General features: G+C 40.4%; 1 protein-coding gene across 2 annotated transcripts; it reads right to left on the reverse strand.

Annotated features, from left to right (window-relative positions):
• Positions 1 to 8,331: 8,331 nt before the first annotated feature.
• YWHAZ (tyrosine 3-monooxygenase/tryptophan 5-monooxygenase activation protein zeta) lies at positions 8,332 to 38,489 on the reverse strand. Of its 2 annotated transcripts, none has more exons than XM_037048292.1 (6): positions 38,250 to 38,489; positions 35,149 to 35,453; positions 15,575 to 15,698; positions 13,325 to 13,488; positions 13,151 to 13,246; positions 8,332 to 10,397 (listed from the first exon to the last, which is right to left on the reverse strand). In XM_037048292.1, exons 2-6 carry the CDS (start codon positions 35,440 to 35,442, stop codon positions 10,338 to 10,340), a joined length of 738 nt encoding a protein of 245 aa, XP_036904187.1. In that variant the 5' UTR covers positions 35,443 to 35,453; positions 38,250 to 38,489; the 3' UTR covers positions 8,332 to 10,337. The 2 variants fall into 2 exon arrangements, with proteins under 2 accessions (XP_036904187.1, XP_036904188.1); XM_037048293.1 differs by lacking the exon at positions 38,250 to 38,489 and adding an exon at positions 37,788 to 37,965.
• Positions 38,490 to 72,089: the final 33,600 nt, after the last annotated feature.

Below are 72,089 nucleotides of genomic sequence, written 5' to 3' on the forward strand. Positions count from 1 at the left end.
GGAACTCAAGCTCGGGAAATGAGTTATGTAGCCCAGGAGCATCGAACTGAACGGAACATCGCACTGGCGGGAGACACTAGAGAAGCCACAGCAGCTTCCGGTCCCTTCTGCCCCTTCCTCTGCCCCCACTCCCCTCCCCGCCCTCCTCACTGCTGTCTCTCTCATCTGATTCCCGGTATGTATGTCTTTCTTTCCCGCCATAGATCGCCTTCTTCCGCTTGCTCATCAGTTTGTGAAAGACCTCAAAATGCTGTCATGGACCCCAGGCCTAGAATCCACATGGACTTCTAGTAGCATTTTTGTTTTGCATCGTTTTTCTTTGTTTTATCACTACCTGGCCACAATTTATAGAATTAGTTCAAATGCTAGAAAGAAACAGCCATCTGATTGGCCCAGCTCAGTTCTGCAGTCCAGGTCCCCCAAGCTGTCTGGGGTTCAGGTGACCCTCTCTGGTCCAATCAGCAGAGTGATAGAATATTTAGAGCTCCTTCTTCCAGGCACTGTGGGCCAGGCAAGTTACAGGGGAGTGGTTGGTTGGTTGGTTTTTATCATTTATTTATTTATTTATTTAATTTACTGGTTTTTAATCTGTTGGTGAAGAAAGAGGAAGAGCAGTGGAAAGGGATCAGGGCCTGCCTGGCAAGAGAGTAACCTGGAAATGTAAAAGTTCATGGGGCGATGGAGGCACCTTGAGAGGCCGGGTAAAGCCTGCCTCCTCCAGAGGTACTACTTATTTTAGTAACAATATTTAACTGCTATGACACGGACACCAGTCAATCAGAACAGGCAAAAGGTGTCAACAGCTGGAGTGGCAGAAATGCCTGGGTGTCAGGCCTGCCTTTATTATAAAAGCTCCTTGTGTGCATGTGCGCATTTTTACTGAAGGGTGTGACCCTTGCTTAACAGCCTTCTGTGACGTCACTTCATCCTTCTCCAAATGAACCAAGACTGGTGGGAAGTGTAGGCTCCATCGGGGTTGGCCAGGGTTGGGTTTCATCTCCCCTTCTGGTGGCTGCTTGGGGAGGGGACTTGATCTGCCTGGTGTTTAGAGGCTGCTCTTCCCTTTCCCAGCCTTTCTGCGAATAAGGAGGAGGTGGCAGAGTGTTTGAGCCCCTCTGAAGGATGAGTCTGCAGATGAGTAAGCACTAGAAATGTGGGAAGTTTCTGAAAAGTGTTTCTCAGATGGTGATACTTTAGCCTGGCTGGGGCGAGTCACTGTGTGTACAGACGAGTCACCAGAGTGACTCTCTCATTGGGCGGAGCTGGCCTGACTGCAGTCGCGGGAAGGTGGGTGGGAGGGAGGAACTGATACTGAGCATGTCCTATGTGCCAGGCAGAGTGCTGCTGTCATGGACACCATCTTACTCAATCATCCCAAACTCCTTGTGAGTGTTTGGTCCTGATGCTCTGGCCGCATGGCCCACATTCAAATCCACCGGTGCATTTTCCATTCCAAACATCCCCAGAGCCCAGCTATTTTATATGAAACTCCAGGTACTGTCAGAAAAACAAAACAAAATCATCCAGCCATTAAAAATAAGGCAAGTAAGGTGGACAGAATATTCTTTCAATATCATAGCATGTGAAAGGCCACCCGAGAATTGTCTAGAATTGTGCTGCCCAATACAGTAGCCACTAAACACGAGTGGCTACTGAGCTTGCGAAATATGGCCAGTCTGAGTTGAAATGTGTTGTTAGTGGATGGTCTACACTGGGTTTCAAGGACTAATATGGCAACAAGGTAACAGAGCTTATAATTTTCAGGTTGATTACATGTTGAAATAATATTTTGGATATATTAAGGTAAATAAAACATACTATTAAAATGTATCTTTTCTTTAATGTGGCTCCTCAAGAATTTTAAATTACATATGCAGTTTGTACTATATTTCTATTAGACAGCCCTGATCCAGTGAAATGTACTTGAGTATGTCTCGCTGTTTCTTATTAAAAGTCCCAGACTAGTGAAGCTTCTTGTTAATTTGTAAATTTTTGTCCAGTAGGGGTGCAAATAATATCTATTGAGTTCAACAAATAACCTTTAAGATTTACAGCCTGTTGGATTTAACTGGTTTTATATCTAACCCAGTAAATTTTATTCTAATATTTTGTTGTTAAATTATCTTGGCTTCTAACATGTTGTTTATACTGGTCATAACATTGTACTGGTTCCCTCCTTAATTAATGAGTTTTTAAAAAACCCTTAACACATGTTTGTTTTATATTTGTCTGAGAGTTGTGGCTTTACCAGCACTAACAGAAATAAAATGGAAGCCACGTGTATAATTTTAAATTTTCTAGTAGTCACATTAAAAAAAATAAAATTAACTTAAAAAATATTTTTTAGCCCTGGCTGGTGTAGCTCAGTGGATTGAGCATGGGCTGCAAACCAAAGGGTTGCTGGTTCGATTCCCAGTCAGGGCACATGCCTGGGTTGCGGGCCAGGTCCCCAGTAGGGGGCACGTGAGAGGAAACCACACATTGATATTTCTCTTCCCCTCTCTCCTTCTCTTCTCTTTTCTCTAAAAATACAATTTAAAACATTCTTTTAAAAATGTTTTTTAGCTCTATATGCCCCCAATATTATTTCTACACGAAATCAAGATTAAAGCAGTATCAATGAGATATTTTACATTTTTTTTTCACGTGAAGCCTTGGAAATCTAGCACATCTCAGTGTGGACCAACCACATTTCAAGTTCTTGCCACATGTGGCGAGTCAGTCCTAGACTGGATGGTGCAGGCTGGACTCCATCTTTGCCAGCAGAACAATATGGCCAACACATAAAGGCAGCTCCGCTCGTCTAGGATTCCTGTGTGAGCTGGAACGCAGCTGTCTCCACAGACAATCGCAGGTCTGGGGCGGGGGTCGGGGGATGGGGGGGGGGTGTACCGGAAAGTGTATTTCATGCTCAGGAAATCCTTGTCTCACCTTTGGACACTTCCCTCCTCTCCACTCACCAGCTACATCACCTTAAGCAAAGCAACTCCATTCTTGGGTTCTCAATTTCTTCATTTGCAAAACAAAGGGGTTGACCATGAACATCCCTGAGGTTCTTTCTGTCTTTGATGTGCCATCACTCTCTGAACTACTCCTTGAGCAGCATCAGGCACTTCTGAAGATTCGTCCTGTTCTCTCCATCTGTACAGTAAGTGTTGTTGAACACGGAGCTGCCCACCCAACCAAGAAGTGACTGCTCCCCTTCGATGGAGGGCAGATAAGAGTTAAGACAGAGATGCTTTGAGGTCAGTTGTCTTCCTCTTTGGCTTAAAACTGTATGTGGAGTTGGGGAAGGGAACTTTTGCTTCATGGAGTCCTATAGTTTAATTTTAAGCAATAAAAGATAAAGGAATTCATTCTCTTTTGAGGGTCCCTAAAAGATTGTGAAGAAAATTAGAAGCCAGAGTATGACAGAAGAGAAACTACACATTGCTCACTTAAGGAGCTGTAACTAAGTCTTGGTTTCTGCAGTTGAAAGTCACTGGAGCCTTAGATTAAGAAAAAGGATTAGGGTGTGGATATTCCTCTTAAATCAATGAGAAGAAACCAACCTGGATATACCCTTTCCCAGCCCCAAAATGCGTATGACCTTGAAGACCCAACAACTAAATAACCAGAGACACCTGACTTGCTGGTGCCCAAAACCAGGACTTGTGGGTCAATTGCTGTAAGAGGAGGGACCATCTTAGGATGGAACTTCCTGTAAATTAATGTGCAGCCTCTGAAGACAGACACACACAGGTCCCTGGAGACCCAGGCAGAGGCCAAATGAGCACCTGGAAGAAATATTACATGTAAAGGCTTAGGACCACCTCCTCTGGGCTCCTGTTCATCTTACTATATCGTTTAATAATAGTTCTGCTTGAATACTGATCAGAATATGAGGTGTTGTGCCTTTTATTTAAGCTTCTCCACTGATCTGGCCCAGAGCAGCTGCTCCCTAGATGCTGAATGAATGAATCAACCAATGGATGGATGGATGAATGAATGACTCGTACGTAATGGGTAAATTGAACTAGGCACTTTCTTCAGCCCTGAGCCTGGACAGCTCAATGAATTAGCAGTGGATGAGAATCAGCCCCTGCTCCAGTGCTTACGCCTGGCAGGTGACAGTCCTTTCTCCTGATATTTCCTCAGAGCAGAGTGGCCAGGCACTTGTGAAGCAGGGATCCCTCTCCTCCTGGTCAGTCACCCTTACTGGAACCTTCTGCCATGAAGAGGGCTGGGAGAGCAGCAGGGGCTGAGGTCTTGTCGCACTGGAACTCTTCCATTCAGACCAGTTCGATTTGTCCCATCATGCCACACCCTTGTGGCTGAAAGACCAGGGCAGTAGAGAACCACCAGTGGCATAATTCATGAGGTCCTAGGAAGGATACAAAACATCTCTCCGGCTGCTGCCTGAAATCCCCACCAAGTGGGGAGCATTAATAATTCCTGTGTCTTGAGAGCAGTCTAATTTTAGTTCTGATGTGGGCAGACCTTGTTTTATTGTGTCTCAGATTTTTTAACAAATTGAAGGCAAGGCCCTCTCCCAGCAAAACGATTGACTCACCTTGTTACAATACTTACTTGATTGTGATGGTCTGGAACCAAACCCTTGATCTTTGAGGTCTGCCTATACGTATGAGTATAAGAGGGAGAACAGGCATCCCTGGCCTTGGTGTGTTCACGGAAGCAGCTCATGCCTCAAGGCCCTGTATGATAGAACTGCCTGAAATGCTCTGCTCCCTCCCTCCCTTCCCTCCCTGGAGCTTAGGACTTTTGTCACTTGTGTTGGAACAATCTACCCGTCTTCTGGGTCTGTTCCCAGTCCTCCCCATGCCCATCATGTACAAATCTTGGGTTTCTCCAGACTTGCCTTCCAAGTTCCCACCCCTGACCCTCTCTCTGTTCAAGTCCTTCCTGTCATCTGGCCTGCTTGCCCCTTAGGGTCCAGCTCCGGTTGGCCAGTCTGGCTGTCAAATTTGGGCACACCAGTTATTATCTTGCCTAGTTTCTTCAATGTCAACAAAATGGGAGACCAACACCAGTGCCATTAGCCTCACTGAGTGGTTGTGCTAAGTTCCTGGCTTAAAACTTCAAAGTGCTACACAAATATTAGGATTTTTGTACTACTGCTCTCAAAGGACCAGCAAACACAGGCACCTACAGTAAAGTTGGTTTTTTAAACTGTCACCAAGACGCTTTAGAAAGTATTTGATCCATGGGGTTGCTAGCTAATTGTCTAAGTGTGGCTAGAGGGTGTGTGCTCAGTGTGAGAAGAAATTGTCTTCTGTATTTATCTCATTGTGTTTTTACCATGAAAATCCACTATTAGTCATTTGAGACTTGACTGGCTAAATCCCCAATGACCTTTCTTTCTTCAGGCTGAGTCTTTGAAATGAGACACAGGATTCTGAAGTGCTAGAATGATGACATAACGACTTTCCTCTTTGAAGACTGAGGTCTGATCTTCCCAATGAATCATGGCAAATGCTCGATACCACATTTTTCCAAAACTTGTTTACCCACTTCTACTTCTAATTTATAAACTTAGGCTGAAATTCAAAAAGATCTGCCTCCAACTTCTATCCCTCAACCACCTAAATTCTTCCAAGAGGCAACCATGTTTTTTGTATATTCTTTCAGAGATAATTGGCATACCAACAATTTTATTGGATTCTTTTACTTCACATTCTGTAGGTTTTTTATTACAGAGCTTTCTCTTTTTATGGCTTAGTGTTCAATGTAACGATGGAGCTGCAGGGGCTTCCCAGGCATGTGCTATTTAGCAAGGCTACACCGAATACTTGCGAGTATAATGCAGGATGCCTGCTAAAAGCCGGACTCTGGGTCACAGGGACACATACATTTGAAACCAAAGGTACTGTCCAGCTATCCTGCAAGGTAATGATTCCTCACCAGTAGTGTCCAAAGCTGCTTTCTCATCAGCACGGCGTTTTAAACCTTTTGATCGTCGCCAACTTCTACTTCTGGATCTGTGCTTTCGCCTTGACTGTCTGACTCATTTCCCATCTTGAATGTTTTAGCTTTCCAGCTAGTCTAAAACCAGATGGCAGTCTTCTGACATCTAATATAAACTTCAGGAAAAGCAAAAAGAAATCCGTCCTATACATTATAATTTTATCCAAATGGCCATTATACCTTAGCTTAGGGTATGATTTCTTGTTTAACCTAATAGTTGGCCTTTTTTCAAGTTCTGAAGCATATGGGGATTGATAGTCGTATATAATGGAGACTTCAAAGGACCCAGGTTAGTGCAAGCAGATTTGGATGTACACACACCCTTTTAAGGTCAGTTTTTCAGGTTTTTAAAGCAGATCTATGGTGATGGATTCTTGAACACCATTTTGTCATTCAAGAGTACACCACCCTCCTTAGAGGCCTGTTGTGAAGTATACACCTAGGTCTGTATACACCCACCTAGACCCACAAGCATCTTAATTTTAGGTTACTAGTCTTTTAAAAGGAGAGCTGGAATTAACCAATGCGACTTTGACCACTGTAAGACACACTAAAGATAACAAAATTGCTTATGTAATTTCACTTTTAGAAAAGGATCAAACCTGGCCATTTTATGGGTCCCCAGTCTCATCAACCAACTTAAGTGTAGATTCTTCCATTTCACCACAGTAATTCCCTGTGTGATACGACAGAATGTAACGGAGCCGTGTGAGATCTGACCTTTCCCCAGTACAGGGGTCCACCTCATGGCCCAGGATGCCTGTAAATGCAGCCCAACACAAAATTGTACACTTAAAACACTTAAAATTTCTTTTGTGATTACATGTCGACATGTATTTAATGTGTGGCCTGGAGATGCCAAATGGTGGGTCACCCACAGAAACATGTAAGACTTACTATCTCTGGGCACACAGCACCAGTTAGTCTCCCTAACATACTGCAGGCTCTCACGCAGTGACTCTAGACTCTAGGACACACTTGCATCCAAATAAAGCCCCATGAACCATTTAAATACTGCTGCTGCTGGAAAAACCTCCAAATCCTGGGATCTGCCTTCAGTCTGTGCAAGTCTCTGTCTGTTTTTAAACATCTCGCCACTGGACAGAGTTCCCAATTTATTCAACCAAGATCTCACTCTCAAGTTGAGAGATACCACAAATAATCTAAGATGGTAGGCTCCAACTTGGCCTTGACTAATTTAAAAATATGCTTTGGGCCACGGCAGGACTGACGACTGTTTTGGAGGGAAGACAGGAAGGAAAAAAAAAAGTTGAACCCCTAGAGTTAAACCACTTGACAACTTTTAATCCTCCATTTTAGCATCCCATCCCTGACATTTCCATCATCTTTACAGCACAAAGTAACAGCTATTTAAAAAGCCAAGACCTAGGCTAGGGCTGTGACGAAGCCATACTTTCAGCTGATCACACTGCTGCTCTACTCTCAAAGGACGACTCTAAAGTGCATATACACAGGCATTTCTTAACAATTCCAATACTACACACACACACACATCGTCAAACTCCCCAAACTCCTAAAGCTACAGGTTATTATCGACAAAAACAGACATGAAGCCTGAATTTGGGACAATTAAAGAAATAAATTACAAAAATTTTATTTTTCAAATCCAAAGCAAAAAAAAAAAAAAAAAAAACCCAGGTTGGAATCATCTATTGGGAACTACTACGTAAAAACATATGAACACCTATTATTATGAAGCATTATCACAATTTATTTCAGAATCAAACTAGTTTAGTAGATGACTGACACACATAAAATAGGCGAATGTGACAAGGTTCAGATTTTACTTGTAATTTACTTGAATGAGATCCATCTCCTCAGTCTAGCTNAAGCAAAAAAAAAAAAAATCCCAGGTTGGAATCATCTATTGGGAACTACTACGTAAAAACATATGAACACCTATTATTATGAAGCATTATCACAATTTATTTCAGAATCAAACTAGTTTAGTAGATGACTGACACACATAAAATAGGCGAATGTGACAAGGTTCAGATTTTACTTGTAATTTACTTGAATGAGATCCATCTCCTCAGTCTAGCTTACTTCTCCTAAACTATGGATTATTTCATGTCCTTGGCCTTGGGGGTCAGAAGAAATCAATAAGAAAAAAAAAAACAGCTGTGAGTGAAGATGCATTATGTTGTCGTCCCAAATGCATGAGCTATTTTCTCCTTGAAAAGGAAGCCCCCAAGGCCTCCATTGCACTTTTATTTGAATATAATATTTGAGACAATTGTCCTAAAGGGCTGATATTTCCCAGTTAATCTGAGGTCATAATAAAACAAGCAATAAAATAGTATTTGGGATTTTGGTTTCTTACCCTTATTATCAAGACTCACTGCCTCCCATCATCAATATTTATTGAGCATTTACAGTGTACTAGGCACAATAGAACATACAAGAAAACATTGTTCCTGCTCTTGAGGAGCTTACATTCTAAAAGAAAAAAAAAATACACCTCTTTTAAAATGGTGTTTTTGTTTGGTGTTTTCCAAGGTACTGAAGAAACTGTAGGGTGAGCTTTGGGTATAACTTAGCCCCATTATTTAAAGAGAGGAAGGAGGAGGATTTTAAAGCAGCCAATGACAGACCTTTCAGGATGGTAGAGTTTTATAGGGAGGTAACCCAACCTCATCAACAGAGACCCGCTGCAGTGAACAGGGCGAGGGACACAGTGCGTGGGATGCAAGCAAAGGAAGAAGGGTGTCCTTAGACACTGAGTGGAGCCAGAAAGATCATGCAGCCCTTTCCCCCAAGTACACGGCCACCAAGTAGGGATGACTGCTGACAAAACAACAGGCTAAAAAAAGGTAATCCTGTGCACCCAACAAACAGAAAGGCGGGCTGTAAGAGTTATCAAGAAATTCTTAGAAACAAAAGTGATTTGGAAGCACAAAACTTACAGTTAATGCTATCCAATGTCACGATGGGCCAAGAACATTGTGACTTCCAAAGTTACAAAAAGCCATGTACTAAAATTTTAAATGGAACAAACACATTACCTTTTCCCCTCAATCAACCCCACCTCTTAAAAACAAAACAAAAACCCCCAAACTCTCTTTTCCCTCAGGGGGTTGCGGGGCGGGGGAAGGGAGCTTGGGACATGGTTGGGGACAGTAGTCCTAGCAGTACTTTGTTGTCATGATAAACTTTGTAGTCAAACTTGGTAAAGCCCCACTAGCTGCCAAGAGGGAATAAGGAATTTCCAAAAATGTACAATTTCCTTGAGAGAAGTTTTAGAACCAAAAGACTAATTTACATGAAAAGCTGTAGAGAAGTAGTTGAAAAGTCCATTCATAAAACTTTTATTCCACTTACATGAACTTAATACACGTGTTCTTAACAATTATGCTTAGATTGTTCATGAAAATTTCATAAGACATTAACAAAGCTAGCCATCATCTCAAGTTATTTCCCTGTTAACTATTTTTACAGCACATGCATGTTAGGCAAGTATCAAAAAAACAAAAAAACAACAAAAACAAAACAAAAAAACACCCCCCCAAAAGAAACACCCCCCAAAAACAACAAAACAAAAAACAAAAAACCCTAAAAAAAGTTAAATACATGGGTTTTTGTTTGTTTTACTGCTATGCTTGATATACATACAGTAATGAATACCAAGCAATTAATTTTACTGCATCTTTACTTGTACATTTGTTCTTCGGTTGCCTAAAACATTTAAATACAAATAAAATGAGTGTAGCAAAAATAATGAAAGCAAACAGCAGGTAACTTTACAAATAATGGAATGTGAACCGTTTCTGCCCTTATCCAGAGTAAGCTGGGTCACACTAAAGAACAGTTCTGCAGCTGTAGTTCAAGGCGTGCACGCCGAGATCGAGCACTCCACAGACACGCACATGGCTCACAGGCATTACCTGGGGGGCAGCCATTTCTACCACAGCCCTCTGAGCGCTCCAGAACTTTTAAGTACCCACAACAACTACACCTGTGACTGGAACCAATGATCCCTTTTATTCCCCACCAGGACAAACCAATATGTAGGCAGTTTTCTTTGCTTAGATAACATGGAAGCAATTTTAGCACTGGCTCTTCGTGAAGCCACAATGTACCAAAAGTACTACGCCAAACATTTATAACTTGTATAAAAATTCCACATCCCCATATTGGCCACCTCAAGATGAAAACATAACTCCCTAAATATTAACTGGCTCTACTCCCCTAATATTAAACATAAAAACCACATGGGAAATATAGAAATTCAAATAGAAGTAACATAAACCTGTCATAAATCGTAAACAAAGAACTATTTGTGGGACAGCATGGATGACAAATGGTCTACTGTGTAAATTTGAAAATGAGGCAGACAAAAGTTTGAAGGCCGGTTAATTTTCTCCTCCTTCTCCTGCTTCAGCTTCATCTCCTTGGGTATCCGATGTCCACAACTGGTTAAAAAAGAGGGGAGGGGAGAGAGTGGGAGGAAGAAGAAATAATTTTTCAGCATGTTTCAGTTTGGGGGGGAAAAACCCACCTGAATAATTATGCCAAGGTACCAGAATGCAATCATGGTTTTTGTTAAAAAGGTTTCTTTAAATTTAAAAAAAAAAAAAAAAGGGCAGTACTGAAGATAATTTCAAGATACAAACACCTCAATATAATACGTTTATTTTCTCCCTAATTATTTTCTAAGTATGGTAAACAAAGATGTCATCAAATAACAAAGATAACAAAGTCAAATATGGGAAACTCTTGGTTATTCATAGAAAGTAAAGAGAAAATCGAAGTTATCAGAACAGACCAGAAAAAAAAAAAAAGAACAGACGACCGTCCTGAGAGAGACGGATGTACGAGCGCCATGAAACCAGAATCACCCAACTGGCCTGTGTTCCAGACGCTTTCCCCTGGAGAACAGACTCCCACTCCAAAGCGAGTCCCACATTTTATGAAATTCGAGAACCAGGATGATGAACTAAAATATAAATTTAGCTTTTCTAATATTTCTAGCGTAGAAAAATACATTTTATGAATTTGTCTGATTTAAAATAAATAGTTGAACACAAACCAGTATGGTCAGAACCAAATCTAAGAGGTAAAAACTGAATTGTGTCATAGTGGCAGAATTGTGGATTTGATTAATTTTTTCATTAATGTTACAGATTTTCCTTCAGGTTAAAAAATTATTTAAGCTGCTTCAAATATTAATGTTTTACAAGTCTTGCCATTATATAATTTTAGAGGTAATTATAAAAATTAATTCAAAATGACTTTAAATTTTATATTGCTTATACATTGAAAAACTAAGTGGAAAAAATCTCAATATTCTTCTAGCTCCCAACTCACCCACTGGTTTTATTAATTAACTAAATATATGTCTGACATGGGAAGGAGACTTCTTCTAAGGTCACACAGTTAACTGACATCCGGAAACCTGTGTGCTCCCATTAAAGAGGGAATTTTTGTAAAATAAAATGAAATTTCTTCCAGTATCTCTTTCCAGGTGTAACCTTCAAGGAGATTATTTTTACCTATAAACATGAAAAAATTTGATGCAAGATATTCTTCCTAGAGTTAACGCTGACAATATCTGATTAATCAGATCCCAAGTCAAGCACTAGGGAGTTTGGGAAAAAATTCCTTGACAGATGACAGATCAACCTACGGTGATAAGAGATGATACTGCTGAAGCTCGCAGAAGATACACAGCAAATACAGACAGACTCAGAACCTTAAGTTTTCTTCTCACTCAATTGTTACAAAATGTTCTTTATGCTATACTGATACCCAAAGTCAGCTAGAAGTATACTTCAGATCAGGCCCTCTCAAAGGGTGATGACAATACAACATAGTAACCAGGCCTCACATTCTAACTTTTAGAATGACAATTATCTTACCACTTCAAACAAGGAAAATACAAAAAAACTATTATTAAAATTAGCTAGCAAACTGAAGTGTTTCTTTTTTTGATATAAAAGGGTTCATTCTTTAAGAAACTGCGGTTTATTTTCTTGATTAAAATAGAATCTCACACAAGTTTGTAGGTAGCACCCTAACTGCACTTTCTAAAGTAATTTTAAGTGTTTGGTAATAATAAAGAAGTACACAACACTGCTTAAGAACCCACTGTGGGGAACATGTGACATTAGAACGTATAACTGGTTCAGGAAATTGGCAGTGTTCTAGAATAAAACTGGAAGTGAAATGTATAAAATGATTTACAGTCCCCAAGAGAAAAAGCAAATACAAACCAGTACCCCCACACTATATAATCTCCATTCCTAGCCATTTACACCTGGCACACAGCAGATACTTGATAATTTTTTCACCGAACTTTAAATTTAGTATTTATCTGAAGGAGAAGAATGGGAAAAACCCATTGGACCAAAGAGATCTATCAACAGACTGCAATGTGTAGACTTTATTTGAACATTATTGAGGTATTTGACGTAATTAAGGAACTACTGCAATTCAGTGAGATAATAGCAATGTGGTCCTTTTTTCGTCTGGAGTATACCACAGACAATCACAACCCTTTTTTAAAGAGACTAGGCAAAATAGATTTCTATTTGGATTCTGCAGAGTATCTGAAATTTTGAAGGTGAAGTTATTAACTCCCTACCATAGCTATATAAATATGGAGGTTATTCATAGTCAAGGAAACTAGAACTTCAGTACACTCACTGATGTGAAAAGCCAAACTCTTCTGTGACTCAAATGGAGGGGGGCGCGGGGCGGGGGGGGGGATCACCCAGACTGGAACAGAAAATAAAATGGCCTACATGTTTAAAAGTTGAAAACCATGAATCACAAAATTATTTTTATTTATTATTATTAGCCTTCACCTGAGGACATGTTTATTCATTTTTAGAGAGAGGAAAGGGAAAAAAGAGAAACACCGACTGGCTGCTTCTTGTACTAGCGATGGAATCTGCACTTAGGTACATACCCTTATCGAGAATCAAACCCATACAAAATTATTTTAACAATATATATTTAAGTAATGAAACTGTAAATTTTTAGTCCTTGGTCTAATATTTCAGTTTCTGTATGTCAGGTATTTTTTCCCTGCCAGTCTTAATAGCAGATAGGATCTTGTATTTAAAAAAAATTAAAAACCCCCGACCAATATTCCTCATAGTAATCTATACAATAACACCCCATTCAACCGGATTAACCATTAGTGATGCTGTCATGTACTTACTGTCAAGTTGTCTCTCAGTAATTGCATTATTAGCGTGCTGTCTTTGTATGACTCTTCACTTAATGTATCAAGTTCAGCAATGGCTTCATCAAAAGCCTATGATTGAAAAAAGTACATTTCAGTGCCCAAATAATGAAGATCACTGTATTTCCATATAACAGGTAAAATACATACTGTCTTTGCAAGAGAGCAGGCTTTCTCCGGGGAGTTCAGAATCTCGTAATAGAACACAGAGAAGTTAAGGGCCAGACCCAATCTGATAGGATGTGTTGGCTGCATTTCCTTTTTGCTGATTTCAAAAGCTTCTTGGTATGCTTGTTGTGACTGATCCACAATCCCTGGATAATAAAACACATCAAAATGTACTGATAAACACCTCCATCCCTCAAGCCAAACCTTTAACATCCAATGATATACTACAAAATATTAAGCTTTAGCAAACTTAACTGAATGAAGTTCTTTAATTTAAAAAATAAGCTTCTTTCAGACCACCATACTAACTACTGGTCAATGTCAAGACAAAAATGACTCTATAATTGTTCCCTCTTGGACCCCTTCCCCACATATAAGAGCACAACAAAGCGACATGGGTTACCCAGCCCGGGTAATGTAAAAGGCGTGTGGAGACAAAAAAGAATGGCCCAAATGAAAGAACAGATCAAAGCTCCAGAAAAAATACAACTAAGTAATGAAGAGATAGCAAATGTATCAGATGCACTGGTAAATAGGATGCTCACAGAATTGGTTGAATTTGGTTGCATATTAGATAAAAAAATGAAGGCCACACCGCTAAATGAAATAAAGGAAAATGTACAGGGAACCAATAGTGACAAAAAGGAAACTGGGACTCAAATCAAAGGAGTGGACCACCAGAAGGAAAAAATAAATATTCAACCAGATAAGAATGAAGAAACAAGAATTTTTAAAAAATGAAGAGTGGCTTAGGAACCTGTAGGACATCTTTAAATGTTCCAACATATGAATTATAGGGAGAAAAGGAAGAGCAACAAGTGGAAAAGTTATTCGAACAAATAATAAAGGAGAACTTTCTCATTCTGGCAAAGAAAAATAGACTTCCAGAAGTCCAGGAAGCTCAGAGTCTCAAAGTTGGACCCTTGGTGTTGGACACACCAAGGCACATCATAATTACATCACCCAAGATTAAAATTAAGGAGAGAATCCTAGAAGCAGCAAGAGAAAAGGAGACAGTTACCTACAAAAGATTTCCCATAAGACTGTCAGCTGATTTCTCAAAAGAGACTGTGCAGGCAAGAAGGGGCTGGAAAGAAGTACTCCAAGTCATGAAATGTAAGGATCTACATCCAAGATTCCTCTATCTAGCAAAGCTTACATTTAGAATGGAAGGGCAGATAAAGTGCTTCTCAGATAAGGTCAAGTTAAAGTTCATCATCACCAAGCCCTTATTATATGAAATGTTAAAGGGATTTATCTAAGAAAAAGAAGATAAAAAATATGAACAGTGAAAGGACAGCAAACTCACAATTATTAACAACCACACCTAAAACAAAAACAGAAGCAAACTAAGCAAACTACTAGAACAGGAACAGAAATAGAAATGGAGATGACACAGAGGGTTATAAACACGGGAGTTGGAGGGGGAAAAGGTACAGAGAGTAAGTAGCATAGATGGTAGGTAGAAAATAGAAAAAAGGAGGATAATAATAGTGTAAGAAAGGTAGAAGCCAAAGAACTTGTATGTACAACCCCATGAACTAAAGGGGGGGAGAATGTGGGTGGGAGGAAGTGTGCAGGGCAGAGGGGAGTGAAGGGGGGAAATGGAACTGTAATAACATAATCAATAAAACTTATTTAGAAAAAGATGACTCTATAACCATCTCAGTATTATCTTTTATCGATTTGCACTGCTGTACACAATGCTGTGACTGTTGTTTCTTAAAATTATGATAAAACATTCATATGCACAAAACTGGCTTTTTTGCAAGCATACATTTTAGGATACCAATATTAGGCAGCAAATATATAGCCAAATATATAGCCTCAGAACTTAAAAAAAAAGTGGGGGAAGGGAGAGAAAGTGTATACTGTTTTTCATTTAGTGCTCTGAGCAACTAAAAAGCAACAAAAAGTCCTGCCTGATGTGACTCAGTGGATTGAGTACCTGCCAGTGAACCAAAAAGACGCTCGTTCACTTCCCAGCCAGGGCACATGCCTGGGTCTCGGGCCAGGTCCCCAGTGGGGGGTGTGTAAGAGGCAACCAATTGATGCCTCTTGCACACTGATGTTTCTCTCCCAGTCGTTCTCCATCCTTTCCCCTCTCGAAAAAGATATAAACAATATCTTTTAAAAAAAAGCAACAAAAAACCCTGCATATACTTCAGAAAGAGACCACTTCCATAATGTTATTTATACAAGTTCATCGAACAGGTTAGAAACCCAGCATACCTTTCTTGTCATCCCCAGCAGCAACCTCAGCCAAGTAACGGTAGTAGTCCCCTTTCATTTTCAAATAGAAGACTTTGCTCTCTGCTTGTGAAGCGTTGGGAATCAAGAACTTTTCCAAGAGAGACTGGGGAAGAAAAGAAAGTCATAATAAGAATAAAACACTCACAAAACTAAAAGAACCTGCATTTCTTAAGAGTATAATAGCTAAAGTTATATATTTTTAATATAGTCATCGCCAGTAATACAGCAGTTGAATGCAGCAGACTCATGACTTTGTGGCTTAAAAGCAGAATGCTTTAGACAGCAACACTTAAAATTTGAAGTGTGTTCAGTTTATTACTCATACAGGAACACCTCATAACAGGTAAAGATCTTCAAAGTAAAAGTTTTATTTTTCTTAACTAAACTAAGACAGTAGTAGAATTTTGAAAATTATACTTCTAAAGAGTAAACCTTTAATTCATTAAAGAGATTTTTAGCTAACAAGATACATGTTTATGAATCGCTTCTAACAGATAAAACTTCTAACTGAAAAACAATCTAAACTAATTTTAATCCTAACATGCTAATAAGTATATCCTATAATTGATTTAAAGCAAAAACTGATAATCATATTAGAGTGAGGAGTTAGCAATAAAATAGTGATTCTTTTCTCTTAAAGGGAAAATATAACCCAATTTGTAGAATTAGGAAAATGTTTAAACAAAACAGAAGACTCTCACCACTCATTTCCCCTTACTAAATATGCTTTCAGAATCAAGGTGAAAGTCAATCCTCAACTGGGCTCAGATTCAACAAGTCAATTTTTCAAGGAAAAAAGGTACTGAAAATTCTTGGTCTCCATTCTTCTGGTACTTATCTTAATATGCAATATAATATAAAAATGCTTTTTAAATAACTCTAACTTTGTGTTTGGCCCATTGCTATGTTCCAATGGTGAATGGTGCATGAATAGGCTTTAATCCACCTTCTCCCCCACCTCCTGTGTATGAGGTAAGCAAGCTACAGACACCCAGAGGAAGTGAGTAGCGGCCAAGCCGGCAGTAGGACTAAGCTGTAGTGTATTATAAAAAAGGAAACGAAGGTGACAGAGGTCAACCTGAAATGTCTCCTGTGATTAACCAGTATATAAAACTACTGGTCTGAAACCAGAAGAGCACTTTGACAGGTGCCTTCATATTCAAAGACCTCTCAAGAGTACTTTGACCTCTGAACATGCTCTTTGGGGCATGAACACTTTGAACACTATGGCTGCCCTTTGGGGATCTGCCTTGAACAACAGAAGATAGTTCCATTTAATACAATAATCAGATTTTTTTTCACTTAAACCAGCAGGCCCTTGTAAGGTAACTAACATTATTTACTCAACTGTGGGACATGGTATAGCACAGTGGTTTTGGAATCACTGACTTTAAACTGTGGCAACTCCACACTTTTAAGGGCAAATTCTTTTTTAATTGGCTAAGCTAAAAATTCAACTATAAAGTGTAACAAAAAAACAGTGTAATGTGATTAATTAGAATCCAAAAATAACTTCAAATTAAATAATGGGAGAAGATACAGAAATTCAAAGAAGTCTTCATATACATTTCAACTGTGAACTGATCCCTGGCTCAGTACAAATATTTAAGATCTTAGAATAGTGAAGATATTTTCAAATAAAATAACTAATAATAGCTAAGCCCAGCCACCAAATCCATTCTCTACCTAGGCATTCCTATTCATATTTTACAGCTTCAACATTTTGTACATTCATTTATTCTCCAAATATTAAACACCACTGTGCTAGGCACTGAGAAAATAATGGTGAGCAAGGTAGTTTCTAGTTTGTGGGTAAGTGGTCTCGCAGGGAAGACAACTGAAACTAAGAATAATATTACATAGCCATGTCCTTCACTTTTCAATGACATCAACCCACTTGATATGTGTAAAGATGCAGGCCACCAAACATGCAGGTGGTTAAGGGTGAAATCATTTAAAAGATGCAAAACTTTAAAATGTACAACTGTTGTACCCCTAAAAATGTTGTTTTACACAAAGGTAAACTCACACAGAGAATTTTTAAAACAGCAGTTAAGTAAATCTTCCCCGGAGGTGAACACTAAATTAGCTATTACATCTGACTAGAAGAATAATGGCAACAAAAACAACTTTAAATCTATTAACCTGAACCCACAAGTAATAGGAAGGTTAAGGTAACAATAGTCAGGCTGCACACTGGCCTAATTATGGCCAAAAGAACCAAGTATCAATCATGGCAAATGTTTCTAGTGAAATGCTCACTGCGGTAAATTGACCAGGGATGAGGAGGCTGAGGGGAGGGGATATCACTTTGCAGAGTGAGACTTCCAAATCACTACGCCATACACCAGAAACCAATACAAAATAATACTCAATGTAAACTGTTTTTGGAAAATAATTTTCTTAAAAAAAAACTGAGACAGTAAACTCATCTAATTTACATATTAAATATGTATAGTTCTTTGTATATCAATTATACATCAATTAAACTGTTAAAAAGAAAAGTTGAGAGGGTAAATGGCATACTTCTATCTATCAAATCTTCCAATTACATAAAGCTAAGAACTATTACAGTATGAAAAATAAAAAACAAGAAAGAATGAATTAAAGATTGAAGGGAATAACACGCTGGTTCAGAGGGCTAAGTATGAAAAAAGAACTGTGGCAGGCTGTCTCCAAAGATGGCCTCCACTACTGCCCTTGTCGACCTGTTCATGTACTTGTAATGCCATGCCTCCTCCTGTCAAGAGGTAGAATTTATTTCCTTTCCCCAGAGATGGGGGCTTACTTTGTTAACTTGCTTTGACAAACAGAATATAGTAGAAGTGACTGCAGTTTCAGTTCTGGGCCTAACCCTTAAGAGGACTGGCAACCTCCCCTTTTTGGGAGAGCCAAGACAGCATGCAAGAAGCCAAACTACTGGTACTCTGCTGGAGAGAAAGGTCAAAGTCAGTTCCAATCATGGCAGATGTTATCAAGTAAAGCCACTTGGTTATTCCAGCCCCAGATGAATGCAGAGCAATGAGTGACCTCAACCAATACTATGTGAAGAATGGCCAATAGATTCTAGGCAAGCCCAGAACCACAAGAATAAATCACTGTTTTAGTCACTATGTTTTTATTGGTTTGTAATGCAATAGATAAATCAGAAAAATAATCATAACATTATCCCAATAACAAACATGACATTTTGACACTTTAAGCATTTTAATGGATTATTTAATTTGACCCTTCCATAACTTTACCTATAAGGCAGAAACTACAATTATCTTTCTCATATAAAAGACAATGCACTGTTTAAAACCACAGCTAACTTGTAAAGATACAATCCCAACTAGGCAATCTGACCTGTACTACCATTCTTACATTTTCTCCGAGTCATACGTTTACTAAAAAGGATGCGACCCCAAGATATTAATAAAATTAAGAAGGAAGTTAAAGAAAATGATTCCATTCTAAACTGGGCATAGGAGACCAAATCTACAGCATATCGTTGTTTTTTAAATGTACCAAGACAGGCAAGATAAACAGGATACTTCAAACTGGAGAGTATCCAGGAAAGCAAGCAAGACTGATAAGGAAACTATAAACTGTCACAACAACAGAAAAACTGTATATGAATGACTCCAGAAGACAAGATTAGTTAAGTTCAGCAAGATACAGGCAGATGTCTGCTCTATATGAGAAAACTTGTATAAATGGTCCAAGCTTGGAATAGGCGCCACCCAGGCGAATAGTGAGTTCTACTCTTCTCAAAGAGATTTTAATGAGAAAATGAAAGAAATCACTTGAATATTCTGTAGAGAATATTCATAAATCAGATGGCCTCATTAAACTCTAATAAAAGATATGGAAGATAAAGAGCTCATTGAATTAAGATAATTGTTAACACTAAACAGGTGGTTGAGTATGTTAATTTGTCAAACTGACCAAAGAAAAAATAAAAGTTCAATTCTCTGGATTTGGAAGCCGGAAAAAAAAGAGGCAAATATAGGCAGAATAAGAACAAAGGGAAAAAACAAGAAAACACTACTTATCAGAAAGCAGCAGTGATGAGAAAAAAAAATGGGAGCAAAGAAAATAGGAAATGGAAGAGAGGAAGGACTAATAGCTATTTTCAAGGTGTACAAAAACTTGAGACTACCCCACCAAGCATACAATACAATTTCCTAAATTTCATTCATCTACCTTAGCACAATGAATGCAATGACGACTCTGGGACACTAAAAATCTGAATTTAAAAGGAACACACAAAGAGTTCTGTAAGAAGTGTGGATAAGGCCTGTCACAACTTCAACAAAGGATAGACTGACTTGACTACTGATGTCCCTTCCATTTGTAAGATTATTCATTTAATATTGCACATTAACTTTCTAATCCAAATGTTAATTTACAACAGAAAAGGTTAAGTCAAATAGTATTTATAAACATCTTACACTCATGCATGGAAGAAAGCTCATCACTATGAATCTTGCTGAAATGTAATTTGACTTAGAAATTCACAGTATTTTCTAAAGCAATTTAAACTTTTTTTTAAAAACACAGTCACTATCTTTTAAAGATATTGTGGTTAACATTTTCAAAACTACTTAAGATTAATTTGTTGAATTGAGTTGATGCATGTTTCAAAGCTCATATCCAATTCCTCTCTGTAAATGGTTCATAACCTAGAGCTAAACACATGATTTGGAAGACAGGGTACTGAACCTTAGTCTAATCAACAGGTAAAAGAAAATTATGTGAAGCTTGAGATAATAGGTATTAGTGATATTTTCCTCTGCCACATTGATAATGGGTTGGCCAAAAAGTCCCTTAACATTTTCCTGTGGCTCTAATAGTGCTTAGTTGTCTTTAAATTACTAGAAACAATTTTGTTAGATTGTATAGTGACATAACTGTACAGTTATACAGTTATGATATAACATATAACTGAATGTTGTATCAGCATGAATTTTAAAAAGTACTTAATCAGCCGTGGCTGGTGTGGCTCAGTGGATTGCCAGCCTGTGAACCAGAGGATCACTGGTTCAATTCCCAGTCAGGGCACATGTCTGGGTTGTGGGTTGGGTCCCCAGTGGCGGGGGGGGGGGGGGGGGGGGGGGCCGCAAANGGGCGGGGGCACATAGCAAGCAACCACAAATTGATGTTTCTCTCTCTCCCCCTTCCTCTCTCTCTAAAAATAAATAATCAAAAAGATTTTTAATTTAAAAACTTACAATTTCAAGAAAGGTAAAAATGAAACTCAAACACAAAAGATAGATTTGTGCAGTGTGTGGAGAAGGTGCTGTGACTGATCAATCATGTCAAAATTGATTTGCCAAGTTTCTTAGTACTAACGGACATTCTTGGTTGGCCAAATAACTCTTTGCTGTGGGGCTGTCTTATGCACTGGAAGGTATTGAGCAGCACCCCTGGCCTCTACCCACTAGATGCCAACAGCAGGAGAATGAATGAAGTTATTGGTGGAAACGAAAAATGTCTTATTTTACAGAAAAAATGTAACAGACTTTTTGGCCAACCCTATACAATTGATATTCAAGGTCAAGTAGTGACTCCCTCTCCCTCAAGCCAGTCAAACTACCCAGGGCAGCCTACATTAACCATAGTTTTTATAAACACACCTTGATCCAAAGATGCTCTATGTAACATCAATGCCTGCTTTGGAGTGTATAAAAATTCAGGAACCACATAAACTGACTGGTCATCTTGTTCTGACAGCCCTTCCAGCGGTGGGTTCAACCTGCCTCCACTAATAGGAAATTAAACATCCAATCCTGATTATGAACAAATTATTTCTAATGAAAGGTTTATAAACTGAAAATCAGTCTCTATTCTAGTGATAATACCTTTCCCTGGTCTTCTATTACAATCACAGTCTAAACTAGGAAATGTAAAACATCAAATCTTTAGGTAACAATTAGACTAAAAACCATGTGAAATACCAAAATGTTGTCTGAACCAGTGGCACTTCTTGGACCAATAGCTTGGTGTAAGAAAAACAGTATAAACTCTAAAATTAGGCAGACTTTGAATTCCACTCTCATCAATTTTGAGATCTCAGGCAAGCTAATCACGCAGAGCCTTAATTTTCTCTTCTATAAAATGATTAAAAATAAAAACTACTTCAACAGCTATTAAGTCTAAATGAAGAGTGTAAGCAAGAAAGCACCAATCACAGCTCTTGACAGAGTTGGTATTCTACGTATATGTGAATATAGTAAGACAGAGGATTCTTAACAGTAATACTTTACTTTGGATTAAGTAATCTAAAATTTGTGTAACTAGTTAAGAACAGTGAAATACTGCACACAAAGCTTTCTTTAAAAAAACACAGAATTAAACTGTATCAAAGGACAAAAGATACATATTCTTTTTACATCAGACTTGTAAAGGGCACAGACTATGGAGACATACTGCCTTACTGCCCAAATTCAAATCCCAGTCACTGCTTACCAGCGGTGTCACTTTGACCAAGTTCTGGAATCTCTCTGGGCCCAAGTTTCTCATTTGTAAAAGGGAAATAATAGTAATAGATATGAAACACAAGACTGTTGTAAAGATTAAATGAGTTAATTATACAGAAAGCACTGAGAACAGAAGTGTCATGTTATCCTTTTGGAGGGTAAAACAGTCTATCTGAACCACATTACACCACATTTTCCCCCCTGCAAGCACCAAACTAACCAAGTAAATAGCCACAGTACCCTTTCTTAAAAACAAACAAACAAACACAAAACAAACAAACAAACCACACCCTAGTAGTAACAATGAATGCTCCCTATTTATGGTTTATAAGTTTTCGGTCTTAAGATCACTTTATATTCATAAAATTTTTTTTGGAAGCTGTCAAGATCAAGTTGGTACATACAAGTTTTCTAAAATTCTCATTTTTGTTTCAAGCTTGAATTTTACCACTAGTACTATTTCTTTTCCTTGAAGTGATATGACAGGATAGTTTGTTATGACCCCACTCATATATGTTCTTCAAGGAGTGCAAATTTCCAAGACATGAAAATGCCTATTCAAGATAGGTTGAACTATAACATACATGCATAATTTAAACAGCTTCATTTAAATATAATAGGAAACTTAAAGCTACCTTAAGAGAGCAAAGGAGAAAAATCTTAGGTCAGAATGCTGAAAACTATCAAGGAGTCATCATCCTACCAAACTTCTAAATAGTTAAGATAAAACACAAAAATTATTGAAGCTGATATTGTATGTTAGATAATAAAAAACACTCAAAGTTCTGCTTCTCATAAGACTTAAGAAATTGCTCAAAAATTACATATACTATAGTAAGCATATATATTCAGAAAAAGCAGCCAAGGAGCAGACTAGGTATATCCTAATACGCTTCCAGAATGCTTGGATAAGCTCTAGGATCCCAAGTAGTAACCCCAAAGGAGGGGGCAAAGGGAGACAAAACAGCCATCAGAGATATGGTGGGAGGACAGTTTGAGCAGCAACGCAGAGTAAATTTGCATTTAAAAGGCCTGGATTTTTGGTACGAGTTTCAAATACAAAATCATGACCTGCATTCGCATTCAATCTTCTTTTCACTATAGCATTAATCCCAAAATCTCCCTTCCAATTTTATTCCAGGAAACTGTCTCTAATACACTAAACACTTGCCACCCCACCACTATTGCTCAGATGCTCAACACAATGGGGTTATATCCCAATAAACCCACTGGAAGCTGAAAAAAGTTAAGATGAAAATACATTTAATACGCCTAACCTACTGAACATCACAGTTTAGCCTAGCCTACGCTACGTGTGCTCAGAACACAATATCCAAAAAACACTGCTGACAGAGTTCATCTTGCAGTGTGTTGGTTACCCTCGTGATTGCATCCCCGATTGGAAGCTATGGCTCACTGCTGCAGCCCAGCACCATTAGAGTATTGTGCCACACATCACTAGTCTAAGATTAAAATTCAAAATTCAAAGTATGGTTTCGACTGAATGTGTATTGCTTTTATACCATCGTAAAGTAGAAAAATCATTAACTCAGACCACTGTTACACCAGGGACTGTCTATTAATTTACTGAATGGCCACTTGCCACTTTGTACTCAAATCATTGCACTATGTGCTGTCATCATTTGGGCTTGCCAACTAGAATATACATGAAGCCAACTAATGAAAAATGTATTTCAAAGGAAAACTACAAGTTATAGAGCTGGGATATCTAATGTCCTATCTGGATGAATAAGTAACAAGAATATATTTTGTGTCTCCTAATATGATGCACCAAGGAGGGCACAATCTCAATTCCAGAAATTCTTCCCCCAAAGGCACAATCTAAATTTAATCATGAGGAATCACCAAATATAAATTGAGGGACACTGTACAAAAAATAACTGATCGGTACTGTTGAAAAGTGTCAAAATCATGAAAGGCAAAGACTGAAAAAAATGGTGCAGAATAAAAGAGAATAAGAAGACATGACCATGAAATGCAAAGTGTCATCCTGAATTGAATTCTGAACCAGAATTAAAGTGGTATAATTTCGTGAATAAATTCAGAGGTTACAGTTTATTTTATCAACTATTTATTAATTTACTGATTTTGATTAACACTTGATAGGTGTACATAAATGTCATTAACAGATAGTAAATAGCCCCACAATATCAAATCAAAGGAATCAACCACTAATGAGACATTTATGGACTGCAATTTGAATATATAGCTGAGGTAACAGTCTCCTTTAACTTGACCTCACCAAATATGTGAGTGGGAAAGACTAAAGCCTCCATAATCTATTTCTGTCCTTGACTATACTACTATAATACTACCATGCCCCTCTCCCATGAAAACGAGAGACGGGGAGAGAGATTAGGAGAAACAGATATTCCACTTTCACACAAATCATGCACAAAAAAATATCCAGTGGTTAAAAGGGAAATGGTGACAAAACATATAAGGGCCCTCAAATGTAATTCTTGGTGTTTTCATTTAAGTATAGAATCCTAAAATATAGTCTGAAATTGTAGTCATCAACCTTTAATGAAATTAAACAAAGTCCAGTTATTCTGACAACCCCCAACCCATCATTCCCGTAACTGTACTCGATAGCAGAGTAAATATGTTTCAATCTATAATTAAGTAAATACTATCTTAGGGGACATAAATTATCAATGCTTACAGCATGACCCAATGAGAAATCACTGAACCTCTAAGCTTCAACTCCCTAACCTGTAAAAATCAAAGAAAATTCAAATTTCTAGTCTTGCACAATTCTCTTGTGCACAAGGAGGAATTTCCCAGAACTTTCACTTTATTCTGTAAAGCCACCGAGCCCTTATCTTTCTAGATTTCTAAAAATTCTAAAACAAATGCGGGCTGTTTTTGTTGCAATAGGGATGTTAATTTGGAAACTAATCTCTTACTCCCTCTTGTGGCCGGAATGGCTTCCTTTCCTTTAATAGCAACCACCCTTTGCTTCCAACCAATTAAAGTGCTCCATTAAAAATGCTAAAAGTCAGGTAACCTAAAGAAAGTATTAGCAGACATTTTGACTTTAAACTCACTATCTTGTGCAATGTTGGCCTAAGAAAGTAAAATTTTAAGTGTTCTATGAATGATAAGGTCACACACGTATAAAAGAACAGAGCTGCTTAATTAACTTCATGAATGGAATCACAGAAGACTGGCCCATCACTTAATTGAATGCATTTCCCATTAAAAACAAGATTGTTAAGTCTTTACCATTTAACTTTTTAAAAGATCAGTAAATGTGACAAAGTCAAATATATTATCCCTGGTGTTTAAGAACTGTTAAAGCCAGCCTAAAATTTCATTATAATTCCCATTAAAAGCTAGAGTGTTTGCTCCTTTTTTAACCCAAAATGAAACAATCTGCAGAAAACTTAGTGCTGATAGAAAACCAGCAATGTTCAGCCCTGGCTGGTGTAGCTCAGTGGATTGAACGCAGTCTGCTAACCACATGATCGTGGTTCGATTCCTAGTCAGGGCACATGCCTGGGTTGCAGGCCAGTTCCCAGCAGGGGACTCACCAGAGGCAACCATACATTGATATTTCTCTCCTTCTCCCCTTCCCTTCCCCTTTAAAAATAAATAAAATCAGTGTTTTACTTCATATTCAAAATGTCACTTCTAAAGATTAAAAGTAAAATGGTAAAAGCACCCAAAAAACATACTGAGTATCAGGCGACAATTGGTAAAACTGTTCTGACACCCTTGAGGATTTTCCTTCTCCCCAAGAGCCCCCCTTTACAGTTGGCATCAATCAGCCTTGACCCTGAGGCCCAACCAAGGCCCCATTTCTCACCATTTCCATCACAAATTATTTTTTGGTTTAAAACACATTTTTTCATTGTTTTGTAACTTGCATACTACATATTATGTATAAACTCCCTAGTGGGCCTAGATTTTATCAGCTGTCTTAAAAAATGGTTGTTTTTTTTTTTAAAAGACTAGCTCTTCCATATGCAACTAACATAATTGTAGTATTTTTCCTCTCATTCTGTTGTACTGTTTGTGTCCATGCCCATTTTCCTTTCTAGATTGGAGATTTCTTTCTTTTTTTATAATATACTTTATTGATTATGTTATTACAGATGTCCCATTTTCCCTCCTTCACTCCCCTCCATTCTCCCCTTCAGTTCATTTAGATTGGAGATTTCTTTAAAGAGCAGGGTTTTCAAAAATAAAATATATATTAGATTAATTTTTTACAATAGAGCCCATGAAATAGCAAGTAATCAATAAGTATTAAAAATAAAGATTTTAAGGCCCTGGCTGGTGTAGCTCAGTGGATTGAGCACAGGCCTGCGAACCAGAGGATCACAGTTCGATTCCCAGTCAGGGCACATGCCTGGGTTGCAGGCTGGTTCCCTGCAGGCCAACTCCCAGCAGGGGATGCACAAAAGGCAACCATACATTGATGTTTCTCTCTCTCTCTCCTTCCCCTCTAAAGATACATAAATAAATAAAATTTAAAAAAATTAACTTTAAAAAAATTTAAAAAAAATAAAGATTTTAAGCTTATTGAAGTTCTATTAAATTAAATCTCAAAATTGATAAAATTAATAGTCTTATAATGATAACCCCCCTTACCAAATAAATGGAAACAACCAAAGGTGAAACTGGAAGCAAAAGCCATTACTCTTAACAAAGAGCATGATCACTTTGGGATATTTTATTTCCAAACATGGTAGAAAAGTAGAAATTCAATAATTTACTGAATTGAGAACTTGTTCTAAGTATACTATATAGCCTGTCTATATAGTACTGTCAATTTCACAGAATCACATTTTAAAAGTTATGTGTTTTGGACAGAATTTTCATCAAGCATCCCTGGGATGAATGTAGTCCAAGTATGCCCCGCCCCTTGGGCCAAAAATTATGATGAGAGTTTATGAGTCTCGGATCAACAAAGTGGGTCTTTCTCAGAAAAACATTTATAATGGCTTAGATGAGAAACATTCATTTCACCGTTGAGTTCTCCTTAGTAATACTGCTAATTTTATAAACTCCCAGACCCCAAAACTTGTTTACAAGATGGAAACTAACCTGCACTCTAACTTTTCTGATGATATCCAAGTCATTAACAACTCAAGCAAATAAAATTTCAACAAACAACAAAAACTGGGCATACCTTGCAAAATAAATGCAATAGGATCTTCCCTAGGTTTTAGGAGAACAAACATGCATACACAGGTTTGTCAACCCAGTGGACAAAGTCTTATTTTGGTCTACTTAACTCTACAGATTAACATTTAGCTATAATTACTTTATTTTTTTATTTGTAAGTACATCTTGTCTCTCATGCATGCCCTACTGGGGACTGGCCCACAACCTTGCCATGTGCCCTGACTGGGAATCAAACCAGTGAGTGACCAACCCTTCAATTCACAGGCCAGCACTCAATCCACTGAGCTATACCACGCCAGGGCTGTACTTACATTATTAACTTGCCATCCTGCCGCCCATGGCTAATATCACTGTCGTATATTTTTATTTGGGGGGGAGCAAGGAAGAACATTCACGATAAATTCAGTCCAAAGAAACTCACAAATGCTTACCTGTTGAAACCTGTTAGTAATCTATTCCAAAGTAAACAAACATTGCTCAAGTCACATAAGATCATACGGATAACAAATCAGCTATACTCAGCCATGCTTTGCTACCCCCATAATCCTCTATAGCAAAAGAATATCAATAGAAAGAAATGAGTGAATTCTGCTAAGATGACTATTTTATACGAAGTTACTAACTCATGTCACGTTATACTTTAACAGAAAATGCAGAACTAAATCAGTGACAAATGACAATTGCTACTGCATAACAATTTTCACAAAGGTACCAGTTCATCATTACAGGGAATTATTCACTAGAGAACAAATGGACACAACACCCATCGCACAGAAATGTACCAAGTACAACAGGAACTAATGATATGGTGGCTAAACACACTGTTCCCTTCAAGCCTAATTCAAATTTGTACCACCTAAAAAATATTAAGCATATCCTACTCCTTCAGTGTACTTTACAAGTTAATTATCACAAATGTTAATGGTCCTGTTTTTCAAGGAAAATGAAGGGACTGAAGCCAATCCTCTGAAGTGAAAACAACTTAGATATCAAGTTTAAAATTCTGAATCAGAGTAATAAAACTCTCAGGCCATAAAGATGGCAACTAGCAATGGCTTGTATCAGGTACAGCGGAGAACAACAAACTGGAGCCAAAAGCTTTGTGTAGAGGTTCTGAGGAAAAACTGAGCAGATGGAATAGTTATACTTACTTTACACAAAGGTAAGAGTAAGAGCTGCATGCAGCATAGAAGTGGGAATAGAAAATTAAGGTAGCAAGTCTGAGTGAATTAGCACCAGACACAGTAAAAAGTTTATAATGGAGCTTTTGTCCAATAAATCATGTTTATCCTTACAATATCACTTTCTTACCAATATGCTTAAATGGGATAGTAAGGAGTAGAACTACTACTGGTACACTGGGAATGGTTAAATAATCATGGGTACTATAAATGAATGTAAAAATTTAAGAACAACCTAGTCAACGTAGCAATAACTTGAGTCAGAAAATGAAGTCCAAGTTGGGAACAAGGTGTCATTTTAATTAAGTCTAGAAAACATGCTAAAATTAAGTAGTTAGAAAGAATAGATATTTTCAAATGGAAGATGAACCTTGACTTTCAGCATATTCAAATTGACCCCAATTCTAAATCACAAAAGAGCAGTGTTTGTTCGCAATGTAAAACCACAAGTAAGCAAGCACTACAGGAACTAGGATGAAACCTCAACAGGTATCTCAGAAACTCTAGGAAAAATATCATCCCAAGGCATATCAGAACTTTAATGGACAAGTTTTTTAACTTATTGATCAGAAAACACATTGATTTTAAAAACTTATTTCTCTCTCCAATATAAATGTGTGCAAGGCCATCTATTTTGGAAAAAAAATGTATGATCAAATTTATCTCGATAGTCCAATAACATTTAATTCCAAATTATACTGGGCTCCCTTTATGTGCTAGGACCACTTACCACATTTAAAAACAGGTATATATTATATTCACAGGGTTAAAAAAAATCCCTAAGTCTTTCATAGGTTAATGCCCAAATTTCAAGAAACAAGATTAATGTATAAAAAGACTTTTAAATTGAGCAATGTTGTGTCCTTCTAATGTTCTGATACCATGGATGCAGAATGTAACAATTCTTTTACAAAATTTTCACTTAATTTGTTGGAATAACCAAATTTCACTTGAGAACCTAGCTTACACTAGGTTCTTCATTCCTGGGTAAACACTGATAATGCCCTTTTTACTTGGCCTAAATGCTTGAGGATAGTTTTCCAGCTACTCTCTAATTCCCTTCAGCTTCTATCAGCAGTTACAGCCTTATTTAAGAGCCTGATTATTTTGTCTCCAAGGCTGACATTACACTGACTCTAATAACCTAAAACGCAATGCTACTTAAGTGCTATGGATAAATATGAAAAGATGTCTCCTACGGAGACTAGGTTTAATTCTTCAAACTGCCTTTCATAAAATTTTATAAAAGATGCACTTACGGTGTTTTAGCAAATATTTCCAAACTGTGGATCTATACATATTCAAAGAAAATATTTAAAAATAGGTTTACAATCCCCCGACCCCAATAACCCAGGTGAGAGAATGCTGGTGAGACCAGGGTGTAGGTTGGAGGTGGTGGCAGATGGTCAAATTCTGGACATGAATTCTTTTTAAAGGTTTTATTTATTTTTAGAGAGAAGGGAAGGGAAAGAGGCAGTGAAACATCAATGTACAAGAGATACATCAGCTGGTTGCCTCTCACATGCCTGCAACTGGGGCCCTGGCCAGCAACTCTGGGCATGTGCTCCACCTGGGAATCAAACCGGTGACCTTTTCATGAGCAGGCCAGCACTCACTCTATGAAACCACACCAGCCAGGGAAGGCTTACAATTTCTTCCTCTTTTGGGGGGTAGAATAAAAAAGTTGGATCAAAGTGTGCATGTTTTTTCTATTATTTGAGTCATATTTTTCACTCTAATTCCAATGTGTCAAATCCTTCATTTTTTTAAAAGATTTTATTTATTTATCTTTAGAGGGGAAGGGAAGGAGAGAAAAAGAGGAATATCAATGTATGGTTGCCTCTGGTGAGTCCTCTGCTGGGAACTGGCCTGCAACCCAGGCATGTGCCCTGACTGGGAATCGAACCTCAATTGTGTGGTTCGCAGGCCAGCACTCAATCCACTGAGCTACACCAGCCAGGGCTCAAATCCTTTAATCCCTTCCTCTTAGTTAACTTTTAAATATCTTCATAGCTCATGTAATCACCAAACAATCTCCAGGTCATCTATATCTCTTACTAGAACAGGTAGGAAGAATTCCATTCTTATTTGTTTCACTGATAATAGGGTAAATAATCTTTCTTAATCAGCTTGTTGGTTATTCTTCCCCTTCCCACCAAGAGCAAACATCTGCCTTTCCACTCTCATTCTTTTATTTTCTCTCAGTTCTATTTTTTATACCTCAGACTTCCCAACTGTGCAAAATATCTCATCAGTGGAATACTTAATACTGTGAAAACTCTTTAGTTATGAAGATGAATGTAACACTGCAGTGTTATTTCGAGAACCTAACCACTTACTTATTTCCAGTAAGTGGGCTGTCTAGTGATTTTTCAGCCAGACTAGGAAGGACCTAATAGCTGCCTGGTTCCCTAGCTTGCACCTTAATAATGGCAGTTCTGTGGGTGTGAAATGAAAATGAGTGCCTGAGAAACACGCACACCTTAAACCTGCCCTGGGCAGATAAAAATTCAGAGAAGCATAACAAAATAGGATTCAGTCAAGTTAACTGAATCACTATTACTAAAATGCTGTTGCTGAATGTTAAGACTCACAATTTTGTTCCTTTGCCTGCTGGAAAAGGAAGCCATTTTGCCTTATACAGGAGTTTTTCAATGAAAAGTTTCAAAGTTTCAGTTTAAATGAAACTTTGAAAATCGGTTGGTTAGTAACAAATCCTCTGCCCCAGAAAATAGTTTTTAAGGTTTCTTGGCTCTTTTAAACCCCACCCTTGGACTTGAGTTACGAGACCTCCCGCTACCACTGGGAGGGATGTGCTGTTGCCACTGCTTTTAAACTGAACCCCAGACCTGACTCAAATCGCACAGACGGTAATCAGGGGCTTTACCAGATTTTTATTCTCTGTAACAATCCTATGAGGTAGATATTATTTCCGCTTAATCGAGTTCAGTTCTCTCAGAGGACTGAGTGATTTCTTTAGTCCAAGAAGGTATTAAATGGTAAAAAGTTGTCTTCACTCAAAATCTGGAGCTTTTTTACATCACTAAATTCTTTGAATGTTAATTAAGTGTTCTAATACGTATTTCCTCATTTTGTTTTCCGTTTCATCAGTCAAGACAAAAATGTACAATTTCTGGTTGCTTCTTGTGGATTTACACAGAAGAGGTATCAGTGATCCCTAACTAACTTCGTAGGGGGAGGGGTTATGTCTCTCCCCACTACTACCAAGAGAGCCTTTTTGGTCTATGATGTGGCAGGAAAGGCAGACTGCATTAGTTCCCATATTGCTATTTCAAATTAACAGGCAAGAGAAGAACCGCAAGTTTTCTCCCATAAAGAGAAGTCCATATTGAAAGAATATGCCAGTGATCATCTCCCCTTGTAAGTGTTCTTCAACTCTTACACAAAGTAACACGGTTCCTACTTTGTCTGCTTGGTAGGTGGTATTAATTAAAACCTACAGAAAGAGGGTATTCTTTCGCCAGGTGTTCAACAATACAATAAGTCTAGTTCATTGCTGACACCACCAGCCAATAACAATTCTAAAACAGGATTACCTAAGCATTTTTCCTCAAATCAAAGTTCAGAAAAATAGAGTAATACAATTATAATTGATTATACATAAGATCTTAAAATATAATTAAAAGATCATTTTCACTAACCATAAAGTATTGGTTCAAAGATATTTTTTCTCCAGAAAGCAACATATCAGTTCTGCTATATTTTACTAGAGAGGGGGAAAGGAATTTTATACAATATGTTTCCAGAGTCAACATGACCTGTCTGAAAAGATGACAGGGACAAGAGGCTTGCTTGTAAAAAGCCACATTATCTGTAAATATCAGATTTTCCCAAGTTGAAAGAGAAAATGCCTTGGAAAATTAGCAGTGTTGCTGACCTAGTTCTATTATCCTCTTTTCCAACAGAGGCTCTTTTGCTCATTTACTCAATCAATACTTGAGTATCTATACTTGGGTGTCAAACTCACTTTCACCAGGGGCCTCATCGGCCTCACCATTGCCTTAAAAAGGCTGAATGTAACTTTAGGACTATATAAATGTAACTACTCCTTGAGAGTTAAGGGAGAGCTTGGTGCTGCCGCCATGTAGAAACAAAGCCGCATAAAACAGTGGAGGGCCGGATTTGGCCTGTGGGCCTTGTGTTTGCCATCTCTGTATGCCTTAGGAGGTAGGAGCCATGCAAAGATCACTAACAGTTTTACTCTTGAAAAGACAGAGGGTGGAAGCAAAAGCTTGTTTAGAATTCTCTGAGCCTTTTGTATAATAAAGGAATTAACTTTCATTTACCTAACCTTCCAAAATTCAAATTTCAAACTTGGGGATAAGCCAGTGATATTCTGAACAAGGGTAGTGTCCAGTATCAAACCCTCTTAATAATTTTAACAACAAAGAGCTGTTCAGAGATTATCTTGTTATTATCATCCACTGATCCTATGCAATTTTTTTTCTTGATAAGAAAACCAAAAGGAAGCAAAACTAAAACTGCTACAAGGCTTTTCCTAGGAAAATCCTCAGGAGCTTTTATACTTTCCGTGTGGAAAACATTCATACCTACCTGGAATAGCAAATAAATGTGTTAGTAGAGGGTAAATGTTACTTTGTCCCCCTTAATCCTAAAATTGACTTGTCTTAAGGAAAATTGTAATGTATAACAAACCCTTTGAAACCGAAATAAAAATTCTTTGATCAGGTGCAATAATTGGGGGGAAAACCACCACAGTGAACAAAACTCAATAATGTGTACACAGGGACCAGTTAACAAAGAGAGCAAGGGAGAAAAAAAAACAACACATTTTAAAAAAATGTTGCAGAATCCTAAAACTCATACATATACTTGTTACATTTATTAATTGTTAAGGAACGTAATAGTAATTATCTTTAATTTTTATTTATTTTTAAATCCTCACTCGAGGGTATGTTTACTAATTCGGTGGGGGAGAGGGGAAGGAGGGGGGATGTCAGCTGCACCCTGTATGAGCCCCAACAAAACCTGCAACCTTGGTGTATGCCCTGACCAGGGATCAAACCTGCAGCCTTTTGGTGCACAGGACAATGCTCCAACCAGTGAACCAAGCCACCCTGGGAGGGTCCAACACTTTGTACCCTCTTTTATTGTAGAAAACACGATCGCTTTTGAAATTTAAATATTCTTATTACCTTTGCAATTAAATGGGTTGCGGGCCAGGTCCCCAGTGGGGGCCATGTGAGGGGCAACCACACATTGATGTTTTCCTCCCTCTCTTTCTCCCTCCCTTCTCCTCTAAAAAAATAAATATTTAAAAAAATAAATATAAGATAAGCATTGCCATTTAGCCTCAATAAATCACAGAATTCCCTTTTCTCATCTTAGAATTAAGTGGCAGTTTTCAATGTAAGGATTTAAAATAAAAGCAGTTTAAAATGCACCCAAAACAGATACCACATGAGAAGATGTGAGTCTATGTTGTTAAGATAAAAAAATATTGTTCTTTAAGAAAGACAGCCTGAAGTCAGGGCACATGCCTGGGTTGTAGGCCCAGTTCCTGCTGGTAGGGCACTCAGGAGGCAAACACACATTGAAGACTCTCTCTCTCTTTCGCTTAGGAAAAAAAAAAAAGAAAGCCTGAAGTACTCATTTGAGTACTTTTTGAGAAAGTACTCACACCTTTTGAGAAAAGCACTCATAATTTAGGAACTAAAGCTATTCTATTAGTAATTAAAGACTAGTTAAATGAATCATAATGCCATCACAACTTATACAAAAGCCTATGTATTTGTTCATCATAGTCCTTCCATGAACAAGATTCAAATAAATAGTGCACCTGGATTTCCATACTGAGTCCCAGATTCAGTAACCTATCCAAAGAAACTGGTACTATCTCTCTGAATATCTGAATCCTACCCAATGTGTAACCTAAAGTCCTGCAATGTAAGGGGAATTATTTTAGTAACAGCACTTTAAATATTATCCCCCAAACTCCTGGTTCATCAAATAGGTATTATATCGATTACACACACACACACACACACAGTGTGTATGAACAACATTATATGCTAAATGGTTGGATCTTCCACCAATTTATCCTCAGATTAAACTTTTCTGAGTCAGAAGGTCATCATTTGTTAATTTTTTAACAGCACTGTTTAATTAATTTTTTAAGGCACTGTTTAATTCTTTAAAGCTTTTAGAGAAGCAGTGCTTCAACAGAGTAGATACTGAATACCTAAAATACTTTGACTAAACCTGGATATGGTTTAGTCAAAGGTTATGAATAGCTCAAGCTTGAGTTATTCATAACCTTTTACCGTGACTGTCTGTGTACAAAGTTAACTTCCAACACTTAAAACGCAGGAAGAGGCAAGAGTAACTGATGATGCCAGTGCTTTGTGCATGACTGACTCATTACATTAACATTACAGTGGCTAACCCAGGGAAGGATAGGTACTATGTCTACAAAGAGTCTCCCATTACACCTTTTACCTAAAACCAATATATGTAAAGTTACTATATCCACATATGTACATCTAAAAAAATTAACTCCACAAATACTACAAATATGCCAACCACTAACTTAAATGGCAATACTACTAATCTTTTCAATTAGTACAAAAAAACATCACTGCAGTCTATTTTATAGTCTCTCGGGACTAATTTAGAACAAATTTTAAAACAAAAATGACAATATCAAAACTGATTTCATTGTAATGACCCTATAGTACAGTGAGGCTAAAATGGATGTTGGGATTCTCACCAGGACATCATTGCAGATATCTCTTAGCTCGGTCTCAATCTTCTCTCTGTATTCCCGAGCCATCTGCTGTTTCTTCTCAGCGCCTTCTGTCTTTTGCTCAATACTCGAGACGACCCTCCAAGATGACCTACGGGCTCCTACAACATTTTTATAAGCAACCGAGAGGAGATTCCTCTCCTCATTGGATAATTCGGCTCCTTGCTCAGTTACAGACTTCATGCAGGCTGCCATGTCATCATACCGCTCAGCCTGCTCAGCCAGCTTGGCCTTCTGCACCAGCTCATTTTTATCCATGACTGGATGTTCTGCAGAAAAATACAACAACAACAAAAACAAAAAACAAAACAAAAAAGTATTTAGTTTTCTCACCAAAACAAACAGACTCAAAATTATACCTTCTGTTAAAAAATTTAAAAGCTGCATTTAACACCTCAAACCCAACCGCCTATGGAAGACTGGCTGCCTATGGAACATTCTTCACAGGAGGAACTTAAGTGCAACCTCACACATACGAAAATTATCAGAACAAAGGGGAAAAAGCGTATCAGCTTTGAAAGGCTAAAATTTAAAGCCATTAACTTCAGTTTAGCAAAATTTAAACTGCATTACCTTTTCTTTGTTCAGAAGTTCCTAATTTCACACGTAGTCAAAGCACAAAGGCCACCTTAAAAAACGAACCCCTTATCTTACTTGGCCAAAATGTCAACTCCAGTTTCCAATATCACCAAGTAATCAAAAATTAAGCAGCTTTTCTTTAGCAAAAACACTGCCTCCGAAGAACAATGCATTTCTATCATACTTCCAGAATCATGATTCATGTCAGTTTAATGTGTAATTCATGTCTTTTTACTTTCATAAAACCTACTTTTTTTCAGGAGTGCTTTAAGTTTAAATTTTAGTTGTTATTACCCCCACTCCAAATCCACGATCACTGTAACATTTGCCAGCTGATCACAGAATAATTTTCTGGAATGACCAAATTTTTTGTTTTAAAGATATTCTGAATTCAAAACAACCACTAAAAATTGATAACTGACCCTAAGGCCTCATTTAGCTGTATCTTGTTATATACACATCCGCTTCACAAAATTTACCCATGAGTCCTGGAACTCCCAACTCTTACCATCTGGGAGCACTACATTTGTACGTTAAGAGCTGTCAGTGTCACCAGTGCTTCCGACATCATTATTCCAGATTATACACAGAATTGTTTCTACAAGTCAAAATTAATTGAAAAGTGCTAAAACACACAAAGGTATTAAAACATACAGAGACCCCACATAAGAAACGACTTTAAATAAAACTATACTGTCTGAAGTACACTAGTTAAAGGTGAACAGAGGAAGCACTGTCACTATGGGAATTGACTCACCAACACTACATCCTTTATCTTCCCAGGGAAATCCCACAAAACTTAAAAAGAAAAATCGGAACAGATCCCAGTACTTAAACAAGTAATCAGTTACCCTGATTGCAAGGCAGTGTTTCAATGCTAAAACTATTTAAAATTTGTGACCCCGTAACCCCCCCCAGAACTAAAAAAAAATGCTCTCAGATTAATGTTGCTTCTAACACAGAATCAACCAAAACTAGTATAAAGGTTTTTCTCCCCAACCCCTACAGTACAAGGGGAAGTGGATTGGGTTTCTCACATAATAACTAGTCCTCCAAGGCCTCGCCGCACCCACTTAACCCTTAACCGACGTTAAGACGTCGATTTGAGTGAACCGAAAACCGGCCGACCAGGCTTAAAAGCGCAAATCCCAGGGTCCGCGCTATCTGCAACCCCCACTGCTTGGCTCCGCCCAAGCCTGTGCCTCAGCGTAAGTCCCCGACTCTCCCTTTGTCATGGCGGATCTGTGTCAAGGAGCCCAACCTTCTGCCGAGGGTTAATTTTCCCTCACTAGAGCTGGAGGGAGGAGCAGCGCGCCCCCGCCCGAGCCGGGGTACCCGGGAGCCGCCGCCTGCCCCGGGGGCAAAGAGGCCCGCGAGGCCAACGCCGCCCACAGAAGCAGAACCAAGGCCCGCCGGGCGCGGGACACACCCCACGGTCCCACCGGCGTCCCCTCCGCCACCCGACACCGCGGGTGCTCCTTTAGTCTGTATCGGCCCGACAGCTGCAGCAGGTGGGGGAGGGGACAAGAGCCACACCCTGGCCAGCCGGGCCACCACCGGCTGTTAAGCTCAGGCTTCCCGGCCCCGCAGAGCAGGGCACGCACCCTGAAACAGAGCGCAGGGACCCTCCAGTTTGGCCCGGCCAGTAAGCGAGCGAGATACGCGGGCCTATTATAGCCTTGCCCATAGTCTTGCCCATCTCCTCTACCCCACCTGGGCTCGGAGCCCCCTCCCCCACCCCAGAATATTCGAGCCCCCTTCCCCACGGAATCCAGGAAATTCGGCTGTCTCGGGTGACCTCCTCCCTCTACCGCGCGAAGCGCCGCCTCGCCCTAGGCTACCTGGCGGGCGACCCGGGACGGGCCTCCGCTGAGGACTCGGTCCTCAAGCCCAGCCCTCCCGCTGCGCCGCCGCCCGAGCTGAGGGTGGCGCTGGGTGCCGCCGCCGCTGCAGCGCGGGGCGCAGAGGCTGCGCCGAGGAACGGGCGGGGGGTAGGGAGAGCCGCGGGGAGGGGGCGGCCTCACCTGCGCCACTGCAATACCCGCAGCCGCCGAGTCATTATCTCGGGCGGAAGACGGGAGCGAGAGGGAAGGGACTCTGGGGGCACAGGGGCGACGACTGGAACCGATCTCGGACAGTGGTGCCTCAGCCACCCCATGAGCAGGCGACGAGCAGGTCCCCGGGGATCTCGCGTGCGGGCGCCCCTTCCACCCCCGGGGAGGGGAGCCAGGAACGGGCGCTTATCCAGGCTAAAGCGCCGATCCGGAAGCAAGTAGCCCGAGGCAGGCGCGAGCCGCCCGCCCGAGTCCAGCGGAAGGAAAGCCGCCGCCCGTCTCCGCTTGCGGAGACTCCGCCTCAGCCTAGCGCCGCTACCGCCGGGCGAGCGGGGCTGAAGGGACGTGGAGCGGGGGTGGTCCCCACGCTTTCATTAGACTGGTCTGGAACAGGAAAGAGTGGGGCGAGGCGACGGTGGCCGGGTTCCTTACCTGTGTCCCGAGTGGGTGGCGGCGGAACGACCGGGGCTCAGGAGTCTCTGGGCGGCGGCAGCAGCGGCGGCGAGGCTGAGACTCTGTCCCCCGATCTTACTGCTCACAGGCTACAGACGCTCCGCAGACACGGGGTTTCCTCCAATCACCAGCCCCGGCAGCAGGGGCACCACACGCACGATGACGTCAAACGCTGCTATGGCAACCGTTGATTGGTGCCCACAGCTCTGGGGGCCAGCACAACTGCCGCTCCCTAGCGCGCGCGTCCCGTCCGCCCGCGCTAGAGGGCGAGCAGAGGAGCGCGCGCGTCCTCTCCCGCCGCCAATCTTCCTTCCCAGCCTGCTCAGCTTTCCACTCTTCTAGTCCCAAGTGCGCCTAGGCAGGAAGCTCCTTCTTTTCCTCTCCACACCACTACACCCCAAATCTTCCCCTCTAGCTTCAGCAACTCTTAGTCTAAACCTGAGAGAAAACTCCTCCCCACCCCCACCTTAGCTTGCCTTGCGGGCTTGCGCCTGCGCCAGTTACTCCCTCTCGAAGGGGCTCTAGTTCAGCAACATCCGGGACCTTTCACGTACCCCTCCACCCCTTCCCCGCGGCCCACCCCGCCCCTCCCTCGGTGCTTCGCAGTGGTAACCGTCCCCAAGGATGTCAGGGGGCTGGATTACAAGAGTGGCTCGGTGCTTTGGGCATTGTGAGCAGGACGGGGTGGGGGGCGGTGTAGGGACAGGGCGCGGTCTGTCTCCGCGAGGTTATGTGGCGCGCCCCCCCAGGCCGCCGCTCCGCCCACCCACTCGGCACCCGGCGGGTTCCTCCCTTCCTTCCTCCCTTCCTCCCTTCCTCCCTCGCTCTTTTCCTCCCTTCCGCCGTTTCGGCTTTACCTGCTGACTCCGAGAACTCTGTCTTAGACCTTTTAAGGCAGGGAATAGGGAGTGTAGCGTCCGGTCCGAGTGTGGACTGAGTGACGGGAAGGTTTTCCAATCGGCAGTTCGGGATCTGCGCGCATTGACAGCTGCGAAGGGACAATGGGTGGGCGTGAAGTGGGGGTGAGGTGCCTCCCTAGAGCGGACGGAGCTTAGGGGAGGTGAGGCCTGGAAGGAGATGCCGCTGCTTTCAGAAACCCTGTAACTTCCGAGTGCAAAAGACTACCTTCTCACATGGAGGGTTTGGGGCGATCGTGGAGGTCGTTTGTACTAGCTCATTTATTGTAAGTTAGATTTGAATACCCAAAGAAGACATTCATTTGAAGACCTTATGCTGTTGTGATTTAAAATATACAGATCAGTACCTATTTTCTTCTGGAAACAAAGTTTGATACAAGTGGTAGTTCCCAGGGCTCCTGCTGACCCAGCCCTCGGGTGGGGCGGGGGGGAGGGGAATGGGCCTTGGGCGAGGACAGGGACCAAGATCCAGGAAGCGGCGGGCGGAGCGGGTAGAAGGGCGGATATTGCTGGTGCCTTACAAACCTGCCAACCTAAAACGGTAGGGCCTCCACCCAGGCTACTTAGGGAAGTTCAAAGAGCTACATTCACAGTAAAATGTCTCTGCCCCTTCTTCTAATTGTATTAGGAAAGGTCAGTGGCTTGGATGACCTGCAAAACCAGTTGCAAAAGTCGTTAAGAGCTTATCGTTAGCAATGAGAGAATGTAAAACTCTCCTACTACCTTTGAGTAAACTCCATCTTGGCCTCACTGATTTATTTTGACAACACATGTTTACTGAGCACCTACTAGGGGCCTGCGTTAGGCACAACTGACAAAGATGCCTCACAAAAGAGTTCAGCAAACTCTGCCGAGGATTTTTATCACCAGCAAACACAAAATGTGTCTTGTAGCACCTTGTCGATTTTGTTTGATGGATACAATGTGCCACAAGACTGTTCTACAAATTACATTTTGTCAGAAGTTCCAACTGGCATTTAGGTAGCAAAGTAAACCAGGAAGAACATTTTTAGTGGCCATTTCATATCAGTGTTTTTCATTCCCCCCAACTTTCCGCATCAGTGCATTCATAGTGGACTGAATGGATGAACAAATTGATCAGTGTTTAATTTTTGAGATAGTAAAGTCATCTTTCTTTGACTCCCAAGTAATTTTTTTTAGAGAGTGAGTCATTTCAATGACTAATATTTCAAAAGCTTTCTTTTTCTAAAGTCTCCAGTTTTATGCTAGGCAACAAAAATTTGACAGAAGATATTACGTTAAATATGTCTTAAAACTGAAATTGATGTTCCTTCAATACCTGGAATGTGTGTATGGATCCTTTTTGTTTTAGAGGAAATGAAAGGATTTCTCCCCAGAAGTTGTGGATTTACCTTAGGAAACAGCTAAATTGCATTTTTTGCTTCATGCTTTGCATATTAAGGCATTTTTTATGTGAAACAACTTTAAAAATGCAATTTTTTTAGGTTTTACATATTCAAATAAACATATTCATGGAGTAAAGGTGCAATGAATGAGGTTGCTGAGAAGTAAAAATAGAGAATGCCAAGTGATAAGTATTTTGAGGAGTAGCAATAATATATGACAAGGATAATGGCAAAACACAAAATAAAACCTGTAAACTGGTGGGAAAATTACAGGAGACTTAGACTAGTAGGCTGCCCTGTTTTATTTTCTTCGTTGTTCATCTCTTGTGCCTCAGTCAAGTTGCTTAACCTGTGCCTTTATTTCCTTCATCAATAAAATTCTGGTAATAAAAACACTCAATTCACTAAGTGATGTTGAGGATTAAATGAAGGAATATATATACACATATTACTTTATTGTCATCTATAAATGTGTAATATGTAGGTATATATATAATTTTTAGCACCATTCTTTACACAAATTAACTTAGCTGTTATTCACTTATAAACAAATATATTGAATGTCTACTTTTCAAATGTTGTAAAGATAAAATGTATTTTAAAAGTGTGACATGTAAAGATGTTCACTCTGAAAATGCAAATTTGTGTTGGTCTGTTAGCACTAATGAGATATAAATGAGACAGTGCATATCACTCCATGCCTATACTAGGGACTGCCAGGATGACTTCAGATCTATGCTATGCATTAAAATGGGAGAGTGTTTAGGTGAATTGGCATAAGTCCGTCATTCCAATTGGAAAAACACAGAGGATGGAATCTACTGATGATGTGCAGTTATGTGATCACTTAAATTTAATCACAATTCAGTCAGGTTACAATCTCCCTTAGACTTCCTGATGTAAATGAAGAATGCAGCATGGTACAGAGGGCTTTTGGAGTCAGAATGAGGTTCAAATCCTGGATTGTTATTCAGAGCTATAGGTTACTAAATTGAACATACTATTCTAACACCCAATTCCATCAGATTATTGCAAGGATTAACTGAGAAAGTAAGAGGGCTGCACATAGCACTGTAGATCATGATGATCTATTGTCAAAATAACTTGGAGTTTGTGGTAGAGGCAGGCTAGTATTCCCCAAAGCCATTTTTTTCTCGATCAGAGCTACAGCTAGATTCTATCACCTAGTCTCCCTCTCAGTTAGGCATGATTATGTGACTGAGCGCTGCACTACTGGGTTATAAAAAAATGATGTGTTCCACTTATGGTCCTGGTCCATAAAAACCTCTTTCTACCTCTGTGTGGTCCCTGAATGGAACTCTATCTGCCAGCTGAATGGAGAGGATTCCAAAGGCTTTCCAGGAGGGTAGGCCCACAAAATAAGAGGAGCCCAAGACCCTGAAAGTCAATGAAAGCCAGTCCCAATCATTTTAGACTTTATTCAGGGATAACTTCTATTTTTGTCACTGAGATTTAGAGTTTATCTGTTGTGACACCGAGCACCGTGATGTCAGTCTGTAGACATCACTGGCAAGTCCAATGTGTGGTAAAGGTTTTTTTTAAGAACAAAATGGGAGAGAGAAAAAAAGTGAGCGAGAAAGAAAAGGAAATCTGATCTTGTGATAAAAGGCAGTTTAAAATTTCTTAGTTAATCTGTTGCCTTCTAGAATGACTTTAGGAAAGTAATTTTTTCCCTCACTTAATTCTAAAATTTAAATTCACTTTTAATATTTACTATTTACTGGATGCCATCTTTATTCCTTTGCCTACTGCTTTACCTTGCTTTTCTAAAAAAAAAATTTTTTTGTTTTCAGTCCATACCTTCCAACTCTGTTCCCACATCCCAGACTCTATGTTCTATGATACTTTGGTCACAGACTGAGTTCTCTGCATGTTGATTGAAAAAACAAAAATGTAAACCAACATGAAAGCCCAAGTTCTCTGACTGAGAACTCCCATTTCATACATTTCTGAAGCCCTTAATGAGGGCCCACTGGCCAGATTATGCTGCTGGGAGGAGTGTAAACACCTATGTAGGTCACAGTCCCAGCCTGGAGGAACCCACATTCTAAGGGCAGAGACGGACACCAAATGCAATTACAGAGCAGTGCAGTGAAGTAAGAGCTCATGAAGGTGAGAGAATTGTGTTTTGGGAAACCTGACCTGTGAGCACTAACTGTCCATGGACAGGTGGGGAATGATTCCCTGAAAAAACTCCCACTCATCCTATAAGTTACTGATTATCAGCGACTCAATTTTGCTTTCTGGGCTCTACGGTGAAGTTTTTTAGTTTCTTTACATTCTTAACTTATGGATCACTGTTCGATAGATACCAGATCTCCTCCCATGCTTTCGAGGACCCAACAGACATTTTATAATGCTTTCTTTTCCTATAGTAAAGCATCTTCAAATATATGCTCTTCCTTGGAGTCTTCAAATAGTGTTTTGTTTCCTTGTACTATAGAAATTTTGGTAGATCTTATGCTCTGGTAGTAATAATTTTCCTATTGCATGTCAATAAAGTAAGTTCCTTCCAATCTCGGAGTTGGCCAACTGACATGAAATTTCCTCTGCTTCTCTACCATCCTCTTGAAAAATGATACATCTAAAGATCTGGGAGTGTTCAAGTACACATTGCCTTGCCTACATTCTGGAATCCAGCAGACATTTACATCTGTTGCCTGTTGAGCAACCTCCATGACAAGAGCTTGCCCTGACCTATTGTCCAGTTGCCTGTTCTGAAGAGAATTTATATTGTCAAGAATCAGAGGCTCTCTGTGGTTCATCTTGAATAAGCTGTGATAAATGGGAAAAAACTACAAACTTGAACACCATGCAGTTGTCAGCGTGCTTCCACACACTGCTTTATCTGTGGCTTCTTATTCCAGGCCTAGCCATCGCATTTTGTAGCCAGCTACCCCCGGTTCTCTGGTCCTCTGTACTTCCTGTTGGCCTTCTGGGATTGTAGATTTGATCAAGTAACACTTTGAAAGTTCAGCTTATTTTTACCAACTTTGCTTTTTCTCAGAGGCCAAAATGTTTATAATAAATTTCTTGGTTTAACCTCTGCATTATAGTCAGTGGAAATTTGTCTTGCAAGTGGTTGATTCTTATTTTTCAAAAACTCATTATAATGGGAAGATGAGAAAGGTTGTAACAAGAATCTTAGTTTGGCACCATTTTAATGTCTTAACCTTTAAGTCTCCAGTAGTTCTTTCTCTATATATGAATTCCACTTATAAGTTCTATACATATATATGTATAGAATTTATTTTTTAGAGTAGTTTAAGGCTCACAGCAAAATTAAGGAGAAGACAGAAATTTCTACATACCCCTTGCCCCACTCAACCCCATTCATGCACACCCTCTCCTATTTCAAAAATCTACCACTACAGTGACATATATGTTAAAAGTGTGTTTTTTTTATTGACTGGTACATTTTATTAAAATACATTCACAAATCATTATCACCCAAAGTCCAAAGTGTACATTGGGTTTCACTGTTGGTGTCGTACATTCTATGGGTTTGAACAAGTGTGTAATAACATATATCCACCATTGTCCTATATACAGAGTAGTTTCCCTGCTCTAACCGTCTTCTGTTCCACCCCTTGTCTCCCCACTGAGCCCATGGCACCACTGATCTTTTTACCGTCTCCATCATTTTGCCTTTTCCAGAAAGTCACATAGTTGAAATCATTCTGTATGTAGCCTTTTCACATTGGCTTCTTTTACTTAGTAATGTGCATCTGAGGTTCCTCCATACTTTTTATGATTTTTCTCCATGGCTTTCCATTTCTTTTTAGTGCTGAATAATATTTATTATCTGGATATATCACAGTTTATTTATCCATTTACCTACTGAAAGACATCCCTAAGTTGCTTCCAGGTTTTGGCTGCGATAAACATTTGTGTGAGATTTTTTTGCGTGGATAGGTTTTCACCTCCTTCGGGTAAAAACCAAGGAGCGAGACTGCTGGATTGTATGTTAAGACTATGTTTACTTTTGTAAGAAACTGCCCAACTGTCTTCCACCGTAACTGTACCATTTTGCACTTTGAGACTTCCTATTGCTTCATATCCTCGCTGGCATTTGGTGTTGGTAGTGTTCTGGATTTTGGCCATCCTAATAGGTGTGTAGGTAACAGGCATCTCTTTGTTGTTTGTTGTGTTTCCCCGATGACATGATATGAAGCATCTTTTCATCTGCTTGCCATCTTCTCTTGGCAGCTTCTCTGGTGAAGTGTCTCCTAACATCTTTGGCCTACTTTTTAATCTGGTTGTTTGTTTCTCATTGTCGAGTTTTTACAGTTGTTTGTATATTTTTGGTTAACAGTCCTTTATCAGATGTGACTTACGAAAACATTTTCTCCTAGTCTGTAGCCTGTCTTCTTGTTTTCTTAATTCATTTTATTTTAATGTATTATATTTTTACATTCTGTAAGCAAAGGTAAAGACTTTAATTTGGTGTTAAGCCTTAGAATAGCTTTTGAAAGTGTGAAAAGTAGTGAATGGAAACCTAATTTAATTGATTTGGGAGTCTAGAAGAGAGAACTCTCAAGCTTGTACCTCTCAATATCACTGGACACACAGTCCTGACCAGGACAGGAAGAGGCATATCTTGCATCTCCCACAGGAAATGGTCCTGCTTTACTACCTCAGCTGGAGGAAGAAAAGATTCCGCCTTGCCCAGCACCAGCTTAGCCTGTGGGAGGCGGCCATAACTCAGCCAATGAAAAGTCATTATACCTTGAACTGTCTGTTTCCTCCAATGGACTCTTCCTTTACAAGAGCCCCTCCCAGGTTCATAAAAGAGCCTTTCCCTCCTTTGTTACTCCAAGCTTGCTCGGATTTGCCATTAGACCACATGTCCTGAATTGCAATTCTTTGTTGCTCCTGAATAAACCCATTTTGCTAGAAAAAATATTTGACTGTTTGTTGAAGGTCAGCAGTAGTTAAAAATTGAGACTAGTGGCACAGAGATGAAGGTTCTAGTTTATAATACCAGAAATTTTATCTGAATTTAGGAATCATTTCATATGAGAAATACTCATATGCACAAAGAAAAGGAGCAAAGGTGCAGGGGTACCACAGTGTCTGCTCATTCAGCGGAACTCGCTACCCCATGACAGTGGCGCGAGGCCAATGAAGGCAGCTGGGAGCTCCCAGTTTCAAAAGTACATCATTTACAATTCAAAAGTGATCAGTGGCAAAGGAGTGGAGAGGTCAGATGAAGAATCTGTCCCTTTCTGGCCTGTGTTTCAGTCATGAGTTACCCACAAATAAGCAAAAGCAACATTTGGAATTAATTAGAGGTTTAAAATACAATAAGAATGCATATGTATCTGAAGACATTTTTTAAAAATACCCCCCCCCCCCCGGCCCCCAAGCAGACAGGCCTCTGGAAAGGGAATTAAGGGCAATGTGGATTTCTGGCAGTTTTCCTGGAACCTGATATAAAACCTTTCCTGGACCTAGGAGCAGAATTTCTGTATTCGAGTTTTCTCGGTCCTTCCTCAGCCACAATTGCTCTCCACTTGAAATTACTTTTAGGAAGAGTTCACACACATTTTTTAGCCATGAAATCCTCAGGAATCCCTGGGTATTTCACCATTTCAGCAATGTGATAGGAAATCGAAACCGCACCCACTCCACAGGACATGAGACGGTCATTCTGGGTAAGTCAGATGTGTGTTTTGACATGATTAACTTTGATACAGTTAATGCCCCACTTCTTTGTTAAACATTGATTTTTCAGTCAAGCTGATATAGTCAGTAGGGTTCAGGCTTAGACAATTAAGAAGTGAATAATAACTCTAGGAATATTTTCAATTGGTAAATGACCAATAGAAGGGAAGGACACATGTGTTGAACTGTTTCATTAAACCACCATTTGTCAAAAGATCTTTCTAAGCAATTTATAAAATGAGGTCACCTTCCTTTTGTGACTTTCCTGTCACAGCAGTGCAACTTGCAGTAGCTTATGCATGCAAGTGGCAGGAATAAAATATATCAGGTAGCCTGCATCTGTAGATATGGGAGTGTAGATATGAGACATTAGAAACAGTACAAAGTTCAAGCTTTAGAAAGAACAATTAACCCTGAGGGCTGACAAAGAAGGCTTAATCATTTTATTGGATAGCGTTGAGAGTCAGAGGTCAGTGTGGGTCGCATTTAACCTATGGTGAAGGGGATGCTAAGTGTAGGAAAAACACCTACTGTCTGCTACATAGAGACCGAGAATGGACAGCACATTCTATGACAATTCCTCGGGTATGATGCCCTATTGTTCTTCACCGAAACATTTCAAGGGCCTTTCTAGAAGATCAAATGAATAATATCAGGACCAGGGATTCAGGAATGTCAGTGAAACGTTCAACATCACCATGTATGGTTTTTATTGTCTTGAGGAAAACATCACCATCAGTGGATCTGGGTTCTGGACAGACCACATTTATTCTTTCATTAATTCTTGAGTAGATATCTATTGAATAGCTGTTTATATACCACATATCAAAATGGAAAGATGGAAACAAAAAAAGACACTTCTGGAGCACAGTAAAGCCATATTTTGGTGGGGAAGACAAGTGTATTAGCCTCTTCTTTGTAGCTAATTGGTAAAGACTGGTTGATGGAAGAATAATGAATAAATAAAGGGATTTTTAAAAAGAAGAGAATAGCATTTTAGAGATTACTAATACTGCTACTTATGAATAACATGAATAAATAAAATTCACCAATAAACACATTCTCAGTATTTATTTAAACCCAGAAATATTATTTTATTAAGAAAAACTGAGTAAATATTCTTTGTATTCATATCTTTGCAAAGGACCCCAGTATAGATTTGGTTAGTGATGAAATGAGGTAGGAAATAAAAGGAAAAGAGCAGTAACCTAAATAATTTAGTTATACATAAATACTGACAATAAACAGGACATTGCCATTTTTGAAATATTTTACTTGATTCAAGAGGCAGACTCAAGACCCACAGCTGACTTCCAACAGGCTAATTATTTCCTATGCCAGTTGCCATGGCTCGTGCCCTCCACGATGAGTGACCAACCATGCACCTTAGCTGCAGCTGACAGGAAGGGCCAGGGGATCACCACAGCCCCAGGCAGCCAGACACAGGTGGCTTTATGTAAAACTGTGCCATTTTGAATGGGGACAAACCAACTCAGCACTCCCATTTTAGAAGACTCAAACATTAAATACACAGGGGACGTTAAAGCATGTGCTCAGGCTGTATCCTAAAGGACACTGAGCTATTGTTGTTTTTCTCTTCTGCTGCACCGAGCTGCCCAGAGAGCGATGGGACCTAGAAGCTCTGTTGCTGCCTGGAGAGGCAGTGTGTCCTTTGCTACCCAATATCCTTGCAGGAAATCCAGCCATCACAGATGATCTGGGCATGTTCATTCTTTAAAGGGTCTGTCCTTTGAATGTCAAGATGACAATGCGGGTGGTTATTTCTTCTTTGTAAAAATGGGTAAAGATAAGCTGGACCCTGAATCTCGAAGAACTGTCCTTTTGTTCTTGGTTTGGGCAACATTGGTAAACCTTGAGCATATTCAGCTTGCTTCGTCACCTCCCAAATTATTTTTCCCACAGCAAGAGCTGTCACATCTCTTAATTTTAAATGTCAGGCTAATTAGTCTGCTGCACTTTTATGACATTCCAAAAAACTATCAGGCTACCCAAAGTCGCCTAAAGTGATTATTTTCTGCATTATTTTGCTCCCTTGCATTGAATTCCAAAAGGATGAAGCGACTTGTGCGATGAATTTCTACTTCTGCTCTGCTGTAAAGCAGTCCTACTGTCTTGTTCTTTTACTCATTTGTTCATTTATTTGTTTATCCATCTTTGCCCTCCTTCTCCACCGTTGCATGTATCCTGCCCAACAGAGTTCAAATGTAGTCAATGGACAGATATATTTTACGACCTTTGTTATTCCAGCCTGCTCTTTGTATTTTTTAAAGATTTTATTTATTTATTTTTATTTTAGAGAAGAGAAGGGAGGGAGAAAGAGAGGGAGAGAAACATCAACGTGCAGTTGCCTCTTGTGTGCCCCTTACTGGGAACCTGGCCTGCAACCCAGGCATGTGCCCTAGACTGGGAATCAAACCAGTGACCCTTTGATTTGCAGGCTGGCACTCACTCACTGAGCCACACCAGCCAGGGTTACTCTTCGTATTTTTAATCAAGTTGTTACTGTCAGTATTTAGCTAGATATCGAGAAGGGGAGCAAAAGAGAACTTAGATATTGAAATTAATAAACAGGGAAGTATAAGCCTGCTTGCTAGTCTGGTAGCTTCACACCCCATAGGATTACAGTGGTGCTTGGCCAAGGGGATTAATAGTCCTCCCTTCTCCTCTCCTGTACCTAAGTGTTGGGGGGCTCAGGGAGAAGTACTGAAGGAGGCCTGTCAGTCTAGATAGGGGGTGTAAACCTATTCAAAAGCCGAAAAAACTTTGGAAGTGGATGGTCATTTTGAGAGAGTACCTGGTCCATCCCAAACCCAAGTTCCTGGTTATAACCCCAGGGGGAAAAAGAAGTTCGCTCTCACTTGCTCATGACCTGCACTTGAACAGTGCACATAACTGTTGTCTCTGTGGCCACATAGCCTTTGCAGCCACATGGCCCATGGCCTCCAGGAGGGAGGGAGCCTGAATCCCAAAGCATAGCAATGATGACAACTGTGATCACACGCTAAGCTAGCCAGTTACCGGACTGGACTGGACTTTAATATAGAACATGAACTCTGGGCAGTGACCTTCACCCTGACCCTCCTGGAGACAAGATTGGACTTTTTCCATGGCAAGAAGGATGAAAATGGGACATTTGGAAGTCCCATTTTCCAAGGAGGAGAACCTCCTTAAATTGTACATCATCAAAAATTCGTCCCACAGAGCCACATCCTCCTGTTCAGGTCTCAGTAAATTCTTTCCCTTAACACACCACAAGAACCCCACTTCCACCCATAACAAAGTCACTCGTGAAGCTAGATGTGATGACTGTGTGCAGCTTGGATCGGATAAAGATAGGCCAGAATAGAATAAGGCACTACACTCCTTTACCCTATTCCGATGTGTGCGGGTTCCCCCCACACACACCACCAAGCAATGCCCTGACACCAGCTGGGTGTCCTACAATTTAACTCAGTTCGGATACTATCCACACAGAGATAGCATCAGATCCCACCGGTTAAGGATGAAGCCCTGCAAAACTGTCCCCTCTCCCCTCCGACACACACTTCAGACTTCCATTGCAAGCCCGGGTTGTCACCTGTGCTTCTGACTATAGATGGAGAAAAACATTTTCTCCATCTAGATAGTACTAGTATTGTACTAGATACTGCTTTATTATAAAAGGATATAACTCAGGAATAGCCAGGTAAAAGATAGGCATTGGGCAAGGTATGGGGGAAAGGGTGCAGAGAGCTTCCATACCCTTTCCAGGTGTGCCACTCTCCTCAAATCTCCACGTGTTCACTGCCCTAGAGGCTCTCTGAAACCCTTCCTTTAGGGTTTTCATGGAAACCTCATTGCATAGGCGTATTGATTAAATGATCAGCCATTGGTGGTTCAATCAACCTCCAACCCCTCTCCACTCCGGGGAGGTCAGGCAGTGGGACAAAAAGTTCCAACTTTCTAATTACGTGGTTGTTTCTCTTTGCAACCAACCCTCATCCTTAGGTGCTTTCCAAAAGTCACCTCATTAACATAGCAAAGACACCTTGGTCACTCTCATCACTTAGGAAATTCCAAAGGTTTTAGGAGTTTTATGTTTATGCCAAAAATGGGAGGAAGACCAACTATGTACTTATTATTATAAATCACAATAACTGAGGGATAATTACTTACTTTGCAGAAGGATTCTTTTATTTTTTAATAAAAATATTAACCACAAGATCATCTTAGAACATCTTCATGATGTATTTAAACTCTTTGATTTGCAAAATTTGAATTTATACTTCACTTTCCTCAGAAGTAGCAATGAAGGTAAGTAGATATAATATGCTTGACATAGCTGCTCTTCATAATTGTAGACAACATGGTGGTAGCTTTGCTTTTTTTTTGCTTATATATGACCGAAAATACTGGGGGAAAAAACCTGAAGAAATGCGGTAGCAAGACTTAAAAGAGGCTAAGGGGCTTTCAAAATGAAGAATGTGGCCAAAACAATCTGTCATTTTATGTTTTGCAAACAATAACAACCATACAGCCAGTTGTAGCTAAAGGTAAATGAGACACGGTGAGAAAACCTTTCGAGTGTACACCCTGCCCCAAGCACTTGACCCCTCCCTGGCCATCACCCACCACTTTCATTCATGTGTTCATTCAACAAATATGTATTGACATCTCCCTCGTGCAAAGCACGGCTCTCAGGGCAGGGAGACAGACAGCAGAGAAGGAAGCAAAATCTCTGCCCTCTGGAACTGACGTTTTAGTGGTGCAGAGGCAGACCACAAGGAAAAACAATACACAGTGTGTCTGACGGTTGCTCTTCAGTGTGAGGAGACCCTGATGGGGAAGGGCGCTATTTTTAAAGGATGGTTTTGGAAGGCTGTTCAGATGAGGTATTTAAGCAGATACGTGAGCAAAATAAGCAAGCAAGTCACATGGCTCTCTTGAGAAAGCTTCAAGGTTATAGGGAATGGGAAATTGCATGTTCTAAAAAGACTTGTTTGTTTTTTAGATTTTATTTATTTATTTATTTATTTTAGACAGAGGGGAAGGGAGGGAGAAAGAGAGGGAGAGAAACATCAATATGTGTTTGCCTCTTGAGGGTCCCCCACTGGGGACCTGGCCCACAACCCAGGAGTGTGCCCCAACTGGGAATCAAACCAGCAATCTCTTGGGTCACAGACCAGTGCTCGATCCACTGAGCTGTACCAGCCAGTGCTAAAAAGATTTGTTTCTTGGACTGATCTATTATACGAGTAACTTTTTTTTCTCTTTGAAAGGGAGACTCATTGGAGAAATCACCTTCTTGATATTTTATTTAAATCCAAAGGTTTAGGCCCTGGCTGGTGTAGCTCAGTGGATTGAGCATCAGCCTGCGAACCAAAGGGTTGTCGGTTCAATTCCCAGTCAGGGCACATGCCTGGGTTACTGGTTCAGTCCCTGGTGGGGCAGCCAATTGATGTTTCTCTCTCATATCCATGTTTCTCTCCTTCTCTTTCTCCCTCCCTTCCCCGTCTCTCTAAAATAATAACGAACAAATAATTTTTTAAAATAGGTCAAATAAATCTAAAGGTTGAACTTCTGTTGATCAGGGTGGTGTTTTTTTTTCCCACACTTAGCAACAAAATATATTAATTGAGACATTTACTTATGAGAAAAGATCATTTCTGTTTATGTGTCCTTTGTTTAAGTACTGTTTTGAAAGAATACATTATGTGTTGATTGAATTTTTGTCAATCAAATATTATTGAAACATTATACAACATTGTACCAGCTCGAAACCCAACTAGTATTGTGAGTACTAATCGCTCTTCAGTGGTAACTTCGGAGCAGTGGTTTTAAGTGGGGGGTAACTGTGTTCCCCAGGGCATACTTGGCAATGTCTGGTGGCAATTTTAGTTGTGACAACTGCAGTGGAGGGAGGGATGGCCACCGGCATCTAGTGGGTGGAAACTAGGGATTCAGCTAAACATCCTACAGCAAAGAACAGGACTGCCCCCCCCCCCCGACCCAGCAAAAAATTACTTGGCGCCAAACAATAACAGTGCCAAGGCTGAGAAACCCTGCTCTAGGATCATGAGCTTCAGCTAAAACCTAGAAAAGAGAGACAAGAAGAGAAACAGGCACTTGCATCCCGATCAGCTTAAAGCCGAGGGTGTGAGGTTGTGTTTCCTATTGCTCTTAATCCAATTCACTCACTCATTTGTTGAACAAGTATTTACTGAGTGCTGGTACTTGTTAAATATTGCTGTGTACAAATTACTTCAAAAGTTAGCAGCATAAAATCACAACAAACGTGAACAGTTTGACAGTTTCTGTGGGTCAGAAATTTGAAGGTGCTTCTTCATCTGGGTGTCTCTGGTTCAGGGTCTTCCAGGAGGCTGCAGTCCAGATGTCAGCTGAGATGTAGATGTAGTCATCTGAAAGCTTGACCGGGGCTGGAGGTGGTGCTTCCACGGTGCCTCCCACACAGCTGGTAAGTTGATGCAGGCTGTTGGCCAAAGACCTCAATTCCTTGCTACATGGAACTTTCCACAGGCTGCATGAATGTCCCTACAATGTAGCTTTCATCCCAGCAGGTGATCCAAGAAAGAGCCAAGCAAAAGCCACTTGTTTTATCCACTAATTGTGGATGTCACACATGGTTACTTCTGCAGTATTTATTGGTTATACAGGGCAGCTCTTCTCAGTGTTGGACGGGACTGCATACCGTAAGGTGGAAATCACTGGAAGCCATCATGAGAACTGTCTACGACAGTGCCCCGCTCTGTCCTGGGCTGTGTTCTGCGTGTGGGTGATATTGTAGTGAACTCTGTGACAGACCACACCCAGCCCTCATGGAGTTTTCATTACTAATGCAGAGATACACAATACCTAAACTGATGAATAAATAGGGTAAGAGTCAGAGAGGAAATAAAATGGGCTGATGCAACAGCGGTGGCCAGCTGGGAAGGCCAAAGGGCTCTTTGGATGGAGCAGGCAGGGAAGGCCTAGCTAAGCGGTGGGGGGGGGGGGTCAGTGTCCTTGGGCCTGGGACCTGAATGACAAACAGGAATTGGGAATTCCTAGTGGCAGAGAGTTCCAGGCAGAGCGGTCAACAGGTACCAACTATTGTTAATAGTAACTGGTGGAACTTTACTTTGTACATGAGGGCTGAGAATTTGGAGTAACCAAAAAAATGTTTTGCTTTGTGATGAAAGGTTATCCCTTATCCACTTAAAGCAAGAAATAGCATAGAATAGTGAGGTTGTAATAGAATATAAAAGAATCAGTCTTCCTGATTCCATCTTGCTCAAGCCTGCCCAGTTCCAAAAACATGTGGATTGGCAACTTCCACTTAGTCCTGAAGGTAGGTATGCTAATCATTTAGAAAAATCTAACCCATAGCCTAGGAAATACTGAAACAACCTCAATGCTTGAAACTACCTCCCAAGGAGATAAGAATGGTATGTAGAAAAGCAGTGATTATCAAAGGTTTATAGGAGCCTCATGACTGGGACCAACGCAACTGGAATGTGTTGGCCAATGGCAAAGAAGTCTCATCGTCCCTTTCCAGCCCTCAATGGCGTCCAGATGTCTGCAGTCACCAGTCACTTCCTGACTGCAAACACCTCCCATCCCTTCGCCTGACGTAAAAGAAGCCTGAATTATGTACTTTCTGAAGATGGTTCTTTTAGTACACTAGTCCGCCATCTTCTCCCCTTTCTGGCTTTTTGAATAAAGTTGCTTTGCTTGTCTAGCTCCCTGTTACTTGACTTATTGGATGTCAGGCAGCGAGCAGTTCAAGCTTTCACTTGATAACAGGTGAGGATAAACTGGCGCAAACACTTTGTAAACTTGCTCAGCAGTATCTACTAAAAGCTAAATGTGTCTTTCCTTCCTCACCCAGGGATTCCACTTCTAGTACCCAAGAGAAATGAGTGCATGAGTCCACCCAAAGACAGGCAGATCAGTGTTCAAAGCGTCTTTACTCACAATATCCCAAACTGGAAACAGCACAAATGCCAATAACTGAAAAAAGACAAATTGTGATATATTCACACAATGGAATACTATATAGCAATAAAAAAGAATAAACTATCATTAGATGCACCAATTTACATGAATCTCCCTGACATAATGTTGAATGAAAGAAGACAGACACAAATAAGTACCTATTATGTGATTCCACTTATAGGAATTCAAAGACAGGCAAAACTATTTGATGGTGATAGAAGACAGATCAATGAATGGTTTCCTGGTAGGGACAGTGTATGGAGTGTGTGTGTGGAGTGTTTAGCAGTGTGTGGAGTGTTTTGACTTGGGTTGGGCAAAGGAGACTCTGGAGAATTGAAAGTGTTCTATACCTTGATCTGGTTGGTTATGGTTGTGTCCATATGTAAAAATTTCCACACCCAAGTAGCAAGGCACTAACATAATTCTTATTAAAATTGACAACCAGGTTCAGTTTAATATGGGATAACGGTGAGGGCTAAATGAAACAGATAAAAGAACCCAGTTAGAGTCCTCAAAATTACCTTTTGGGTCCAAAGTTTCAGTTCGTGCTTAAGCTGGCCAAGCGGAGAAGCTAAGGACCCAGAAGCCAAGTCAGGCCCTGGGACCCATTTCTTTCAGAGGTCAACCCCCACAGCTACAAAGCCACTCAACCTCCAAGCCAGACCCAGAGGACCCCACCGGCTTTCCTCCTTCCTAGCCCCTCCTTCTTTCTCTTTCACGTGTGCCTTCTTATTCCTTTCCTTTTTGCCGTAGAGACAAGGTGATTTCCTCAATATGTTAAAAAGTATGTTTGCATGCATGCAGGAAAGAAAAAAATGTTTTAAGTAGCAGCTTGTAAATTTGTGGATTAACTTTTTCTGCTAAAAGCTTTTCAGCAGAAGTAGGGGGAGGGTGAGAAAGAAGTGTGTGTGTGAAGAGGAGGGAGGAACAGGATAATGACTTAGTCACCCAGGTAACCACATTCTGAGTGGAAGAAAATTATCATGGCTTCTCAGTAGCAGGAGAAAAGAGAGGAGATGATCTCTCTCTTTTCAGTTTCTTGCTAGGTTTGGGAAAGGTTGGGAGTGGGAGGAGATAGCAATATTTATTGGTACCTAATTTATGTCGTGCTCAGTGCCACTTTGTACAGGAATCAAAAGCCGGGCAAATTGGTTTAGACCCTACCTTGGATTACCTCTATACCTTCTGCAATGTGGTGTCCCCACTCTCAGCAATAGGAAGGCACAAGGATATGAGCTTTGTCTTCTGAAGTTGTTACCTTACTATGAGAATAGCTGCCTTCATTTTGTGGGCTGAGCAGGCAGGTGCTGTGCTAAATACTCCGTATTCATTTTCCTATTTAATTCTTAAGACAGCCCTGCAATGTCTGTATTATTATATTCTGATCAAGCAGGGCTCAGAGAGGTAAAGTAACATGCTCAAAGTCACACAGCAGAGACAGGAGAGAAACCCAGACTTCTCACACCTGAATTCTCAAGCCCCTAATGCCTGCCTCTGACTGCTATGACCTAGGTTCCCTTTTGTGTTCTAAGGAAGCACTGAGCATGCTCCCCATTTCTTCTTCTAGATGAAATGTAAGCATTTCTAATACAACTGAGTAAAGGAATAGGCACTTTCATAAGCACTAAGGGTGGAAAATGTCACCCCCCCTCCTTTTCAGATCTCCAACCCAGCACCACATGACCAAGCTTTTTCTGAACTCTGACATTTTACCTACATTGCTCCAAAAGCATCAGATGTGAAGAATAGCTGAAGAATAGCTAGCAAAGGGGCACTTGGCTTCAGACAGGGCCTCTGGGAGGTTAACAAAGGCTGGAGTCATTCCTGCTCTTTGAAGCTCCAGGTCTCATTTTCTTGTATTGGAGAAAATTCAAAATAGGATAAACATATGTAGCATATTAATAATGGTTAATTTGAATAAGTTGAAACTCTTAACCTGCACAAGATACAAGGCAATAATATTATAAGTAGTAAGTAATAACAGCTCCACAAAATAAGGCTAAATAATTGCAGAATTTATTAAAATGTTAATTCATAATACACCATTATTGGTGTGGTTTGTTATGAGACTCGAGTCAAAGTTATACGAGATCATTCTATGTCAATCCCCTTGGGCACTCTGTGACTGCATGTTTAACTCAATCCGGAGATAAAGGCAAAGCTCTTAAACAAACTTGAGGCCCAAGCCCCGTCCTCTCCCCTCACCTTGGGGTTGTGGCATGAAACTGGCCTTAAAACACACCCAGGGCCATCCTCGTCAGGTACAGAGATCCTTAAAACTAAGGAACTAAAAAGGGGTCTTAAATAGCTCTTTTATTTTGAGCTTTAGAAAACCCGGAGGATAGTACTGACCACGCCTTTTCTATCAGTTTTCCGGGGTTTTACATGACATTGTCTTCTTCTATGCATTCTTTTCTCTTGAAGACAGCACCTTTCCTATGAATAGCGTTTCATATGCCTTACCCCTTTCTTGGATCTCCTGCAGCTCTGGAAAGCACCCAACTTGATGATGTCACGAGGAAGCAAGTCTGGGCCAGGAAGAGAGCATCCCACTGTGGTAATCTGCAACTCCTGTCGAGCGCTCCCCCACTGCGTCCTTGTTTCCTGCAGCGTCAGCGAACCAGAGTCACCTCTCCAGGTCTCCTGAGGGACCTCCCACGTTGAGAACTGATATTTGTACTTTTTCTGTTGTCTTCTGCTCTTCATGAAACAAGCTAGCCAGAAACTCCTTGGGATGTTAGTCTCATACAAGCAGGTTACCCCTCTGTTCACTTATCTGCAAATATTTTGAAAGATAACACTGGACTGATTGCTACTTAAGCAGATTCCTATCCTCAGCCATATTCTAAAAGCCTGTCTGCAGGGCAAACACCATGTTGATTTTAATAATTAAAGCACTTCCTGCCAGGATCCATTTTTTTGTTGTTGTAGATTGTAAGTTTCCAGAAAATATAGATTGGTCTAGTCATTACCCCTCCTCCACCCCTTGGATCAGCCAAGAGGCCCAGAACATTTTTTTAATTTGCTCACTTCAAATATTTGGTTTCTTGAGGCTGATGATTAGATGCTCCTTTGCAACGATGCTTTAAAAAACGAACACAAAGAAGCAGCACTGGGAGTTTTAGACCAAGTACACACAGAAAAGATAAGTGGACAGATGGAGAATATTGTTCATTGTGAGGATCTTACAATCAGTTTAAATTTTTATTTTGAAGGAGACACAGTTGAAAGGCGTTATGGATATCTCATCTTAAATTGTATTTATTATTTGTTAAGTATGTCAACACAAGACATTTTTTTTTTAATTTGGGGAGGAGGTCTTCAGACACCTATGGGGCACACAACCCTAATCCTCTCTGTTCTGCCCTCGGGGGGGCCCCCTTCCCTGTGCTCCGCAGTGGCCCTGGTGTGAGCACCGCGGAGCGGTGTACTGAGAAGTGTACAAATGAAAAGGCAGAGCTGGGTTCAAACTCTGACGCCAGTTTTTTGCAGTGAGATCAGCAAAAGTGACTTGACCATTTTGCAATTCTGTTTACTTCTAGAGCTTTCGTAAAAAGAAAAAAACAACAACTGGTTTTACTGAAATACATTTATAGTAGACAATGCTAATCCCCATCCCTCTGAGATGGTGAAAGCAAGGGTCTCAGGGTGATAGAATGTCTTCAACAGAGGACGTAAGTTCTTCCATAAGAAGGGGTCCTTGGCATTTCACGGTGGGCAATAGGAAGCTCCGACTGGAGCCCACCTGAACTCGTCTTCTCATCCCTCAAACTGACTGCCAAAGTGTCACTTACTTGCAGCAACCTGAGTATAGTCACTGGACATCTTTTCACCTCTCCCTCTCCCCAGGATGATGAGGGGTCAGAAAACAGGTGTGGTTGGTGCCACCACCTAGAGATAGACAAGAACCCTCATTCCGTAAGAGAGGCACTAGATACATGCATTTGAAGGATCATGAAGTGGTCTTTAAAAAGAGCCTCAATACCCAGGCCGGGCAGCTCAGTTGGTTAGAGCGTCATCCCCATAAACTGAGGTTGGAGATTTGATCCCAGGTCAGGGGACATACAGGAATCAACAAATGAATGCAGAAATAAATACAAGAACAAAATGATGTCTGTCTGTCTGTCTCTCTCCTTTCCTCTCTCTAAAAATCAATAAATAAAATGAAACTCACTCTTGCTTTTGACTTTTTAAAAAGTATTTTTATGTGGAATAAGCTAGCTTTCCTTAGAGACTTACTAAAATTCCCCACTTGCCTATGTGACGTTGTTCACTGCTGACTTTCATGAGAGAAGACCTGCTCTGACCTTGCGCAGAGCCCACTGTTCCCAGACCTCATTCACTCTGCTTCCTGACCCATCAGTTGCCTAAAAGGCTTGCTCTCGAGGTGCTCCTTTCCAAAGTCCGTCCTTCTGATGCTAAGGACCGTGAAGATTAATTGGGATAATTGTCCTAGTGGAAGGAGATACAAGCTCTTCCCTGATTTTCGGAGAAAGTCACAATCCATCAAAAATAGAAATAAATCCAGATCCTCTGAATGTATTGGGTTCAATACTGGATGCTCCGCCTTCTCCCTGCTCCACGATCTTCCTTCCAGCTTTCTGCGCCTCATCAGAATTAGGGGTTCTGGGTTTCTGCTAACATGGTTTTGGCTTTTTTCTACCAATTTGTTCTCTTACATTTTTCTCCTGTTTCTTTGTAATTTTCTTTCATTGCTTTTTCTTGTCTCCTTTTCTGACACTGGCATTATTTCTTGCCTTCTAATTTCTCATTTTTCATCTCTTCCATAAAAGGAATAAGCTTCATCCTTCCTGACCAAATCTGTCTATTTTTTGTTCTCTGTGGGCTAATGCTGAAGCTCTGTTCAAAAGTGTCAGTGTGCGCTGGGCCCTGATAAAAGTGTAGAAAGGCGAGAATCTGCCCCCAAAATAAACAGTCACTTCCTTCTTGGGAGAACCATGAGTAGTGCGACCAATACTTACCGTCGAAAGCTGGGAAAGGCAAACTATTTCCATACCAAATGAGTTCCATGAGACTGGCTTCCTGGGTTCAATCAACAAGTATCTCTTGCCCCTCACAAGACCAGCAGTATGAAAGGTGAAGGGTTCGAGACACCAAGACTGGCTTGGTGTCTGTTCTTGAGAAGGTATACGAGTAAACAAACAATAAAAGGACCCATCATTGATGTTCTTTCCCCCACTATCCCTACCCCCTTCTGAATTATTTTTCTCCGTATCACTGATCACTACTGACCTTGATAAATACAATTTTTAAAAAAGACTTCAAGTTCATCTTCACTTGGAAGGATGGGAGGAAGCGAATGAAAATGCTTGTTAACACACACGGGAAGTTGTCAGCATGCTGAAAAGCTCTCAAATTAGAAGGCATAAACATGCATTATAATATTCCTGAACCTGTGGGAATTACAAAGCACACCTGGCCACTGAGGCTGGAGATGGAGTTTTACATTTTGCAGGACGCAAAGAGTTTTCAGGTGTTTTGCCCGGGTGTTTGCTCTGGATTTCTGGGAAGCACATCCCTCTCACCCTAAGTGACAGGTCCTTGCCCAGCCCCACTGGGATACCGCTCACATCTACCCTCTAAAACGTGAGCAGGGATCTGCCCCTGCCTCTTGATACTCATGCGAAGGGACACACCAATTTGGCCTTCAGGAAGGTACAGATACGTGTCTCAAGCGAAGTTCTCAGTATTTCGCGTGACCATCCTCTACGATGACTAAAATGAGCAAGGGGCACGAAGACTCCTCCTGGAAGAGTTTAGAAAAATGAGGGCTATGAGAAAATTGTGATGAGGCCTTTTCCTCCTTTCTTTCTCAGCCTTTTTCTGAAAATGGTTGGGTACTTTTTGTATTCATGAGCACTTACTTAACGGACACAAAAGCTTTTTCTATGGTGTTGAGAGTTTATTCTTAATTTGACTCCATTCCTCGTAAACTGGCAAACCTGAAAGGATGCTATCAGCGAGCCCCAGCCCAGTAATAGCTCAGCTGGTTAGAGTGTTGTCCCCTACACACCAAGGTTGCAGGTTCGATTCCTCTCAGGACACATCCAAGAATCAGCTTAGGAATAAACAAACAAACAAATAAATAAATAAATGGAACAACAAATTGATGTTTCTCTCTTCTTCTTCTTCTCTCCCCAAAGACAAAAAAAAAAATCAATAAACATATATCCTCTGGGGAGGATTAAAAAAAGTGCAAACACTTCAGAACAAAACTTCATCAGCATATTTATAATTAACAATGATCAATTTTAAAGGGAAAGTATATATACTAAGCATAATAACTTTGTGGCTAAACTAAATAACACATACTATCTTTTGTATCCTTAAATATGTTACTTTTGTTAAAATAAAAACTGAATTTAAAAAATTCTCTATCCCCTTCTACTCTGAAGGATTACACAACTTTATTTTTCTAAAAGCAGGTACACTCCTTTTTTCACGAATGCCAGTTTCCCTCCTGTGCTTTTGGTTCTTTACCCTGGCAAGGAGTTTCAGCTTCTAGTGATTTTGTAATAACTTGGAACCCGCAGACACTGGGACAAACAAGTGTGTAAGTCTCCCCTTCAGGTCTGAAGCCTCCCAGGACCCACAGGGGCCACCTCTGACTTGTCCCTCAGAGCAGCCATATTCCGCAGGAATGACAGGTAACTGTTGATCGGAGTGTCCGAACGCAAATCATTCTTGAGGTTCTCGGGAAGCATGCTTGTTATTTATTAAGTGCCCACAGTGGGTCAGGGAGTCAATGAGTTTCAGAACTGGAAAAGATTTTCAAGGTGACCTGCTCCAACCTTTTCGTTCTATAAACAAGGAAATTGAGATCCAGCAAGAAGGGCCCTGCCCAAGGTCAAACCTAGTGTGAGCGGAGCCGGAATGGACCTTGCAGCCACGCTCTATCCTTTTAGCGCCCCCTACGACGTCTTACACACCTGATCCTTGCTCGCAAGAATTTTATAATGAATTATACCAAATTTTTAAAGTTTGTGTGCATAATCAGAATGGTGGAGTGGGGATCCACGTTTGGATTAAGGGGGAAGCTCTGATAAGACAGAAATAAGCAGAAAAATAAACACCCCTCTCACATATATATTTGAAAAATTGATTGACTTTATTTATATTCTACTTTGTTCCAAAAATGATATTCAGAAGCTTTAAAGGGATATACAATATAACAAGATAAAATGAGTAAGAACAATACTACCAAAAAAAGCAAGAAAAATGACAAAAAGGAAAATAAAGATAGAAAAGTTAAGTTGGGAACCGGAGCAAGATTAGTACAAAATACATGCCCTAAAGCCCTAGGTATTTGCTACAGGGAGGTTAGAAATTTGTTGCTAAATCTCCTTGCAGGCTGTGGGAACTGTTACAAGACTCACAATTCCCAGATAAAACACAGACCGGCCCTGAAAAAGCGCAACTCTCTTTGCTAATGAACCCTGAGAGAAGGTTCTCCCAGGCGTCCTCATATACCCTGAAGGATATTACTTTAAACTGCAACCGGAACCCCAGCCTTCTTGAGGCTTTGGGGCTCATCGGGTTTGACTCCCTCTCCAGGAACTGGAACAGAAACTTCTCAAGGGCCCGTCCCGGCACCTGGGGCTATGGATTTGGAGGAGGAAGGGATCTTGGGGGTCTTTTCCACAACAGACCTAGGGAGAAGGTCAGGATTGTTCTCCTCTTTGAGTGTCCCAACACCAAGGGCTGGCTGGAGTAGCAGCTTCCCTTCCCCATACCCCCACCCGAGGCCTAGAATATTCCTCAAGGGAGTTCTCTGAGGCCCAGAAGGGAGGGTCAGCTTCCTGAATGGCTGGCAGGATGGTTAAAACAGGCAGAAATTATTTCCCTGGGTAAGAGGCAGGGCACCATTTGCAGCTCTAAATATTCAGTATATGGAAGAAGGAGGCTTAATTACTTGTGAGGAGAGCGAGAGGGGGAGCAGAGGTTACTGAAGGGAAAATGGAGTCCCACCTACGGTTTATCTGTTAGGAAAGACTCACAGGGGAGCGCCTGGGTTCACTTTGCCCTTAAGGTGGCTGAGAGGAAAGATGTATTCAGATTGCTTTGCAGTGGAGGGAGAGGAAAATCTATGTTACAAAAAGGTAATTTGTATTTTAGTTCTTATTTCTCATTTTCTTGTCTAGTGTACCTGGGAAACTGATGTTGAGGACAATAAAATGCAACTTGGGAGACAAGCTCAAAAATGCCTCTGATGAGATACCATCAAAGGAGGGTAGGTAGCGGGCGTGGGGGTGAGGGGCAGGGTTGAACAGTATTCAGACAGAAAGATAATTTTTTAATTTTAAACTTTTCTCTTTGATCTTGATTACCAAAGTATTACATAATCATTGTGGAAAATGCAGGAAGTAAACTTTATGGGAATAGAGGATAAAATTCCCTATAATCTGATCCATTTTAAAGTTCTGATAAATTTCCTTCCATTTTTGTATTTATGCATTTTTTAAAAGATTTTATTTATTTATTTTTAGAGAGGGGGGAAGGAAGGGAGAAAGAGAGGGAGGGAAACATCAATGTGTGGTCTTCTTTTGTGTGTCCCCAACTGGGGACCTGGCTCACAGCCCAGGCATGTGCCCTGACCAGAACTGAACCAGCGACCCTTTGGTTCGCATGCCGGCACTCAATCCACTGAGCCATATCAGCCAGGCCTTATACATTCTTTTTATACACAATTATGATTCAATTGGAAAAGTAACTAATTTGAAAATCAATGTTCAGTTGTAAGATAGTTCTTGAATTTCCTTCTTATTCATTCTTTAAACCTAGAAGATTGGGTTTGACTATAAAGTAATGATACTGGTTTTTAACAAATCTCTTAGAACTTTGCCATTTACATGAGCAAGTCTCCTTCAAAATAACTTGGGAGACAATGACATCATACCACCGCACATTAATTCAACACTGCTTACTTAACTCACAAGGTTTCTCGAATTCTTCCTGTGGAATTAGTTTCTGAATCCAGGGCAATTTCTTTGGAACATTATCAGGTGGACAAATTCTCCCACTGTGAGTGTGTGTTCGATGTTTAGAAACTGCCAAAAGTTCTCAGGGGGCAGGTCTGACGAAGAAAGTACGTGATCCCTCAAGCCGAGGAACATTGTTTCTGGTTAAGAACATGTTGAGTTCAACATGGGATGTCAGATTTTCTCATTTGGTAAAAGGTTTTGGAAAGGAAATGTGGGTAAAGGGAGATCTGCCCTCTCTCTCTCTGAATCTTGAGGAACTCTGGAGTGTGGAGGGGAAAATTGCCTCTGGAGGACGAATGCACAGTGGGCTCTCTGATTTGTCATTACACTTTTGGTGGCCCAAATCTATTTGTTTCACAAGTTCCATGATAATTCTCTTCTCAGTTTCTAGCAAAGCAAAAAAAAGTGTTTCTTATTGAAGTGTACACTAGTCACTGAGGCCAATTGTTCTTAACCAACTTATTAGCTAACACTGCTACGCATAGCCTCACCATTATCTCAAGTTATAGAAGCCTTCATGCTTTAATTATCCTGTTACTCATTTATAATGTTATTTCTGTTCACTTCACCCTGAACGTTCTTTCCCTAGTTTTCACATCAATCTGGTAGCATAAAAGAAAAATTAGATGGTCCTCTTTGTCAGTACAGATTGTTAATATTTCTGAAGGTTGCACAGAGAGCCATGTACTGCCTTCCAAATTCTCAGGCTTGCACAATATTTTAAGCACAAAGCATAACTCTTCTCAGTGTTCTTCTATCCTGTTTCTTATATTTGACAGCTAAAGATTGCAAGCTTTTTCATAATTCAAGAATTTTAGAAAATATCTTCAAGAAGACCCAACATTTTCCTTTATACTTTTCCCCCTATACATTCTTGTTGAGATACATAAATTGTAAGAGTGAGGCAAAAATAGATACACATATATTTTTATATTAGGGGGACTGTGTTCTTGATATTTACTAGTTTTTTAATTTCTTGAAGACTAGTCTCCTCTCATCCAATTAAAAATGTTTCCCTGCTTTGGGCCTGGTCAATTCAATGAAAGAAAGAACAAAATACTATCTGTCATCTGTGTGCCTATTATGCTGCCATTTGACTTTAAAAAAGATGTGAGGGTATATTGCTGGATGGACATAGACTGTTTCTGGAAATATAAAAACAACCTGGTAGCCCTGGCTGGTGTAGCTCAGTGAATTGAGCGCGGGCTTGCAAACCAGAGGATCGTGGTTCAATTCCCAGTCAGGGCACATGCCTAGGTTGCAGGCCAGTTCCCAGCGGGGGACACATGAGAGGCAACCATACATTGATATTTCTCTCCCTCTCTCCTTCCCTTCCCCTCTAAAGATAAATGAATAAAATCTTTAAAAAAGCAACAACAACCTGGTAACATTAGTTGTTGCTGGGAAGAGAAATTGGGTGGCAGGTGATGAGGAAGGAAGGAACTTGACCATCCATCTTTTTAAAACTCTTTGAGTGTTTGGACCATGAAGAATTCAATTACTAATTAAACAAACAAACCTGACAGTTTTTTTTTAAAGAGAGAAAAAATCAAGGAGAAAGAAAAAATTTTTTTCTGTTGGTCTGAGTCTGGAATTTGGAGTGGAGATCAAAAGAAAAGTATACCCTTTCTTTTAACGTCATCTCGTCTGCACGTTTCCTTTTGCTCTGGCCAACAGCTTGTTTTACTGTCTGTTGATCCAATAAGAACTTAGGACCGACCGGTAGCAAATGTTGAGTGTCCATAGGCTGCCCCTAAACTCCGCAGGATCCTCAGGAGACAGATGGGTGTCCTTCACAGATGTTGGCGCCTCTGCTTTCCTCATCACAGTCTTAGCCTGGAACGGTGGCAAACCCATCCCTTTCAGTCAATGTGCTCCAAACCACGTCCTCTTCGCAGCACTCTAGGAGTGTTATCGTCCTCTGCTGTCCACTAAGTAGCCCTGTTTTTCTCACTTCTGATTCCTCTGGCATGTGGTTTACTCTTTGTTTGGTTAACTCTTACCAACTCCTAAGGCCTTGTTTCTTGAGCTCAATGAGACTTAGCGGCTGGTGAGTACAGGCTGCCTCCTTCCTAAGTAGGAGGTGATGCCTTTGACCTCCCCGCCTAGCATTTCTCTGTCCTCCATACTCCCACAGCCTAATCTAGGACTCTCTGTTTTGTTCCTCAGTGTTGGGCACAACAAATACCTGCAGAATAAAACAGATGAATAGATCAATGAAAACCTTGTACACTTGCCCTACCTTATCTCCTAGCCAGAAGAGATGGTACCACATGTGTCTCTCTAGGGTTTCTGGGGAGAGTTTCCCAGACCTCAGCGTTATAGTCCATATATGTTAGACCTTCATAAATTGAATGCCAATGAAGTTAACAAATGCTGGCATTCTCTTGCCACATGGTGGGTAAACGTTATCTAAATTGAGTTCAAAACCTATGTGAAAAATAATATTCTCAAATTCAACCTTCCAGAACTTTTATTTTCCAGTACCGTAGGTTTCTATCTTTTGTGCTTGTTTCTCAACCGTTTATTAATGGCTATAATAGAAACAGAGACTTACTTTAGGTAAACAGTCATCTTTTGAGAAGCAAACCATTATAAAAAAGCATTTTTATTCTATAGAAAGTATAGTTATAAAACATGCATATGTTATAAAGTTGGAAAGATTGATGGCAAAAATTATCCAAAAATTCTTTGAAACATTGAAAAAAGTTTAAACTAAAAAAGATGAAGTTGAACAGGATTAAATTAAAGCTCTGCATTTAGGTTTTAAAAAAATCCACTGCACAAGGAGAAGATGAGGGAGAACAAACTTGGAAGCTGTTCATATGGAAAGAATCCGTTATAACTGACTTGGATCTCCAGCCAATGGTGTGATGGTGTTACTTTAAAACTTAATGCATTTAGATTAAAATAAAGACACCAGTTCTGAACTCAGGAAATAGAAGCCCCTTTTGTTCACTCATATCAGCCTGTAATAGCGAGGTGCCACCTTCTAAGAATGTTAATAGGCCAGAGTGTACCTGAAGTAGTGGTTTTTCAGACTGTGGGTTGCCACCCATGAGTGAGTATGAAATCCATTTAGTGGATAGCAATCAACCTTTAAAAAAATAAAATAGAACAACCCAGTAGAATTCAACAGAATAGAGCTGAATTGGAAAATACATGAGTACATGGCAGCTAAGAAGAGTGTGTACTGCTTTATGAAACTTCTGTTTCAGTTACATGCCTGTATATGTGTACTCATGATAAATAGAATGCATTTCTTTCTGTGGGTCATAGTCCAAGAAGGTTTCAGAAATACTCATGCAGTCAAAGGTACCCAGATGATGACAGAGATGGACACTTGGTTATTTAAGAAACAGGTGCAACCATCAGGAATGTTTAACTTGAAGGGGAGAACAGTAAGGGATGACATGAGAGCTGTCCTCAGTGGTTGAAGGACTGGCCTCAAGAGGAAAGTATGGCTTTGTTCTCTGTTGTTCCAGGAGACAGGGGTTCAAGGGAGGCAGTTTTTAGATCACCATCCAGATAAATTATCTGACAATCATAGCTGTCTGTCAGTGGAACTGCAAAATAACACCCTCAAGGAGTACTGACGTGCAAGACGGGGGACTATCTGTCAGGATTGCTGCGGCGGACTTCCTATGTTGGGAGAGAGGTTCAGTTAGACATCCTGAATGTCCCTTTCTCCTTAAAGTTTTGACCATTCTATTTTCCTCTCATGTGCATGTTAGAATTCCATAAGCTCTGTGCTTTAGTCAGGTAATTAATTCAGCAGATATTTTTAAACAAGTGGTTATTTTATGTGCTTACATGTCACAACATTTAAAATTCAGCCATGACATGTCTATTTTACAGGTGAAATTCCTAAGGTCACTTGAAGTGAGAACAGGATCCAGGCTTCCTGAATCTAGCCTTTCCACCTGACCGTGGCAGCCTCTCCACCCTGAAGAGCAGCACTGACTTGCTCAGGTTGTGGCAGACCTCTGGGTTCCTACTCAATATCTGTAACAGACCTGCCAGATTTTACCTGGCCCGTGACCACCTGCGATAGACACCTTATTTCCCAAGCTCTCTCGCAGCTATATACAGCCAAGTGGACTCAGTCACGTCCAAGTGACATTAATGGGAGAGAGTTTCTGGGAAGCTTGCCAAAAAGAGAGCTGATGCATACCTTTAGCTTCTCTACCTCCTCTTTCTTCCCCCCTTCCTTCCTGTTGGGTGGGTCTCAAGCAGCCATGTTGAACTGTGAGGAGGAAACCACGTGCTGAGGGTGACAAAGCCGGAAACCAAGCAACTGCCATAGTAGCCCTAGTGTGGTTCTTCTGCAGGACCAGGAAAGAAGCCAAACTTTTGTCTTATTTAATCCAATGGTATTTGTTGGTCATATGCAGTCAAGGCCAATCTGAATTTATAAGTAATGTCTTTCTTTTACCTGTAGACTTTGGGTGGCCCGACCTTATTTGCCGTGAGGATGCCAATTATTCTGAAGTTAGAATTTCTGTTTCTTAGCATCTCTTATAATAGGTGAACACACAAATATGTGAGCCAGTTTCTGTCTAGCTATTCCCAGGATTAAAATGGGGTATATTTGCAAGCCTATTGCTTTTTCAGTATGTTAAATGCTTCCTTGCTTAGTAGCTGCAATTAATTAGACTTCCAAAGGGTCCTTAGGCATTCAGAGAACCAGGCCCATCCACTGCGCTTCTTCCCTTCAGACAATTTTTCAATAACAATAGCCCCTCCCTCTTTTCCTAGTGTCAGTTCATCCTTGCAACCAAATTGGACCTTGGTTTATCACCTTTTTTAGCACTTACTGCAATACAATGGTGTGATAGGTGACTGTGATTCTGGGCAGGGCCTGGTTTTCAATGACCTCAGAGAATGTGTACAGTCCTGCCCATTTTCTCAAGAACAGGAGAGTCTGAGATGTCCCCTCGATAGTTACACAATTACTCTGGGCAAAAGGTGACCGCCGAGTCCTTGTGCAGAGGACATAGAGTGATGTGTAAGACCCGAAGGTGGAATTTTCCCATCTCTATCGCCACTGTCCCTTTTTTAGATTTTCAGCAACAAGTAAAATCTTCTAGATATTATGGTCAGATTGATTCTGTAGCCAGAACTGTAACTTTATCTGGTGACTCAAGATCACTGTGATATATAGGATAATACTAGGCTTCTTGATTCTTAGGTTGGAACATACCTATAGTGGTCCCTGTTTGTGGTACTTTAGAATAAATTTGATATACTGGAAGCTGGTATCACACATGCATGTTGATAAATTTATCATGTCAGAACAGAGAAAGTGTAATAGAAGGGCAAGTCCCAGTTTCGAGGCTGTGAGTCATGTGGCAGTCAGAGTTCTGATCATGATGTAAATTCAAAGGGTTTGTAGCATTATAGATCCTTGATCTAAAATCTTCTGCCAAGGTTTCTTCTCAAAGTTCACTTTACTTTAGTGTAAAAATTCCAGATATTTTAATGATGTACAAATATCATAAGGAAAAAAACAAGCAATCTACTGAATAGGGTAGCTAAAAGTGTTTATTTCAAAGACAATCTTATAGTTTCTACAAGAAACTTCCAAATTAGACTAAGAGTAGAATAAACACGGTTCGTGCAGAGGCGTCTGGCGTGGCCCTACAGAGCCGGTAGCGCTACTGGAAGCATTTCCATTAGGGCACCTCACACTTACATACACATTTACTTAGGGCCTCAAAAATAAATTTAAAAATTCTTTTTTTAGAAGACTCATTCATTGGGTCATCAAATAAAGTGAGCATATTAGACTTCTAAAATTTAACTTTGTAACACACACACAGACACCATTCTTCGCTCTTCCTCAACCCCTCTCTTTAGCAGGCTATCATTCTCATAAGAAAAAAAGGGAGTAACCACTAAAGCAGAATTGCCTTATTTACTTTTGTAAAAAAGGACTTTTTTTAGTGACTACCTTTAATGCATGCACGCAAGGCAGGGGGAGAGAGCTGACAAAACCACAATAACTAAATATCCGTAAGAGATAGAGTATGCCAAGTGGTTAGGACAGGAATCTTTTACTTCCTGTTTGGCATCCCTCTGTGTCGCTTCGGACCAATCAGATTCCACTTTGTTTCAGCTTCACCAGCTCTGTGGAGGAAAGCAATACCTGCTTCTGGGTCATACAAATACATTATTGTCTTGACTTGAACTCCATTCTCATTACCACAAATATGATAATAAGAATCATTCCGAGCCTTCATAGCTCAGTTAATTTAATACTACAAAATTCTGGTGGAAAAGAATTGGGAAAATACACTACGCTCATTAAAATAAAAATAAAATAAGATTTATTGTGCACTAAAAATTATCGCAAGGGCTAAATCTAGTTTAAATGAGATGCCTAGAAAATTCATCAGCTCGTAAAACTTCCCTTCCAGGGGTTTGCTGACAAAGAGGTATTTCTCTCCTGCCCCCACAGAAGACTGTATTACTCACTGCCTTTCCACTCCTAGGTGACTCCACCCAACATGACGACCAAATAAGGCAGCCCTGCAAGTGAGTTTTCCTCCTATTTACTGGAATTGTTTAGTGAACAGGAGGATTTTTTTTTTAAAGGACTAGCCGGTTCTATTTCCTTTTTGACACTCCTGACTCATCAGCCGGGGAGAGAATTGGGAGGATATAGGATAGGGATTCTCAAATTTGCTGCACAACAAAATCAGTAGGGGACATTCAAAATTAAGGATGCCCAATTAATTGGCCTGGGCATTAGGGTTTGTAAAAGTTCCCCAGGTGATTATAATGTGTGTGTATTTACGGGGAGGGGAGGGTGGCAGTTATGGAGAACCATTGTTGGAACTTGAAAGTTGTGCTCCCTTAATTCCAGAAGCCACAGTTGATAGTAAAATTAGTTGCCACTAACTGAGCACTCCCTGGACCAAGCACTTGGTAAGTGCTTTACATGCCTGATGGCATTTTTATCCTCCTCACCACTGCGTCAAGAGCCAGCGATAATTTTCGTCATTGGTTTAATGCAACAAAAATTTATCAAACATCACTATTGTTCTAGGTACCACGGTGAACACACAGATGAGTAACACATAGTTCATGTCCTTAAAAAGTTAATGAGAATGCTAACAGAGATTCATTATAACTATAATATAATGAAGAAGACTTTTCACGAGAGGGTACAAATTACCAACGAAGGAAAAGCATACTACAGATTGCGGATATCAAGGAAGGCGCCACTGTAGACTCAGTGGTGTGCAAGAGCCAGCCCACTGGTCTCTGAGAACGAAGAGGTCAGTTTTCAGAAATTCTGCGAGGTGGTTGGTGTCAGGTTGGTAGCTTGAAACTGGTGATAGTGGGAATGTTTACACTATGAAAACTAGCAAACATGACAAATTGGGGCTCCTTCTGTCTGCGGAGCTGGATGTTCAATACTTCCCAGCACACCCCCGTGATGAACCTTAAGAGATGGTGGGATTTCCCCCTGGAGAGGTATAGATGCCTGGTAGAAAGAAGAGTATGATCATAGACAAAGAATAGGAGAGCATTCAAGCTTGCTCAGGTAAGAAAGAATAAAATCTAGTTTGCCTGGAATAAGATACAAGTAGAAAAATAATGGGACTTACAAGTGAAACCTGAGAGAGGGATATGTTAATTAAGTCTAAAGCTTCAATGTAAAATATCTAATAGAGGCCGACACTTGGTGCTCAAAAAAAGTTAACACCCTTTTCCCTCCTTTGTTTCTCAAATAAAATTCAAACTCTTGGCATCTAAGCCTTTTTATGAAAACCCATGAGGAAGCCATTTTTGAGAAAAATAGATAATGAGACCGAGGATCAAAGAGATGAAAAAACCAGGCGTATCCAATTCATTACTGAGCTTTATGGCAGTAAAGTGGGTTGAAAAATGGGTCTAAGTTGGTGACTCTAAGTTGGTGAAAATGGATAATGGAGGTGCCATCTAGAGAAACAGGAAAGAAAAATAAGCAAAAATCTGCTGAGCCTGGGTGCTGGTTGGGCACACGTGTGGCAATACCGGGCAGCAAAGGTGGAATTTGGGAGAGAAGCAGGGGCTGGAGAGGTATGGTTTGCAAGTCACTGCCAGGGCCCGGTGAGCATGATAACCTCTCCCATTTCATAGGATCCACAGAGCTTAAAGGGGCCTAGTTTCTCCCTCTCTTATTCCTCTCTGAAGATCAGGAAGCTCTGCTTTAATGGGCAGCAATCAGAGATCAAGGATCAGCGGTAATTCACCGAAAGGACTAAGAATTCTGGAGCCTATGCATGATGTCTGTGGAGATTCGGTCCAGTCTCTGGAAGCTGAGATGCTTTCTGGTAGCATCAAATCCTGCCAAGCACTTGAACTTCAGTTCTCTGAAGGGTGGAGGAACTCTGAAACAACCGGCCTTTCTGCCTCTCGGAACCAGGAAAACCTGACCTTTGGTCAGTGGAATTGAGGCAGATTTCCTGAACCCATCTCAGGTTAGGCCTGACCACCTGATGAGAGCAAGCTGAGTGGCGAGCCCAAGTGCCCTTCGACTCCCTGTGGCTGGCCCAGGGTAGGCAGCCCACCCCAAAGGAGCTCGGCAAGCCCCTTAAGGAATGGGTTTGAGGGTCAGGACAGTCTTTTTTAGAAGTAGCCATTCTGTCCACTCTCATCACTGATAGAAGTCCCAACCTGAGGATTCTGTCACCACACCTTGAACAAACTCCTGAAGGACAAAGATGAGCCAGGTGTGGAAAGCCCTGCTTTCTTCTTAAACCCCACACAGGCTGAAGAACATCTTTTAATCCTAGACTGCATTAAAAATTTTTCTGGGTACAGATTGTTCCAATTAAATTCTTAAATGTCAAAAGTTTC

This window comes from Sturnira hondurensis, unplaced genomic scaffold (genome assembly GCF_014824575.4).
Source record: "Sturnira hondurensis isolate 20B ecotype Veracruz unplaced genomic scaffold, ASM1482457v3 Scaffold0006413, whole genome shotgun sequence".
Taxonomy (NCBI): Eukaryota; Metazoa; Chordata; class Mammalia; order Chiroptera; family Phyllostomidae; genus Sturnira; species Sturnira hondurensis.

What these genes read in the sequence shown, in the direction of transcription:
- YWHAZ (XM_037048292.1), bottom strand. Translation starts at nt 35,442, where the DNA reads ATGGATAAAAATGAGCTGGTGCAGAAGGCCAAGCTGGCTGAGCAGGCT. An exon ending in ATATCTGCAATGATGTCCTG is followed by an intron (nt 15,699 to 35,148) that starts GTGAGAATCCCA and finishes TTTCTTCCCCAG; the next exon opens with TCTCTCTTGGAAAAGTTCTT. An exon ending in CCTGCTCTCTTGCAAAGACA is followed by an intron (nt 13,247 to 13,324) that starts GTATGTATTTTA and finishes TTTCAATCATAG; the next exon opens with GCTTTTGATGAAGCCATTGC.